Here is a 72,089-nt window from a genome sequence, read left to right on the forward strand (position 1 = left end):
AGAGAGTAATAATATGTCCTCTCTCTATATGTGTGTGTATGCATACAACTCACAAGCATTACTCTCATCCTATACACAGTACCTTTATTTTACAGTCATGTTGTCGCATTTTCTTTTCCTATCTTTCAAAATATTGTATCACACTTGCTTAACCAAGCCTTATCTCTGCATCCATAATTCAGTTTGCTTTTGATAAGCCCATTTAAAAATATTAGCGCAGAGCATACTTTAGCACTGGTGTTTGAAGGCTTTAATGCAACTGAAAAAACAGTAGCCTGATAAGGTTTAGAATATAATGTATTTATTTAATCACTTTATGTAAATCCTTCAGCAGTTTTGGCAAAAGGTTATAGCTGTCAATGACTGATCAGAGAGAAGATTCTCCTTCTAATTCAATAGGAACATGAAACATTTCTTCTGGTTGGCTGGTTACGGAGGGACAAAACAATTGCAGACTTCTTTATAGTCTAATTCTCTTTTACAAAAGACTCTCCTCATTCATCAAAATGTAATATACTTCCAATTAATATTAGAACACGCAGAGACGAATGATGATCTTGTGGTTAAGGCACTATGTTGCAATTCAGGTGACCTTGGGTCAACTCCTGCTTCTGCTGTGTGATCTTGCGGAAAGTCACTGTAGGTAACATTTTCAAAAGCATGTCAGTGTCTAAGTCCCATTGAAAGTCAATGGAACCTAGACTCCTCAGTCATTTAGGCAATTTTGAAAATTTTATCCTTAATTTCACCTTGCTGCTGTCTCTCATTTCCTGCACCAGTCCTCTGTCTTGGTTATTTAGAGTGTAAGGTCTTTGCCTCATACTATGTATATGTACAGTGGTCCTTGTTGGACAAGGCCCTTCATTTTGTTTTCTTATTTTGTTTAAAATTGTCCCAGGAATGTATCAATGTTTAATTGTAATATTTTAAAATGGTGAAAATCTGTGCAAAAAATTAACTTCACATTTTCTGAGTAAATATTGGAGGACTGGGGGACAGAAAAAAAGCAAGAGGTTACTGATCTGCCATCTCTCTTTCCAGAATAGGGAACTGGGTCTGGGGAGTTCCAGCACTTCTGTTTTTAGGTCTCAAACTCTCATTTACACATGTGCTCTGAGTGTGTGTGTATGCACATGCGTGCATGTGTATTATCTTCTACTATATTGCCTTACTTTAGCAGACAGTCATGCATAATTTACACTTAGGCCTGGTCTACACTAGACGTTTATGTCGAAGTTAGCGCCGTTACATCGAATTAACCCTGCACCCGTCCACACCGCGAAGGTATTTAGTTCGACATAGAGGTCTCTTTAATTCGACTTCTGTACTCCTCCCCGACGAGGGGAGTAGCGCTAAATTCGACATGGCCATGTCGAATTAGGCTAGGTGTGGATGGAAATCGACGCTAATAGCTCCAGGAGCTATCCCACAGTGCACCACTCTGTTGACGCTCTGGACAGCAGTAAGAGCTCGGATGTTCTGAACTGCCACACAGGAAAAGCCCCGGGAAAATTTGAATTGGAATTCCTTTTCCTGTCTGGCCAGTTTGAATCTCATTTCCTGTCTGGACATCGTGGCGAGCTCAGCAGCACTGGCAACGATGCAGAGCTCTCCAGCACTGATGGCAGTGCAATCTCAGAATAGAAAGAGGGCCCCAGCATGGACTGATCGGGAAGTCTTGGATCTCATCGCTGTGTGGGGCGATGAGTCCGTGCTTTCCGAGCTGCGATCCAAAAGACGGAATGCAAAGATCTATGAGAAGATCTCTAAAGACATGGCAGAGAGAGGATACAGCCGGGATGTAACGCAGTGCCGCGTGAAAATCAAGGAGCTGAGGCAAGGCTACCAGAAGACCAAAGAGGCAAACGGACGCTCCGGATCCCATCCCCAGACATCCCGTTTCTACGAGGCACTGCATTCCATCCTCGGTGCGGCCGCCACCACTACCCCACCACTGACTGTGGACTCTGAGGATGGGATAGTGTCCACGGCCGGATCCTCGGACATGTTAGCGGACGGGGAAGATGAGGAAGGAGATGAGGAGGACGAGGCAGTCGACAGCGCTCACAACGCTGATTTCCCCGACAGCCAGGATCTCTTCATCACCCTTACAGAGATCCCCTACCAACCCTCCCCAGCCGTTACCCCGGACACAGAATCTGGTGAAGGATCATCCAGTAAGTGTTGTAAACATCTAAACATTTATTTGTAACAGAACATGATTATTAACAATTTAAAAAATGGGTTTCTCATGATTAGTTTGATTAACTTAACGGTTCAGTCATGGGCAGTGCAACTATTTGAAAAAAATCTAGCAATGTCCGGTTTTGCATGATTGTCCTGCCCAAGCCGCTCTACTGTTTAGTCCCTGCTACTGCAGCTACAGTAAGATGCGGTCTATATGTCCGGGGATGGAGCAGAAATCCTCCTGGGACATCTCAAGGAAGCTCTCCTGCAGGTAATTTGAAATCCGCTGCATTAGGTTCTTGGGGAGAGCGGCCTTATTGGGTCCTCCGTTGTAGGACACGTTGCCGCGCCACGAGACTAGCAAGTACTCCGGAATCATTGCTTGGCACAGCATGGCGGCATACGGCCCTGGTCTTTGAAGGCTTTCCCGGAGCATTCTCTGTCTGTCGCTCTCAGAGATCCTCATGAGGGTGATGTCGCTCATGACGACCTGCTTTGAATGAGGTAGGGGAATGTTAGTGTTGGGACTGCTTTACCGTTCCTTTACAGAACTGTAACCGCTGGTTTGCAGCCACGCGGTGGAGGCGGGAGAGGGTCAGCCGAAAGGGATCGTTCCCGGGGACAGCCGCGAGGGTGTGGGACAGGAGCAGACTTCCTGCTTGCCGGATTGCTGGCAGCAGGGACCGACATTGATTTCAATGTGAAATGAGGCCATTGCTAATATTAAAGTTTTAAGCTGCCACGAATCTACGGCTTACCATGTCTGCGTGCAAGAGCAATTCCGTTGTCCTGACAGGGTTCTCGAAAGTGCTCTGCAAAACCCCAGACACTGAATGCGAAGGCCGAGAATTCGACCTTGTGCTGAGTGCGCATGTGATAGGTGCTGTGCATGGTCCTGTTCACAGAGAAAGACTATGTTCTTTGTTCACAAGTACATTTAGCTTTCTGAGGAATTCACTCCCTTTTTCCCATTCCCACAGCCCCATCTGCGACTGTCTCACAACCTAGCCTGTCATCACACTCCCAGAGGCTAGGGAGGATTAGGCATAAGAAGAAGAGGACACGGGAGGACATGTTCTCCGAGCTTATAGCCTGCTCCAGAGCACAGGCAGCACAGCAGACCCAGTGGCGGGAGAACTTGTCCCAAATGCACCAAGCCAACATGGATCGGGAGGAGAGGTGGCGTCAGGAAGACCAGCAGGCGACTCAAACCCTGCTTGGACTACTGAGGGAGCAAACGGACACGCTCCGGCGCCTTGTGGATGTTCTGCAGGAACGGAGGCAGGAGGACAGAGCCCCGCTGCAGTCCATCTCTAACCGCCCTCCCCCGCCACCAAGTCCCATACTCCCTTCACCCAAAGTGCACAGAAGGAGAGGCGGCAGAGTCCCTGCTAACTCTCACTCCACCCCTGCAGAGAGCTCGAGCAGCAGAAGGCTCTCATTCCCCAAAGTTTGACAAGTACTTTCCTTCCCGCCTGACACAAGCCCCCGTCCAAGTTTCACTTCCCAGTCCCATGTGTAGTTGATAATAAAAAATATGTTTCTGTTAACTACTGTTTCCATCATGTTCTTTTGGAGGAGGGGGGGAAAGGGGGTTGGTAATTGGACAGGACAGTCACCTTTGGCAGGGTACATAGTCGGGGGCAGGCACAGCAGCAAGGCACATACATAGTGCAGTGATGCAGTGACTACTTACCCTGGTTAGTCTGGGAGGTTCTTTTCATGTTATGTGGTGGGGGGTGGGTTGCTCTGTGACTTTGTGGCAGGGGAGGGCAGTTAGAGATCTTAAGCGGCGGTCCTTAGGCAGGATCACAGAGCCACACAGCAGGGGATCTGTAACCGTCCCCCCCCTGCCACAAAGTCACATAGACCCCCCATACACACAGTCCCTATCAGGAGGGGTGACAGGCTCCGTTGAAAGAACCATCCCACCGCAGCGGAGCCTGTCAGTCCTTGAGTTTAGAAGCTGCATTCGCGCGACTACACTACACCCGCTCCGCACCACAGTCTGCGTCCCAGTTTTTAAAAATTCCCGCGAAAACAGTATTAAAGAAAACGGTGTGCTTTAACAAAGTTGAACTATTTTTATTTTGAAACGTGTGTTGGAAGTGGGGTGAAGGCTTCTCTGTACACAAAATTAGAAAGTCACAGGTTACCCTGCTCACTCAGGAACTTTGCTTTCAAAGCCTCCCGGATGCACAGCGCTTCCCGCTGGTCTCTTCTAATCGCCCGGCTGTCTGGCTGTGAGTAATCAGCAGCCAGGCTAATTTCCTCAACCTCCCACCCCGCCATAAAGGTCTCCCCCTTGCTCTCACAGAGATTGTGGAGCACACAGCAAGCTGCTATAACAATGGGGATATTGGTTTCGCTGAGATCACAGCGAGTCAGCAAGCTTCTCCATCTCCCCTTGAGACGTCCAAAAGCACACTCCACCACCATTCTGCACTTGCTCAGCCGGTAGTTGAAGAGTTCTTTTTCAGTGTCCAGGGCACCTGTATAGGGCTTCATGAGCCAGGGCATTAGCGGGTAGGCTGGGTCCCCGAGGATGACTATAGGCATCTCCACATCCCCAACAGTTATTTTGTGGTCCGGGAAGTAAATACCTTGCTGCAGCCGTCTAAACAGACCAGAGTTCCTGAAAACACGAGCGTCATGAACCTTGCCCGGCCATCCCACGTAGATGTTGGTAAAACGTCCCCTGTGGTTCACCAGTGCTTGCAGCACCATGGAAAAGTAGCCCTTTCTGTTAATGTACTGGCTGGCCTGGTGGTCCGGTGCCAGGATAGGGATGTGAGTTCCATCTATGGCCCCACCGCAGTTTGGGAATCCCATCGCTGCGAAGCCATCTATGATCGCCTCCACGTTTCCCAGGGTCACTACCTTTGGCAGCAGTACATCAACGATTGCCTTGGCTACTTGCATCACAACAACCCCCACGGTAGATTTGCCCACCCCAAACTGGCTCGCGACTGACCGGTAGCAGTCAGGCGTTGCAAGCTTCCAGAGGGCTATGGCCACTCGCTTCTGGACAGTCAGGGCTGGTCGCATCCGGGTGTCATTGCGCTTCAGGGCAGGGGACAGCAACTCACAAAGTTCAAGGAAAGTTCCCTTCCGCATGCGGAAGTTTCGCAGCCACTGTGATTCATCCCAGACCTGCAGCACTATGCGGTCCCACCACTCAGTGCTTGTTTCCCGGGCCCAGAATCGCCGTTCCACGGCATCAACATGACCCATTGCCACCGTGATGTCCTCGGCGCTGGGTCCCCTGCTTTCTGAGAGGTCTGTGCTACTCTCAGACTTCAGGCCATCACCGCGTTGACGTAGCCTCCTCGCCTGACTTTTCTGCATCTGCCTCAGGGCAACCTGTATGATAAGCTGCGAGGCGTTGAGAGCGGCCACAACTGCAGCGATGGTTGCAGCGGGCTCCATGCTCACAGTGCTGTGGCGTCCGCGCTGTCAATGACTTGAAAAGTGCGCGAAATGATTTCCCGCCGGCGCTTTCAGGGAGGGAGGGAGGGCGGGAGTGAGTGATGGATGGATGACGACAGTTACCCAAAAGCACCCTCGACACATTTTTTTACCCAGAAGGCATTGCTGGCTCGACCCAGAATTCCAATGGGCAGCGGGGACTGCGGGAACTGTGGGATAGCTGCCCACAGTGCACCGCTTCCAATGTCGACGCTTTCCCCGTTAGTGTGGACTCACAAAGTCGAATTACTGTCCTTAGTGTGGACACACACGTTCGACTTTGCAATATCGATTCCAAATATTCGATTTAAGTAAAATTGAACTACTCTCGTAGTGTAGACAAGGCCTTAGAATAACTAATTTTTATCATAAATACATCTACCTAACTTAATGTAGAGCAGAGCAACAAAAGTGATTAAAAGTTTAGAAAACATGACCTATGAGGAAAATTTGAAAACATTGGGTATGTTTAGTCTATGGAAGAGAAAATGGGGCGGGGTGGGGGAGTGTGAAAGAACAGTTTTGAAGTAACTAAAAGGTTGTTACAAGAAGGAGGGTGAAAAATTGTTCTCCTTAACCTCTCAGGATAGGACAAGAAGCAAGTGTTAAATTGCAGCCACAAAGGATTAGGTTGGAAATTAGGAATGACTTCCTAATTGTTAGGGTAGCTAATCACAGGAACATATTGTCTAACAAGGTTGTTGAATCTCCATCACTGGAGTTTAAGAACAGGTTAGATAAACATCTGTCAGGAATCATCTAGTTATTATATAGTCCTGTCTTGAGTGTAGGGGACTGGACTAGAAGATTCCTTAAGGTCCCTTAAAGTCCTACACTTCTATGATTCTATGATTTTCTTAACATCATTAGTATTTTCGTGTACTAGAGTACAATATTTGGGTGAAATTTGGTAAAAATTGAATAATAGCTTTTGTAATACCTAGGGATGTTTTTGTAAAAAATGATGAAGGGCCTTACAAACGGAATAAGGTCCCATTGATTTGAGTGGTGCACAGGCATATCATAAAAGATATTAACTTCCCCAAAGACCCCTTACAACCAAACATAGGCCCTGATTCTGCGCCTTATTTTGTGCAGGCTGAACCTTGCATTAGCATGGAGTTTCACTGGGTACACCTACAAGGTGAGCAAAAACCTGTGGCAGTGAGTTTCAAGGCCTGGATCAACAGACTCAGGGTTGTGGAGCTCAGTCTACCATGCTAAAAAATAGCTGTGTATACATTGTGTCACAGGCTGGAGCTCGAACTCCAAAGCCTGGGGAGAAGGGGATGAGCCACAATGGCTGTACAACTATTTTTAGTGTGGTAGCCTGAGCCTCCCAAGACCAAGTGTGGTGACCCAGGCTTTGAGACTCACTGCATCAAACTGTGTAGACATGCCCATGCACTTCAGTAGAGCTTTGTGTGAGCAGAGGGATCTACCTGTGTGAAACATTTTGCAAGATTGGGGACTTAGTTCAAGAAAATATACAAAAGGTGGGTGAAACATACCAACGGGGAAGTATGGGGATAATAGTGATAAGAACATGCATTTTCACAGGTCAGATTTGTGAACAATTTGTAGATATGAAAATCCTATATCTCCAATTTGAAATCCTAGCTCCGTTAAAGTCAATGGCACAACTTCTATTGTCTTCAGTGGGGCCAGAATGTCTCCTATAGAGTTTTTGGTTTGCTTTCTAGTGTCAAGTTTACAGTTTTTCGATTATTTTTTCACCTACTCCATTTTCAGTGATGACATGGAAAAAGCTAAAGAACGAAAAAGAAAGTAGAGGGAGGAGGTAGCAGGAGGAAAGGATAGAAGTGAGAAAAAAAAGGTAAAAAGAGGAAAAATACAAAACCTAACAAATTAAAAAATTAAAATGTTCTATGAAAACTTTTTGGGAAAAAAATCAACTAACAGGAAAAAAAAATGTTCTTTTTAAAAACCCACAGGATTAAAATGACTTTGAAGATTTTATATTTTTCACGATTATTTTTCCCCTCACTTTTTGGAACATCTCTGCAATTCATCTCTTTGCTACTAAGAAGGGCTACACATGGATCAGCATCAATGAGAGGAATCTAATTATTTGGATGGCAGCACCAATAGTAATGAACTTTAAGGGCTAGTGATAAAGATAAGTTGCTGTACACTTTGGATAAAGGTCCTAGAAAAAAATCTCACATAAAAGGCTGGGGTCCTATTATGGTAATAGACTCAGAAGGGATGGAAGATGCTTACTAGTTTGCCTACCCAAGGGATTTGGTAGACCTTGCATCTCTTACTAAACCCATGTGACTGTTCTCAGAGGATGAATGTCAGCCACCAAATTCAGAATTAATCTCCCCTGGCACTAGATACTGTCCCATGCTAACCTGTTTCCCTGTGGGGGCACATTTTGTTAAGTTCAGCTGTAACACCTTAATCTTGCTCTTTCCAGAACAAAAAAAAAGGTGGTTTGAAATCTAGGTGCAGATTCACTGCTGTGTCAAGTTTCTGTGTGGTGCGGGGTGGGGGGGGGGGGAGGAATGTCAAGGATCCTGCTATGGCTCCCTGAATCTCAGGGCATTTATCCATGCCCTATCCTTGACATAGGTCTGAGCAGTCCCCAGGCTGCTGTAACCTTAAGTCATCTGGCAATGGTACCCTAGGGGATGACTGCAAATGTTGGGGGAATTTTTGGTTGGCCACTTCCTGCTGCTTTCTGGCCTTATTAGCACTGGAGCTGAAGATTCTGGCACTAGCGATTGTGTATGTAGTCAGTGGATTTGGGACAAGTTGGGTTGGTGGTTTATGACAACTGAAAGTGGAGATGTATTCACTGCTCTTCAAAACATGGCCCTTTTCTCCCAACATGCAAGTACCAACTTCCTCTGTAACTGCATATATCACTATTGAATAGTGTGCTCAGGCTGAGGGTGCTAAATATTTTTTTCATTATTTCTAATGAAACTGTGTGTAGCATTGCTAGCCATGGTATATTTTGTCTGTCTATATAGATGCTTAAATGGGTGCCCATTACCATGATAACTGAATAATTCACTAAGAAAGCTTTCCTCTCCTAGCACTTCTCTTAAAAGATGTTCATGTTTATATGTATACTGTATAGAAAAGTTTATGTATTTTAAATATATTTTAATATACATATTAAAGTTCCAAATAATTGTTACTAAAAACATTTAAATTATGTTATAACTAGGTCCACCAATGAAAAGATAACAACAAAACAAGTGTAATAGTCGGTAATCAAAAGTTTGTTTGGTTTTCATTTAATTGACCTCTCTGAAATAAATTATACATGGCTGACTTTTTTGGTTTAAATCAGAAGCTTGCATTCCTCTGTTTCTTAAGCTGTCCTTCAACAAAGATTTAATTTAGTATTTCTAATGAAGAAGTCCTTGGTGTGGTATTGTTGCTCTATAATCCTTTATTTTGCTTGAAGGAATTGGTGAGGCATGGTGGGGGGTGGATAAAGGATTATAAAGTTACAGTACGAAGCTATTGTAATAGAACTCACATGCAACATTTTCTGCTTAGCAGAGCTTCAAGATAACATTTGCAAAGCAGTAAAATTGCAAACACATCAGAATATAGAGTGAAAATGTAGAACTGAAGGAGACTCTAAATATCCAAGAGAGAAGCAGATGATCTTTAACATGGAAAATGAGTGTGTACTGTCAAAGGCAGTCAGGAATGGAAAATCAAGTATGTTTTCTTAGGTTGGCAAGTGCTCATCCGGTGATCAGTTGTATGAGTGAAGTCAATTTGCAAAAAGGGGCAGCTAACATCTGCCTTTGCTTTTAAGTAGGGTTTTTTTTCTTTTAATTCCCACAGAAAATGCAATATTCCAAACCCTCTATATGTGCTCTGCTCTGCAATTTCTCTTCTGGAGATCTTGTGTTCAGTAATCTCTTGTCATTGCCATGTGTGTGCAGAATAATTTCATATCACCCATATGTATCACCAATGGAGACCAGAGCTAGAGGCACTGTGAAAACTGAAGGTGAAGTGACTTTACTGATCTGGCACGGCATCTTAGGCCCTATATAATAAAAGGTAACACTGATGCCAGCTGAATATCTGTTCACTGGGACTTGGAATGTCTTACTTTTTATCTTAAACTCTTCTTATTTCTGTTCTTCAGTGTTACCAACTCTCACAGTGTTATCAAAAATCTGATATTAGGTGTTTTTTCTTAAAGCCATGAGTCCTGTGATTTGTAAGAATCTCAAATCTATTTTTTTTTTTAAAGGTAAGTTTCTATTTGTCTTGATTACAGAGAAAAGCTTGAAAACGTGACCTGAGTTAACCCGGAAGGTTCAAAAACCAGAAAACAAAGAAAAAGAACCAAAAACGTATTATTTTAAAATCTCATAATTTTTAAGATAGCTTAGACCCAGAAAAACCCATCTGATGATTTTTGAACACTAGATGTTGATACTTTCACCTTTGCTTGACCTCAGTGGGAGTCGAGGATACAGGCTTGGGACTATGCCTTTTGCTTGTTTATTGTTATTACTTTGTAATTTATTCAGACTGAAGTGATCAAATTTTTGCATACAGAATGTTACAGAAAAGTTCATCACTGTTCTGCTTGACATCCTTTGATTTGTCTTGAAAATCTCATTTGCACATTAATTGTAGGGTTATTTAAAAAATAAATGGTTTCTGTTGATTGTTTTGCATTGGTTTTTTTTAATTTTCCCAGAGTGCTGTTTTAGTTACAGATTTTGTAATAAATCCTTGATACTGATGTTCTCTTTCATCTATTTTCCTCACTCTGTTATTTATCGTGAAAATACTGTAATACAATATTAAAATAATACTATTACATACTAACAAATATTACCTCTAAAAGAAACAGTGGTTACTGCTTTGTATTTCTGGTTGTATCAGGTAAATCTACAACTTTTATTAAACAGATCTAAGCCTGGCTAGTTTTGCTTGGAACACTAAGGCATTAGGTTGGGCTAACTGTCTCCATGTTCACCCTCCAGAAGCAGCAGTAAATCTTTTAAGAAGTTAATGTAGCCTGAGGCCTGTATCTTTCCCTTTGCTATGAAGCGAGTAAACCCCTTTTAATATGGAAAGGAAGGTGTGATTCTAGGAACAGCAGTCAGTATGGATGTCATTGACAAAACCAATGGAACCACAGTGCCTGGGGAGGAGGAGCAGCAGAGAGCTCTGGACCTAGTGCAGAAGCATAGGGACTCCAGAGTGTTCCCTGAGGTTGGTGTGATCTGATAGCTGAACTTTCCACTCATTGTGTGGCAGAGTCTTGGGAGGGACTCTGTCCCCAGATATGAGGGAAAACTTTGCTAGGGTAACATCCTCCTTTCATGGATTTCTTTCAGGAGATAATGAGCTGGCCCTGCCTTTGGGACTTCATTCAGAAATTTCCGAGGAATGGTGCACACTTGATGAAAAGGAAAAACTGTTCCATATAACTTGTTAAATAATAAACAGGTGCTGTGGGCACATCAGAAGTTACTTAAATCCTAATTTGCATATGGCTAAAATAATAGTAATTATATTTGATACAGACTGGAAAATATACATTTTTTTTTATGTAGCTGTCATCTGCATAGTCATCTGAGAAAGGGTGGATTCTTGGAAGGTAAAGGAGAAGAGCTGGAAAGCATCACAAATTTTAGCTCAGGGCTGAAATGAGTCATTCTGTGTCAGATGTAGTAGATGATTTGATTTAAGATGCTTCTTAGCTGTGACAGACTTTAGTAGATGATTTAGGATGGAACATCCTGATGGAGACGAGCAGTAAGCACTGGCCATAACTACACAGTCTTTCCAAAAACTTGAGAGATTGATTGTATCAGTCTCATATATGAACTCAGTGACTCCATTTCCTCACTCTCTCAAAAATAACATAACTCTAAATCATTATTTGTGATATTCTTACTCTACACAAACTTTTTAGATATCAAAACTTATATTTTACTTAATTTGACCTTTATTTAATGTTATATATAAATATATAATAATGTATATTATAATTTATATATAAAATATAAAACCTTTATAGTGGCTCTGCCAGCATCTCAGAGCCCCAGTGTGAGCTACTAGGAGGCACATGATGGCCATGGTTTGGTAAGGTGCTTGCTTAAAATCAGAGCCATCAGTTATTGTGTATAGCATGCTGCCTCCATTATTATTAAAGTCTGCAGATGCTGGCAGAGTCACTATAAAGGTTTTCGGGCCCCTTACATGTAGCGTTCAGGACTTCAAGTGCTTCACTGCAAATTTGCTACTTCCATCCTTTTCCATTGGCCATCTGATCAAGCTGATGAACAGGAAGCGGAAGGGTCAGCTATGCCCCTACATGGCTAAGAGGCACTAAGAAGGCAGGAGTACCTGAACTGATCTTGAGGAACACAGTAGCACAGAAGAAAATCTCTCTTCTGCTTGCCAAAGGGAATGAATAGGGGACAGCCTGGAGAAAGATTGAGAAAGGAACCAAGCAAAGAAGATTGGGGATAGCTAAATGGAAGGGGATAGGAAGGACCCAAAAAAGGGAACAGGATGGTTTTCAGGGAAGAAACAGAGTGGAGGAGAGAATGGGCCAATGGAGAAAAGAGAGTCCAGGAGCCGAGATGCATAGGTTTGGAGAGATCTTTTGTGTTTAGTGGAGCAGACCATGAGAAGTAAGGTCTACTTCAGAGTTGGGTATGAAGGGGAGCACAGCTTAAATATGTGTTTGGATATCCATTTGCATACCACTATACCTTTGAACTAGAATGCTATGTTGGCTTAATATTTTAGTTCTGAGTGGTCCTTTCTAGTCAGAGTTGAGCTTGCTGTTGGGTCAGAGAACAGATCGTTTTTTACTTTCTGCATCCATAATTTGGCTCCAACTGTATGAACTGCATGCACATTCTGTGATATGCAAACACCAGTTAGAATACAGTTCTTTGACTGGGAGTGAAACGCTGACCCTTAGGTGTTAGCAGGGAAGGGGAGAGGAAGAAGTTCTATGAAATCTAAGTGGAATCTGTTTGCATAGAAGATCAATTCATGGAGTTCAAAAGAAGAAAACTAAATCACTTATTAGCTAAATAAGACCTGTCTTTTTCTTTAATATAACTGTTTGACAACAAATATTGCTACAGCAACAGTATATACCTTATTAAAAAAAATCAGACCAATGTTGGAAATGCTAAGCACTGTATTAACAAGCTGGGGAGACTGAAAACAGTGTTTTGCCCTCTGTATCCATTTTATTTTAAGACAGAGATAATCATTCCCTGCAAACAAAGGACTCAATCCTCTCCCATGGAAGATGAGAGCAAAATTCCCATTTACTTGAATGGGAGCAAGATTGCTCTGGGTACTCTCCTAACTGCCTGCAAACTGATACTTGAATCTCTTCACAGCTTCTCAACATTATCTACCTGGGTAGTACTTTATCACATATAAAAATCCCACTAATTGGCTGAATTTGTGTGATAGTGATTGCACAGAAAAAATATTTAACAGATATATTACAGTAGAGCAAGATATCCTTTGGACTGACAAAAGCAATAAGCAGGCAGTCTTTATAAAAAAAAAAAAAGAAAGAAAAGAAAGATTTCTAATGAACCTGGATGATCTATCTCATAACAGTCACATAAACTCTCTTTAACATTAAACCCACAAAAACTTATATATGAATACTAAAGAGGATTCCTTTACAGGCTGGACAAGATGTGTCATGTTAATTTCATTCCACTGTCACATTTTATGATAGCAGTTGAGGGGAAAAGTTCATATACCAGGTAGAATAAATGAATACTTCATGGCAGGAAAGCTAATGAAATTTTTGATTCCAAGCTTTGCACAGCATCTTGGTTTGTTTCTGATTTATGGTTCCTTTTCCTTCAGTGGTAAGAAGGAGATACATAATACAGGAAGCTATTACTGTAATTTTGTACTGAGGGCTCATCATGAATGGCAGATGTAATTGTGGCAGAGACCTATCATTGCTAAAATGTTTTGATTTCTGTATATTAGTAGCAAAGATATGAACATGTATTATTATTTCCACTCCAGTTACTACAGGTGTACCATAATTTTTAACACGTTTCTTACACCCTAGTTCTTTAGGGAAAACATGTATTATGGTTCATCAAACTGTGTAGGAACTAGTGCAAGCAAATTCTTGGTCTCTTGTTAACAAATATAGAATATGACATGTTACTTGAAATATTGAAATATTACCTCCTAACACATCCTAGTTCCCCAAAGAAGCACATTTCTAAAGAATCACCTTATAGAAGGTATCTTCACACCAGCAGCTCTATGACATCCATTTAGTTCCCTGGCCCTTGAGGAAAATATCCCTGAATGTTTTGAACTAATAGCTTCAAACCCCAATTTTTCAACTTCCAACTCCCTAACACTTGAAACTCATTTTGACCACATCACCTCCTATTTGTTTCAGTCCACTTATCTATCTGAATATTGTTACACAAAACACCCTGGGCCTGATTTTCCTCGTATGCAAATTGTACACAGTGTATTTCTATTGTCAGCGGAGTTCCTCCTGATTACATCAATGTACATGACAGCAGAAACACACCAATCATCTCCTAAATTTTTTGTTTGTTTAAAGTCTGCTATTAGAGAGCACAGTCCTTCATGTTCACTGTAACAGGCTGTCAGACTGAAGTTAACAAATGGAAGGAATAGGAGAAATCTTTAGCCTTGGAGGGTTGTGAACATGACAGGCGCTGGTTCTACTGTGGAGAGGATGTCAAAGCCACTCTCTTGAATGCCTGCTGAGAAACACATGGCCATGATGGCTTTTAATATGATAGCATAACTTGGTGGCATCTGAAAATACTGTAGATGACTGAAAATTACACTTAAAAGTGCACAGACGGCCAATATACAGCAGTAGGTAAATAAGGATCATGTTATGTCTGATTTAAAACAGGATAAGTATAGAATATTTGGCCTACCCCAAAGAGCCTCCATGGTTTAATAATGCTGCCTTGGGACTTCTGGTAAATGGTAATGGAAGAAAGTTTCCACAGTGCAATGTAATATTGTAGGGGTCAGTTCCCTCTCCTGATGCTGCTGGCTCTTCATCAGATAGAATCCAACTAGCATCTCTGACATCTTAGAAGCAGTAACATAAAATGCAGGAGAACAAGTGGGGATTTAACACTCACTTGTGCAATTTCCTGCTTTTAGGCTTTCCTTTGGATCTTTAGCATGACATAAATGTAGCCTTTTAAAAATGGATTTATTGAGCTACAAATACTTGCTATTCCCACTCTTTGCCCTTTTAGACTACTTTCAACTCATTATCATTCAACACTTATTTTTCATAAAATTTGGTTGACTTGAATTCAACACTCTCATTTTCTCCCTTTAATCATTGTCGATCTGTCTGTGTTATATCCTCCTGTTTGACTATCTCTTCTGGCTCTCTCCTCCAAATCATGTCAAATTTACACTTCCTGTTCTTTTTTTCAATGCTCTACAGAATGCTACCTCCGTCAGCTTATCCAGCTTTTTTTCTCACCCCAGTCATACCCCTATGCTCTGCCATGATGCCAGCCTCAAAGCCCCATTCATTTGTTTCATCCCATCGCCATACCTTCTGTTATGTTTCTTTCTACATATGGAAAGTCCTTCCTACTCAGGTCAAGTCACCACCTTCTCTTCAAGATGCTTGTCTGACTGTTCTCAAGGTACCCAGGACTGTGAGTCACCTTGTAATTCCCTGCTTCCAGTGTGAGGGAGTCTTGCTTGTGATAACTGGGTATTAGCTCCCTAACACTACTAGTCTTTCAGCCACTCAAGTGCTCTACTCCAGGCTATGCCAGCCCTGTTTTTGCATTGCAGGCCAACAAGAGGTACGTCCCAGTGCCTGAGTCCCCTTGAAGTGTTTGCCTGTGGTATCTAGCCCAAGACTGGCTACTATCCGAAACCCCAGAACCTTTGTTCCCAAAGGCTTTATGCTGTTTTTAATCTATTTTTTCCACCACTCTTGTTTCTAAATAAACCTTTTGTTTCATTGTAAGTGTTTTGTGTTACACAGGAGAGGAGGTTTAAAACAAAATTGTAAAACATGAACTAGGGCTTACACTTACTAATAGTTACTTTTCCTATGTAAAAAAGTAAGTTCCCCACCCCCGACCCCATGCCACATAGTTCTGTCTATTGAAGAGCTGGCTGGTTTTACAGGAACCCGGATCCAATCTTTCATGAAAACAACCCCAGTCTGTCAGATGTCTCCTCAATGAATGGATGCACAGTGCCACTTCCCACTCTATCTTATACTGAAACAGTCTTTTGTCTTTATTCACAGGCAAGGTGATCCTCTGTCTATTGTAATGTTCCTTTTTTCTTTTTTTTTACCTCCAAGTGGTTTTGATTTTTTGCAGTTGTCTTTGTTGTTTTCTATTGACTGTTCTGTGATGAGGCAGTGGTCAATAATAGAACTTTCCATTACATCACCAGCTAGCCAGGGAGGTGTGACAACTCCTTCCTGCATAAATAGGCCATCACTGAGTAATATTATTCCCTGGTGAATCCTTTTAACCTTAAGGCCACCCAGGCATAAACTTCAATATATCTACATTATTGCTTAAATATTACATGTACATGCATCATGCTATAATTACAAACATTGATAAGTTGCAATCTTTTAATAAAGACCTTACATGTACCCTTTATGGACAGATACCTTGAAAGCAATGTATTTGATGTAGTAAGTTCATCAAGTCTGAGATGAGTTGTTTGTAAACAACAGGGGAGCCTTTGCCAAGGTGCTTATATGTCACAGTTTGAACAGAGTTCCTTCCAGCCAGCACATGGAGAGAATAGAAACCAAATCCGATCACACCACTATATATAAAGAACTTGCTGAGACTCACAGACTTCAATTGATTTTTGTCTCCCTCAGGAAGAACAGCTGAAAATGCTAATTATTGCTCAAAATTTCAGGCTTACAACATTTTGAACAGAAGCAGTAGTAGACCATTTTCTAGGTTAGGGATGGGGTTACATGGTGAACTCCCTCCGCACTAGACAGCGAAGGGTTAACTCCTCACTGTGGGCATGCTCCAGGTGTAGCACCAGTATAAGAGGAAGCATCCCAGTTCAGTCTGGGCTGATTGCTGGAGAGGAAAGACACTGTTTGCTGGCTCCTGCCCAGGAATCACTGGCGCCCCAGATCATGGAAGCCAGAGGTGCCAAGACTCAAGCAAACACCCAGTTTACCTGCAGACACCCCAGGGAGGTTTGAGCTACAGGGAGTTGCACTGGCCGAGGAATCTGGAGACCCCGAAGGCGCACAGACCACCACCTGAAGTATCACGGTAGGAAGTAGCCTGGGGGGGACTAGCCCTTGTCCCAAAGATGACAGACATGTTGCAGATGGATCCCCACTAACCCAGTGGTGGACACACTTGCAACTGACAGGGCCCTTGGCTGGGACCGAGTGGAGCAGGGACAGACTGGATTCCCCAATGCTGTCTGCCACCCACCCACACAACCCATCTGGCTTGTAGGCCATACAACCCTGCCCTGGAGGACAACTCTATTGACTCTGGCCGCTAGGCCTTACTGCCTGGCGAACCTGGGGTAACTCTATTGACTCTGGCTGCCAGGTCTTATTTCCCGGTGAACCCGGGATATCTCTATGGGGTGTATCTATTGACTTTGGCCGCCAGGCTTGACTGCCCTGACAACCCAGGGTATCTCTATGGACTCTAGCCGCTAGGCCTCACTGCCTGTGGAGAAGGGCTACCCCATTCACATAGGTCACAAGACCCTACTGTCCTGTGGATCAGGACAACTGTACTGACTTTAGTCCTTAGGTCTCACTGCCTAGAGATAGAGGGCAGCTCAAAGGACAGGTTGAGTTCACCCTGCACTGGACTGTGATGGGGTCTCCACACCCCATTACAGATGATTTATTTTGAAAATAGAATTCCTGTATGTTCCTGATGTGTACAAACCAGTACAGAGACAAATTCCACATCCACCTTGCATCAGGTGACCATATATCCCATTTTGGCCAGAACAGTCCCATTTTTAAGCCCTGTCCTGGGCATCCCAACCTTTTTGACAAAACTGGACATTTGTCCTGTTTGCTCTTACTAGCTGATCAGGGGAGGGATAGCTCAGTGGGTTGAACATTGGCCTGCTAAACCCAGGGCTGTGAGTTCAATCCTTAAAGGGGGCACTTAGGGATCTGGGGCAAAAATCTGGCCACCCCATGTGTGAGGACGGGAGAGGAGCACCTCAGGCTGGCCTTGCACAGGCAGGTGGTTGGGTAGCTCAGGCTACCCCATGCATGGGGAGGAGTGGGGGACTTCATCTTGGCCCTGCACAGGCAGGTGGCGAGGAAGCTTGGGCCAGCCTCACTTGGTAGAGAGGGGGACCTTGGACTGGCCCGTAGGGTGTCCCATTTTCACTTTGGAAAAATATGGTTACTCTAATGTTGCACCATATTGACCTGGTTATTTGAGGCTTCCAAGAGAAGTTAAAACCCCCTGATATACAAACTCTAATGCTTCAGAGCATAAACTGATTATCTACTAAGGGGTTAGGAAGAAACTTCCACCATCAACTCAGCAGGTGATTGTTAATTGTCTATGATGGGACTTCTTGCACCTCTGTCCCTAATCACCAAGGAGTGAGAACATAGGAATTCAAACTCCATCTAGCACTCTATCTTGTCTATGGCAATGGTCAACAGTGTATATTCTAGAAGAGTTCCTCCCTCTTTATCAGTTCTCCTTTTCTTGGATCAATAATTCCTGAATTAGTAATTTAAAATAATACAATGCTTACAACAAAGGGCGATGTAAATTTTACACATAAATATTATTGAGATTTGGTAATATTTGCTACCCCATTAAAATGTTGATTTCCTTGTTAGAGCAACTTTCTACTACAATCAAATTTAATAGTACATCCATATATTTGGGACCTAAATAATCTGTATGTGCCATTTAACTTTTTTAGATTTGGCTTTGTTTCTCAGAAATACATGTCTTAAACAATTACATGCGGTCTACTGTACATGGACAAAAATGCTAGTCTATTAGAAAAGCATTGTGCAAAACCACACCATGTCCATGGTTGATTGTTATTGTTTGTTTAAAGAGCAAAGTGACATGCCTAGTACAAGTGAGCCTGTTCCCCCATGCTCACTGTAACAGGTCAGACTAAGACGTAAACATGTAAGAAAGGTGTTTAGCCCGGCAGAGTTGTGAAAATGGCAGGTGCTGGTAACACAGTGAAGGTGGGGGGAGGGCAGACCCATTTACCTCTCAAAAATGTTTTATTTGTAGGGAAAACTTGACATACACGTAAACTGCCTCTGAAGTCTAACTGTCAAAGCCACTCTCTCGGATGCCTGCTGAATAACCAGCAGCAGTGCTGCTTTTAATGAAACTGTACAGCAGCGGAGGCCAGTGGTGTTTGAAAATAAGTAGGTGAAGCTGACATGTATAAGTGCATTCCAAAGACAATATACAGCAGTGAGTAATGATGATGATAAATCTAATTCAGAATAGGGTAGGTGGAGCCAGTTGTTTTGGCAAAGAAAGCAGCACTAATTTCTGTTCCAAATATAAACAATCTTTCACTTATATGTATGACCAACCTCTAGCCTAAATGATACACCATTTAAAATTATTAATTCAGGAACTATTGATTTAAGAAAAGCAGAGACCTGGATGAGAGAGAGACGGTCCTATGAATTATCTCAGAGTTACTAGTATCCTATTGGTCGGTACATGATAGTGGAAAGCCTGTTGAGCATTTTGTTTTAGTGTTTGCTGGCTCACAATTAGTGGAGCGGTTCTTGAGAAAAATTGATAAATATAAAATAAGAAGGTTGGTATCGTTTGACTCTGGCTGTCCCACCAAATTATTCTCACTGGGAGAATTGACTAGCATGTCTTCTACTTGTGTGAATTCATGTAGTTATGCAGAATGGAAGCATTAGAAACAGAAGTACATTATTGTTCTACAACATCTTATTAAGTAGTTTAGGTAAGGATTAAGGCCAAATCCTTAAAAACCTTTAAAAATCAAGCTAAAACATTATGCTGTGGAAATAGGTGTTTAACTTCTTTAAATTTTTTGCCTATTTTGAACATGTTTGGATGAAATTGAAGTCAATGGACTTCACTAATTCACAGATGCTGAGGATCTAGCCCATACATTTTCATAAAAGAAGAGAATGGACGAAAAGGTTCTAATGAGTCATGTAAACATACTACTATATTCCACTATAATGATCCAAAACATTGGAACTTAAAGTGTTGTTTCTGTAGTGTTTTAGATCATTATGACTGAATATTGTGTGTTTTGTTGATAAGTTAGTATAAACTCTTACCCACCAGTTCAATAGCTTTTTCTAGGGAGTGTTTTCTAGTGCTTTATCCAATCTTGTTGTAATGACTAATGTTAATGAGGATGCCAAGGTGGAAAAGTAAAGCTGACAGGCAAGATTCATTATTTAGTTACCAGGAGAAAAAAAAAGTGAGTAAACAGAATGAGAATTTCGTGAACAATATTTCTCTTACTTTAAAATTGTCACGATCAAAAGCCTTGGGTATGCTCTCACGAGCAGAACCAGGCTGACTTATTCCCAACTCCCCTTCCCTGTGAGCAATTCTTGGAGGTGTAATGATTTTATTATTTTATTTTTATTTATTTCATTTATTATATTGGGAAAAATCAATATAAAGCTTGATTCTGATACACTAATGTTCCATTTATGTACGTAAGTAGTTTGATAAGCTTCTAACGGTCAAGTTGCAAGTTTCTGAGAACCAGACCAAGTGTGGCACCAAGAATAAAGCAAAACAGATGTCAGAGAAATATGAACGTATGTGAGGATGCTCAACTGATCTATCTAAATTTGATAAATCTTTTATTGTAAGAAAGTTTTTGCTCTCTCATAGCCCATAATATGAGAATAAAAGAAATAAAAATGGAATCTGCACAGAAGAGCATCCTTAGAGAATTCTCTGAGGAATTTGGAATTTCAGTTTAACCTAGTGAATGAACTCACATTTCCAGAAAGGTTTACCACTTCATGGTAACAGTCATGTTTCTTAGTCCTCGGGTTCAGAATTCAAGCCTATACTTAAACATCCAGATGGTGCCTTAAATATCAAAGCCAGTACGAGAGCAGAGAAGAGTTGGGTTACAGCTGGAACCGCAAGGAGAAGTTAACACTGGCTCAGCCAGAATTTATCCAGAGAGAGAAGCACAGGTTGCGGCAGCAATTACATCATCCTCTTATGTGAGATCCCTCCACAACCAGCTAACTTTACCAGACAGTGCTAGGATCCTCTCTTCTCATCCCCTTTCATATATGTAGTACTAGCCTGCCTACTAACCTGCTTCTAGTCTATTAACCTGCTAAGCACAGAGTAATGCCTTATCTCCCCAATGGGGACTCTGACCAACCTATATGGAAAAGCATAAACAGATGGACATAGAGGATGAGATGATTCCTTGCAATCGCTCCCTCCCATCCCTTGCCCTTTGTAAACTCAAAGGAGGCAGGCACAATCAAGGCATAACTAGTTATTATTGATTGATTGATTATAATAATATGGCAGTGATAAATGATCATTGATGGACAAACTTGAAAAGCTTTAGAGTCTGGCTTGATTGAGATGCCATCTGCTCTTTCTCTATAAATATCTAAACATTTGTAGTTTAGAAATAAAGTTAGACATTTCCCATAAATAGGTCTTCTTCCCTTTCTAGTATTCCAGGGTGAAAAGTATGGTTAGAATAGATTTTATTTATGCCCTGATCTCCAGTACTTTCATTTCCTGATATGACCAGAAAAGAAACAGGGAATGCAGCAGCATACAAATACTTTCTGTCTTCAATACCAAAATGTGTTTGCCTAAACCTCAAAAAGACTTTAGCACATACCTAGTTCAATTTTGGGGTTGAGCTCTGGAGAGGGAAACCTCATTTTATCCAAATCACCTCTCTAGTATATATTCTTCTTATGAAAAAAGAACAGGAGTACTTGTGGCATCTTAGAGACTAACAAATTTATTAGAGCATAAGCTTTCGTGGACTACAGCCCACTTCTTCGGATGCATATAGAGTGGAATAAATATTGAGGAGATATATATACACACATAGAGAGAGCATAAACAGGTGGGACTTGTCTTACCAACTCTGAGAGGCCAATTAAGTAAGAGAAAAAAGGTTCTGCTGGCCTGAATGCCTGAATACTAAATTATGGGAAATACCGAGACAAATGGTTTTCCCTGAACAGTTGGGTCTGTAACTGATAGAGAGGTCAATGCTATATTGAGAATGTTATCCGATGACAGGAGGTTGTCTAAGATTGGTTCAACTGCATGGCTAGAGCACATTTTTGTTCCATATTAGAGAGTACCTCAGGGTGGGGCCATCATATGTGTTGCCTATTTCTTTCTTTGATGGACTAAAACATTAGCAGCTGTTTTTATTGATAACACTCTTACTCATCACCCCCACTGATGGATGGATGAAAACAGAAATCAGCTAACTTTCTGTGCAAAGATAAATGTCAATTGGAGTTTTTAGAGGCTAATTAATATGAATGTAATTGTTTTGTATAGTTTTGTCTTTATGCTGTACTCTGTGAATGCTTTAAAATGTAATCTCATTGTCTGTAATCCTAAAATCAATAAAAAAAAAAAGGAAGCAAGGAAAACACGATGGAAAGGGAACATTTTTTTTATGTTGGAAATTGGCATGTCATTGTTATATCTGGTGTATTAGAAACAAATTACTTTTGTGTAAAACGTATTAACCATCTTTTATTCCATTAATATCTGTTAAATAATAAGTAAAAGTAATACTCCATATAGAAGAGCTAGAACTGGTGCATCAAACTTATCTCCATCTTGAGTGTAGTCATGTTTAAATAGCTAGATATGAACAGATACCAAATGTCTTCTTCCATATCCATCTGGGTCAGATCTAAACCCAGAAGGGGCCTGTTTTCAATATCCAGTTCAGTTGCAACTCACAATGGCAAAAATCTTAAGAAACTAGCTCATTTCTTGTATGCAGAGTTGGTGTAGCCATTTTGGCTCCAAGATATTAGCGAGACAAGGTGGGCGAGGTAATCTTTATTAGACCAACTTCTGTTGGTGAGAGAGGTAAGCTTTAGAGGTCCACAGAGTTCTTCTTCTGGACTGGAAAAGGTACGAAATATGTCACAGCTAAATAGAATACTCTAAAAACTCATCCCCCATGAACTCCCCTGTGACATTCTATACCTTGGGGGAGTGTATTGTAACACCTATATTCTTCATTTTCATATAATCAGGTTCTCACATATAAAGCATGCCTTGTAAGGTATCAGGGGAAAGGTTATGATCTGCTGAAAGTCATTTCTCTATCCATATATGTGTATCATTAATACATATGAAGTTATGAGAAATTGTGTTGTATGGTGGTCACTAAAGCATGAGGTAAGTTGGGGAATCAGCCAGATATTAGCTGCCTAGAGGCAACAGCAAGGAAAGTAACCAACACCCGGGTGGGGTTTCAGATAGCCCATCAACAGCCATTGTCCAGCAAGGGAACTACAATGCAATGACTCACCTGAATGAGGCCCCACCAGGGGAATTGCTCAACCTTGTTTGGAGAGATTCAGCAATGCCCGAAAGACATTCCTGGACTTGTGTTCTACAAACATATGGACTGAGAGTATAAAACAAGGAGAGTGGACACATACCGGGCCCTTCTCCTGCCCCCACCTCTACTGCAAGCAACCGGGACACTGAGAAGAAGACAAGACTCCAACACTGGAGATTGGCCCAGGTTTAAGGAACAAATCTGTATATTAAGGACTGCAATATCCAGTGGGGTGAGAAAAACTGCTTAATCTAGTTGCTGCCCAGTCTAATAGGGTTGAGAGTTTAAACTGAGTGTTTACATTTTATTTTCTTTTGGTAACCACTCTGACTTGTTATGCTTTGACTTATAATCACTTTAAATCTACTTTTATAGTTAATACATTTGTTTGTTTATTCTACCTAAAGCAGCATGTTTGGTTTGAAGTGTGTCAGAGGCTCCCCTTGGGATAACAAGCCTGGTACATATCAATTTCTTTGTTAAATTGACAAACTTATATAAGCTTGCAGTGTCCAGCAGGCATAACTGGACACTGCAAGACAGGGTTGTGTCTGGGACTGAAGATATTGGCTAGGGTCATTCACTTGCAAGTAGCTGGGAACAGCTTATATGCCAGAGGCTGTGCGTGAACAGCCCAGGAGTGGGGGTTCTCACAGCAAAGCAGGGTAAGGCTGGCTCCCAGAGTCAATGATTGGAGAGGCCTAGTGGACCACCGGTCCAAATAACACCAAAGGGGAACGTCACCCACCCACACTTGAAATTTTACATGCTTCCCAAGATACACAAGCAAGGGAACCTAAGTAGACCCGTCATATTTAGCCATGACAAGCTTACTAAAGGAATATCTGGATTCATAGAAACCACTCTCAACCACTCACCTTACAAAGGGCCAGCTTCCTTCAGGACACAAGGTACTTCCTCCACAAACAATGTTAACAACCTCTCTCAGAATACCACTGATGCTCCTTTTCGTCTTATGACTTCAGGGGTGTTAATGGGCCACTTTACAGTGAATGGCCCCTTAGAATATGTCCTAACTACTTATGCGAAACTATCTGTTTGATTTTGTGTTTACCTGTGACATTCTTAGTATATTTCCTAAACATAAGAGAAATAAGAGCTTGTCTCTTCCACTGACAGAAATTGGTCCAATAAAAGATATTACCTCAGCTACCTTGTGTCTCTCGCTCATCTCTTGACATTTCCGCAATTCAAGATGTGAATCTCATTGAATTACTAATCATTTGGGGCTTAAATCTAGCAAGAACAACTTGGGCAATTTTGGCATCACCAAAGTCACTACATTTCTAAACTTAGGTGTCCAAACCCAATGAAGATCCAGCTCTGGATACTGTCTTTTTAGTTCAGCTTTAATATTTATCACATAGGATCTTTCAGAACCATGTGTGAAATAACTGTACAGTGAAATTTAATTACAGACCAACTTTCATGGAAACATAGGTGTTCCCATGCAACTGGACTGGTGTTCCAGGTAGTCCAGTATCATGTGTCTCACTGAAGTCAGTGTCAGATACTTTAGAGGAGTTCCTCCCTCTTATTCCAGTCCTCCTTTTTCTAAATAAAGAGTTCTTCCTGATTCTATAATTTTAAGGTAGTTAAAGATAGGTAGTTAAAACATATAAATGGAAGTACATATTTGTTTATATTTGGGGGAAAAAACAGATCAATCTTCATGGATAAACCATGGACTTGCCATACAGACCAGACTAGTGGTAACTCTAGTCCAGTATCTTTTTGATCTGCCAGCATTTATTACCAGATTCATTGGGGCTGGGGGAGTGGAAGAAACCTCATGGTGGACAATTATGGAATGATCTCAGCATTTAATGTTTGTCTAATACCTGGATATAGAAAGAAAGGATTATATAAGATGAGAAGAACTATGATCCTATGGGTTGGATGCCTATCTGGGACTTGTGAGACTTGGATTCAATTCCCTGCTCCATCATAGGCTTCTTGTGTTCATATCACTTAGTCTCTCTCTATCTCAGTTCCCCATCTGTAAAATGGGGATAATAGCATTTCCCTTCCTCACAATGAAATTTTGAGTCACTCAGGCATCACAATAATGGGGTGGCCATATAAATACCTTCCATACACAGACTTTTTACAAATGTGTTTATTCAATCTCACATAATTATCTTTATATGCATTACCCATATAAATGTCCAATATTTTCCTAAATCCTATCAAATTCTTGCCCTCGGTGACATCTTGGATCAATGTGTTCCACTGGTAAATTATGTACTTTCTTTAAAAGCAAAACAAATTTCCTTTTATCAATTTTAAATGTCTTCCTTTTCAATTTCATTGAATGTCCCTTTGTTCTTGTATTATGAGAGTGGGTAAAAGGTCAGCTCAAAATAGGCCTGTAGCACTCATTATTGAGGCTCTGTTTTAGTCACTGGTATTTTTAATAAAAGTTACGGACAGGTCATGGGCTGTAAACAAAAAATTTAAGGCCCATGACCCGCCCATGACTTTTACCATATACCCCTGTGTGATGGGACAGACCCGCCCTGCACTAGCCCCAGCAACGTCAGACAAGTAGCTCTGACAGAGGAAGTCCCACCCCGTTCGTACTGGGCATGCTCCAGATGCTCACTGAGTATAAAAGGAGGGAACTCAGCCCAGTTGGGGCTGGCGGCTGCAGGGGAAGGACCTAATTGGGAAGCTCCTGTAGAGGACCAGCCGACACTCTTGACGCTGCCAGGAACAGAGGCTTTTACAGGCTGGCACGAACCCCTACTGTGGGAGGAACCAGAGGAGGCGACGGATCCGGAGACTCACGGAGAACCCTGGGATCCCTGGGAGACCCCAACTCCCCAGCTGGATGGGAGCGACCCAGGGGAGGTGACGGATTGGTACCTTGACCCCGGTAAGCCTCAGCGTGTTTCGGTAGGACCCCCTCGCTGAGCCAGTAGTAAGTTCCTATGGCCCTGCAACCCGGGGCGCTTATATGGACTTTGGCCCTTAGGCCGTGCTGCCCTGCAACCAGGGGCGCTTGTGTGGACTCTGGCCATTAGGCCGTGCTGCCCTGCAACCAGGGGCGCTTGTGTGGACTCTGGCCATTAGGCCGTGCTGCCCTGCAACCAGGGGCGCTTGTATGGACTCTGGCCACTGGGCCGTGCTACCCTGCGACAAGGGTTGATCCTATGGACTCTGGCCACTAGGCCGTGCTGCCCTGTCAGGAGGGGCGTGAACCCTCACACCCTGACTCAAACTTGTGGGAGGAATGGTTCTGGGGAACAGCCCTGGAGGTGCGGCGGGTACTGTGGCCATTTCTCTCTGTACAGTATCTTTTCTGAGAGAGTAGGACAAGAGTTTAAGATAATATGCCAGATAAGAAAGTATCATTTTTGTTCCCATTTAAATGTTAACCATTTTAAGAGACAGAAATCCCTATCCTGAGTTACTGCAATTTGTTTGTAATCACGCTTGGAGTCCAATCTGATCATCTGAACTTCTTTATATTTGTGAGATGAGACCATTTCTCTCTACATTTTTCCAGGTGCATATATTCCATTTAGAGTATAGGTTGATATGAGAGTTAAGATGGTAAAATGTGTTATTTAGCTATATGATTATATTACAATTCATGATATATGATCAACATAAACACACTCTTAACCTCCTATATTAAAGATACCAATTTCTAGTTCTTAGAAACAGTGCACCTGATTCTCATTTGCATACACTTAAAGCCCTTTTACACCACTCTGGAAGTGGAAAGGTAATTAATTTTGTGTCCATTTAAAGGTCAATTTACACTGCCAGTTCATTGTAAAGGAGCCGTAATGTAAATTCAATGGAGCCGGGATTTCAGCAGTAGGATTTCTAGTTTTAAGGCTAGAAATGATCATTTTGATCATCTAGTCTGAACTACCTAACAGAGGCCATATAATTTCACCAAGTGATTCCTGCATCAAGTTTATAACTTCTGGTCAGGCTAGAACATATATTTTAGAAAAGCATCCAGTTTTGATTTAGAGATTTTAAGTGTTGAAGAATCCACCACACCCCTAGATAGTTTGTTCCAATGGTTAATAACTCCCACAGATAAAAATGTGCATTTTACTCTAATTTGTATTGACTAGCTTCAGCTCTTGGGTATTTGATCTTGTTATGCCTTTGTCTGCTAAATTAAAGAGCTATTTACTATCATAAATGTGTTTCCCCAGTATGTACGTGTAGACCATGATCAAGTCACCTCTTACCATTCTCTTGGGTAATCTAAAGAGATTAGAGATTGATCTTAATCTTTCACTGCAAGGCAGGTTTTCCAGATTTTGAATAATTGTTGTAGCTCTTTTCTGAAACCTTTCCCATTTTACAACATCCTTCTTAAAGTGTGGACACAAGAAACAGACACAGGATTTCAATAAGGGTCTCATTAATGCCATGCACAGTGCTAATAACATCTCATTACTTCTTTTAAATATTCTCCTCCTTATATATCCAAAAAAAGATTGCACTGGGGGCTCATGTTCAGTTGGTTATCCAACCATGATCCAATAGTCCTTTTCAGAATCTCTGCTTTTCAAAATACAGTTCACCTGTCCTATAAGTCTGATCTATGTTCTTGGTTACCAGATGTATGACTTTGCATTTAACTTTATTAAGACACACATTGTTCAACTGAGGCAAATTTACCAAGTGATCCTAGCTCTGTAGGACTGATCTGTCCCTCTTATATACTACTTTATCATTTTTTGTGTCCTCCACAAACCTTGCCTAAAATGATTTTGTTTTCTTCCAGCTCGTTGATAAAGATATCAATTGGGCTAAAAACTGATCACTGTGGGACTCCACTAGAAATATCCCCATTGGATGGCAATTCCCCGTTCAAAATGAATGTAATTGTGAGTCTAAATGAAAATAGATCCTTTTGGATTCAATGTGGCTCCTAAATCTTTATATGGATTTAGAAACCTAACATCAGGCAACCACATTTGCAAATTTTGAGAACTCTTTTAACTATCAAAGCTATTCATATTCTAAGTTTCTTGTAGTTACTAAAAATTCAGTTCAGTGTGGAAAATCAATTTATATCAATTTATAATGAATTGATTGTGAGGGGGTTGAGTGAAAGAAGGGTTATGGTAGGTGATCTCAGAAAACCTGAAATAGTTTACTACATTCACGATGGAGAAATCTCAAAAGGGACAGCAAAACAGTTTATGGAAAATACTTCTGCTCTTTGCAAAGCAGGTACACTGTCTTTTTTTGAGAGCGAGTGTTCATGGTGAGAGTAAACTATAATGTTTTTAGTAATTGGACCGGAATTAAATTTATGTACTGAAGACTTCAGCCATCTTAATGAATGGGTAATAATAAAACCATGCATTTGAACTGAATCACAATTATAGATGTAACTCCCACATGCTCAGCAGGTTCTTTCTCCCACAGGCATTTGAGCCCCTCTGAAATTCTATTTAATGATATATAAAGATTAAGCCCTTTGTTAGATATTGTTTGTGACACTGTTAATGACCTCCAAAGTAAGATCAAGACAAACTAGTAAAAAATAACATGCTTTTTTCTGTTGTTGCTTCAACCTGGTCTATTTTATTATTCATATTTTATCTTAGTTGCATACCTTACCTCACTCACATCATCCCCTGTGCATTTTCACAAATGTGAGTGTGTTTTCCCCGAAAAAAAACTGTGCAGAAAGAATAATATGAGGAAGTCAGGTTTGTGGTTATGGGGAATCTGGAATCCCTATTGGAGCAAAGTTGAGGTTGTGGAGCATCATCTATTCTTTATGGTGGTTGTTCTAATGGTGAGATATGTGTGTCGCTGGATATAGGAGAAGAAAGTACATATTGAAAAATAACTTAACTTACTGTTAAGTTTCTTTGCTATTGTGTTTTTCATATTGAGGTATATTATGTGTGGACCAATCTTAATCAACACACAATGTACTGTATTTGTGTAATGCTATTCTAAACACAATAAGCATTTATTTATTGATTATACATGACACATATATGAAAACATTTTGTCCCAGTGGTAACAAGAACATTGTCATTATATGGAAATAAAATGTTTAATAGAGCTGGATGAATACCCAAAACAAAAATATTTCAGATAAGCAATATGGGTCCAGAACCATTGAAGACCTGGGTTGGATATCAGTCTCAAAGCCTGACTAACCACTAATTAGCCTTTGGTTCTCGGATCTGGCTCTACCACTGAACTGCTGTGTGACCTTTAGCAAATCACTTCATCTCTGTCTCTTTCCTCCCCCACCCTTTCTCTGACTAGTCCGTTTAGATTGTAAACTCTGTCTCCTACTAAGTATTTGTGCAATGCCTAGCATAATGACGCTCCATCTTCAGTGGGAACCTTAGATACTACAGTAATATAAATTATAAGTAATCATAATATAGTCAGCTCAAAGAGTTAGCACAAGCTAGTGTCAAAAATGAATAAGAACTCCAAATAGGTAGATCAGGAAAAAAAAAAAGGAAGCAATATGGAAGTGATTCTCCTCAGAAAGAAGAAAGGAAACATCACTCAAATGGGAGGTGTAAACCTAATTTAATTGGCTGAGGTAACATAATGGGACATTTCCAGTTAAAATGACATGGGCACTATATTGTCATGTTTATATGAAAGACACATGTAGGAATCCCATTTGAGACCAATGGTCCATCCAGCCCAGTATCCCGTCACTAACAGTGATGAATGTCAGATGCTCCAGAAGGTGCCAAAAATCTTATAATGGACAATTATACTATAACGTTCCAAGAGGAAAAGTTTCCTTATAACCCCAAACAGTTAGTGGTTAGTTTATAATTTAAAGTATGAGAGTTTATATTTCTTGTGTTATTTATTTTTGTCTCATCTTCTGTACAGAAACTGTGGCTGCCCTCATTATCCATGTAAATGTTCAATCCTGTTTGGAATCTGACTCAGCTTTTGGTGGCAATGATATCTCATAACAATTAATTCCAGAAGTTAATTTGGATTTGTGCAAAAACAGTGCTGACTTTTAGCAGCCATTTTTCATTTTAGTTTTCCTAAAATGTATCTTCCCATAGTTCTTCTGTTATGAGAAAATGTAAATAGGAGTGACCTGTCTTATTTTCCCTATACCATTTATTATTTTACAGATATTTATCATGTTTCCTCTCACTCTCTAAACTAAGTTTAATGGTAAGGGCCTATGTTCATTTCCATTGCCCATCTCTATTTCTGCTCTATCTTTTTTAGAGCATAGATGTATTGTATGCACCGGTTCTCTTTTGCCAACTATTTTACTGATACTGAGAAAGGATTTTTGTAGATTGGAGAGATATTGCAGCCATGGGAGGGATAGTGGGGAGATAGTGCTATTTGTGTTGGAGGTAAAGGAGATGCACAGCTGAGTATTGTTTACTTACTAGTAGTATTTGTGATCCTGGTGTCTCACAATTTGTCCCAATGGCTTCACATGTTTTTTTAAAAGGATGGGGGAGAGGGCTGAACCTTGTGAGACTTCACAAGAAAGGGCTCTGGAATTACTCAAGACTATCCTATTTGAACATACAGAAGGGACATATTAAAATCATTTCAGAGCTTTTCCATCAACCTCTGCTATATCACTGAGACTGGACACAATATCAAATACTATTAACAGATCAAGAAGGTAAGTACAGACATTTGTCCCTATCTCTGAACAGGTGGGTGTTATTCATAAACAGTAGCAAAGTTCTCTAAATTACCTGCCCTGGTCTGGATTCCAGGTGAGTGGGGTTTAGGATATTGGTAGTGGAAAGGTGGTTCTTCACTTGTATCTTGATGATCTTGCTCAAAAATAGGAGTTTTGACATCCGACGCTTGTTCTCCAGGTGTTTTGGATCCAAAGATGGTTTCTTAAGAATTGGCCAAGCTATAGCATTCATTAAGGTGGATAACAGGTTTCTCTCTTCAAATGAGGTGCTGGCAGTCTCTTATCAACTAGGTGTTTTGGGGCTTTTTTTTTAGCAGGCACAGTGGGCATGGGTAAAAATCATAGGTGGTAATTTTGTTCATTAATTCTAGAACATCCTACTCCACGAATGGGCCAAAGTGGTGTGGAGTGTATTACATATTGGACTTGGAGTACAGTTGTTGCTTTATACAGAGGGAATGCAGACAAAAATCAAAGAAGGGTATGTGATCACTGTGAACATGTATTAGATGGGTGAAAACATCAGAGAGAGAGAGGAATTGGTTTAGTGGGCATGGGATGTACAAAAGTCTAGGATTAGGAGCAATGGAACAAAATTGAACACAAGAACATTTAGGCTCAGTATCAGGACACGAATCCTGTTGCTAGGGTCTGTCTACTAGGTCAAAGAAATCCTATTTTTTGGGGTCATTTATGATTGAACAACCTTGCTCCTGAACTTATGGAAACCCGGTTTTAATCATTCTTCATTCACATTGTTGCCTGATCTGTTGCCACATAGGCTGCAGAATGCTATTAGAGCACAATTGTTACAATCACTCACTAGAGTACATGGTAACTATAAGGCAGAAGTAAATATAGCAAAAGTTTTCACATCTTAACAGAGTCACATCTTAAGAGAAGGATTGTCTCTTGGATCCCTCTCCTCACTTTTACAATCATGTAACATCCCTGCAGCAGCTACAGCAATTGCTTATGTGGGAAAATGATATTAGGAAAGTATTTAATATGTAATTTTACTTACCATCTGGAGGAGAACCAGCACAATATAACTAGTGCAGGGCCCTGATCCTGCAAATACTGATTTCAGTGGGACTATTTACATAATTAAATTTCAGCATATGCTTAAGTGTTGGCAGAATCAGGACCCAGATTTCTGTAGACCATCAATGACTGCTCTGTGGACCACCTTTAACAACCTTTGAGGAACATTATAATGTAGCTAGTTTCAATATAATTGTGCCAATGTAGGAATGAAGCGGGGGGGGGGCGGCGTATATTTTAAAATGAAAATCTACCTGATAGTCAGACACATTCAATGATGTGGACCCTTGCCAACAGATTTATTTTGTCATATTTGATTACATTTAAATTCCTTCCAGTTCTTTAGGTGAATTACAAAATCATGACATTGTTTTGGAAACAAATATGCCAACAAAGGTGTTTTGTATCTTTTGTGGCTAGAGTCTGATGTTACTGACTACAAGGTTGCATTAAACTTCTTTGGAAATGTCTTCCATTAGTCACATAATTACATCTGATAGATTTAATACAGCTGATATCGGAAAATATAATAAAACTCACTGACTGCTCTTTATATCTTCATAAAGCTATAAATTAACTGGGTTTCTTTTGGGGCAGGGGTAGATATGAAGGAATGTTACTTGTATCTTCAGTTTATAATCAATTCCAAAATACTTATTTCTAGAAATCAATGAATAATTCACAGCAAATAATTTATCCCATGATTTCTTTTCTGTTTGCAGATTGTGCACTAGCAGCTTATGAACTTTCCCCCCTCAATTTATTGATTATTTGAAATCATTCAGCAGGCAATTTCATAAAGAAGTTCAAATCATTAGATTGTGCCTGAGCAATTTGTTGTGATTATGGATCCATTGAATATATGTTTCTATATAGTACCTATCATCATGCTATCTAAGTATTGGTTAATAGGTGTTTTTCTCCTCCCTCCTGTCTCAGGGCAGAGGAATGTAACTTTCAGAGTGCCATTATTTATTTATTTAAGACCATAATTTCCGGAGACTTTGAAGATAAGATGTGTTTACTCTGCAAACTGAATCCCACCAAGTCTTGTCTCAGCCGGATTTTTTTTTTCTACAGCTGGGTTCCTCCATCAAGAATGTTCAGTGGCAGGTAGTTGGAACCTGGGTGTATCTAGTAACAGTACATTGCACCAACAGAGTATTGCTGTCTTTGGGAACTGTGATGGCTGAGGTGGTATTTGTGGTAGGTTGGTCTCCATCCATGAAGGGCAGATTAGGATCAGTTGTAACCTATTGTAATGAGTTGACCATTATTGCTGCTATGGATACTGCCATGTGCTGTACTGACTGTGTTTGTAGGTACGTGTCAGTTTCTTCTACCACTGGTAGATTGAATAGCAACTGACCAGCCTTGAGCCAATGGAAGTATTCCCTTAACAAGATCCTCATCTGAAAGGACTAGACTCACAGCTTCCTTACCAGGTGCCACAATGGCAATCTGTGAGTTGTTGTAGCTGACTTTAGGCTATATGCTACCTTGATGTTTTGCAATGCTGGGGCTGTTAGCATACTGGCAGGTTTCTCAAAGCACTTCCTCAGTATTATCATCATCTCTTCTGCTTTTTGTCCTTCTGTTTGTTTCTTCCGGGCGCTGAGACTTCTTGATAGGAGTAGAGACTGCATCTGTGGAGAGATGCTTGTTTTAGTGTCAGGCAGATATTGGTGGCACATTAATTACTAAATTGGTGACATAGTATGATATCCCCACAGATATCATCATTACAGATGTTAGAGAGAAGGTGAAAGAGTGCTTAGTGTTGCAGGACTTTGCATGACAGGAGTCTGGGTGATGAAGAGTGGGTGCCCATCATGACTTTCTGGGATCTGTATGGCAGGAATGAATGGAAACACTGTCTTGTTCCCCATTTACTCTCTCCTACATGCATGTTGTCGGTACCATGAGACCAAAGGTGTTGAAAGCTGAACGGAGATATGGAAGTTTGAGCATTGAGATTTGCTCAGTGTCAGGATATGCAAAATTTGGACTTAGTTGATTTGACAAATAGATCACATGGTATGGCTTACATTCATCCATTCAGTGAACAGAACTTATAATGAAGCTCTGGAGCAAGAATTCATGTTTACAAATTTAAAATATGCTTTCTGTGAATATTAATTTTATAAAACATTTGCTTTCAGACGCAGCATTTCTGCAGTAATCGCTACCAGTAAACACATCCACCAGAAAATTCTCAAGAAGCGAACATAAAGAGCCATGAATGCAATGTAAATTAAATTAAACATTCTTATTAATATTTGCAGAACATTTTTTTACAATATTTGTCCAACTCTATTTATTTATTTGTTGGGTTTGCAAAAAAAAATTCTTTACAAACTGGAATATGAAATTTGTCTTTATTGTAATAAGTAGAAATGTTTAGCTTTTAGTCTGAACATTATGATGCAAGATTTGGTGTTGCAATATATCACAGCAAAGCCTGCATTTTAAAATGAATAGTGAATACCGGTCTATTGAAAAAGACAGACATATTCAATACACTTTGAAGAAGGGAGATACAGCACAAGTAGCAGAAATGTTGGCCCCTTAGGGCAGCTCAGATTTTCAGCTAAACAAAATGATCCCAGGGTAATTGCCACAGCTATATTAAAGTATATTTTAGAATCTAACTAATGAATTCCCCCAAACAAGAGATATTATTCCAGTCCTGTCCGCTCTGTCCTTAATTCATACTGCTCTATCTTTTTCTTGCATCAAGTATGATGTATAAGATCGCACTACTCTCAGCCCTCTGGAACCTATGTGCTTCTATTCCCTTCCTTTTTACGACACGAATGAATAAACAAATCTGCCATTAAACCACTTGATTGCTGCTTCACTTACCTGATGCACTGGGCAAACCTGACTCCCAGCACTGTCTGGTGTGCGTGGGAACAGGTACTCTGCCTGTGTGTTGTGGTAGTGACCAGCAGGGGAATGGTTAAACTACATATGAATCCCTTTCAGGTTCAATTTCAGCTGTCTTATTCTGGCTCTTCCATGGGATACTGTGAAAGCAACTCATATAACCAAGGAAGATACTTAATCCACAGACCTGCAATTATCCATACAGTTACCAATATAATTAACCCAATAAATCTCTCACAGCCACAATATACATGCTTAAAAAATACACATACCACTATTAACATAATAGAAAGTAATTGCTATAATGCCCATTGTTTGGAATCCTTGACTTGAAATTATTGACATCCAGTAATAAACCGACAGACAAAGAAGTGTCATCTTCCTTTTTTGATTATTAATTGTTATTAAGAGCAATATTCCAGTAACACCAAAAGATCCCAATTGAGATCTGGACCACATTATACTGATGATAACAAAGTCTCACATTGATGTCGATCTATGAGGATTCAGCAAATGTAGTTGAGCATGGATATGTGTGGTCAGACTAATGTGAGAACCACAAATGTGGTTACATGTGGGACAAACTAAATTGTCAATGACCAATTCAGGCTGTTGTATCCTTGCTTTGCTCTGATCATCTTTTTCACAGAAGGCGTTAAAGTGCCTTATGTCAAAGTGATTAACAGCAACATGATAAATTTGCCACCTCCTTGCTCTTTTGTGGGCTGTTGCTTCCCAGTTCTGGGGTCAACCTGACATACTTTCAAGATTGACTTCAATGTGTCTTTATATTGTTTGTACTGGCCACCTTGCTTTAGCTGACCATAAAGTATGGCCTTGAGTATTCTCCAGTCAGCCATATGGATGGAATGCCCTGACCAATGCAGCTGAGTTGTTACGAACATGCTTGGAATACCAGACATCCAACAACAATTAAGTATTTCAACACTAGGAATCTTGTCCTACCATTTAGCCATTCAAACAAACGGAAGACAGCGCACAGGGTGTGGCAGTATGCCAAATGCAGAGCTGGTCTTGGCTACATGAGGGAAAATCTCACCATCAGTTGTGGCATTCTGTGACAGCACACTCTCTAGGAAGTAAAACTTCATGGATTTGAGGCATGTTTTTGATTTTAATAATTGGGTAGATATGTGCATCCCCCAGCACAGGTTGTGTTGCATTAATTTAGATGGACTAAATGGGCCAAAGGTGTTAACATAACCCAGTCACAGTCCAACATTAAACAGTGTTAAATAAAGTCCGGGGTTTGGTAGACAGAGACCTTAGCCTGCTGAGTACTATGACAAACACACCATTAAAAAACGTTTTAATCTTTTATTAAAGATACAGAAAAGAAGGAAAAACAGTTAAAGCCTTTGAAATGTAAAGTATTAAGTACAGTGCTTATTTTAACAAGACTTCTTGTCCTTTTTCCTTTAGCTGGAGAGAAGGAAAAAAATCCTTGTTCAACAGCCTCTTATATGATATAAAATATGTCAATAACGGTCCTTTTGGCGAAAAGAGAAGTTAGTTGAGATGGGTGAAAGCTGTTGTTGCTACTGCTGCTGTTAAAGTCCAGCCCCGTTTCATCTCAGGTGGTGTTTTGGATTCAGCCGGAGCTGAGATGGGTGCTGATGTCATCTGGATCCCTCTCTCTGGCCCAAGCTGGTCAGGACATCCCTCAGGATTAAGGCAAAGAAGATCTGTGGTCCCAGAAAGTGGCAAGAGTTGCAGACACGATGGAGAAGCTCACTCCTGTAGTCTCAGTTTGTTTTTCTCTATTTTTCCTAAAAAGGCTTTTTTTTAAGGGCCCAAAAGTGGATGATGGATGGACTAGCCCAGGCCCTCATTACTTTTCCCCTGGTTAGACCTAATATTAGACATGCCATTTTGGTTCATTCATTTCCAGTTCTACATCTTCTGTTCTATACCAAGCATGATTTTAACACAGTCTCCAAATTATATTAATGTGGCCAATTATGCTTTGACTAATTTTTCTGTCTGGTTCTTGTGCACCTGATTATAACATTTTTTGTTGAAAATAACTTGACCTACTTTCCATGGTAAATTCCTAAGCAGGCAAAAGTTATAAACCAATTGTCACAATAGTTGATACACTACCTCAGTTTCTTTTAGGCTGATTGAGAGGTTGCAGTGTCAGTGTTTCATTGTTGAATCACTTCCACCATGATTGGATTAGAGTGGGAAAAGGTGTGTGTGTAGTTTCAGTCCCACTCTCTTGTCCACACAAGCAGTGGGCAATATGGGCACAAGTTTAAGTTTGAAGTTCCTTCAAGTGAATGTCATTGACCTATCATCATTCCTCTTCCTTTCCAGAGTTACTTCTGGCAGGGCAATCACAAGTCCCTGTTTGTTGTAATAGAGTGGGGCATCTATGATATTTTATAGGGTTAGCAGCACCACCTGCTGCTCCACCACTCACTCTTGGTACTGCCATCAGATTGTCTATAACTGCTTATTTGACAGGTTTATTTGCTTATATCACAGTTACCCTTCATATCTGGAGGGCAGCCCACTATCAGCAACCCATGGACAGATGACGCTGCTTCTGGGAGGGTGTCCCAGAACCTGGACATTATACTAGGCTCTCTACAATCACACAGTAAGAGACAGACCCTTACAGATAGATAAGACAAACAGTAGGCAACAGAAAAGGTGACATGGTCACACTGCAAATCATTGAGAAAGCTAGGAATAGAACCAAGGTATCCTGACTTCTGCCCCATGCCCTATCCTACCCTCCTTTCTTTTATTTTATTCACTTAATTTATTTAATTACAATCACATCAAGAGGCCCCAACCAGCATTTGGGCCTTCATTGTGTATAAAAATAAAAGCGAGTCCTTTCCCCAAAAATCTTACAACCTAACATTTAAAATGTGGTGAATGGCTTCAAGGAACCATTGTGTCTATATTGCACCCCTTTTCACATCCCTCTCCTTCCCCCCTCACATGCACACACATACTCTTTACAGTTCTCAGTGAAATACATGAACTTTAAGAAGATACCAAATTGATTCAACTAATGTTTGTAAAAATAATAGTATTAATACTAATGCCACAAGGTTTCACCAAAACTACATAGTGCTTATGATGAATACTTACAAAGTACCAAAAGTGTGCTAGGTGAATAAATTTGGTATGGTGTCATATACTGTTCTAGTGTATGTGGTCACCTCTCTCTCTGCTGGTTGGCCCAGAGTCTACATAGTTTGCTCACAGCTAAAGGAATTCTTTAGCTCAAGTGGCAAAGACATGTGCTTTTGGTAGTGAAGATCTCAGCTTCAGGCTCTGCCGATAACTGTGGTGACTGTATGCTTATATTAACTACCAGAATGTTACAATAACATGTTAGAGCTTATAATACTTGAAGAACAGGAGATATATAGATATATATATATATATATAACTCTAATGAAAGCTTAATTACAGTATAGCGACTGCAGCACTACATCTTCATTACAATTTAACTGTACGTAGCACTCAAGACTAACAAATCCTAAGGATTTCAGGGTATTTATAATAAGGCTTAATGTTGGTGATAGATAAAGTACAGTATGTTCTCACGGGGAAATCTCTTGTAGCAGAGAGTTAACTCTGAGTTTCCATTTGGGGATACTTCTTCAAATCATTCATTTGGGAGATCCTTCAACTTACACATGTCCAACAATCTGAGCAAATCTCTGGACAACTAGCCAAAGCCAGTGTCATTCACACAGAAGACCTGTACCTCAAGATAGGTTTATGGACTCTGTGTCAGCACAGCTTCTAAATAAACCCTATTGGCATGGAATGGCCGTTCACCATTGCCCCGATGGGAATAATTCTTTCAGCAGGAAGAGACACCCATGTGTTCTACAGAGCTAAACCCTATTGGTTTCTAGGGAGAAGTTGCCACAAAATGGAAGTAGCTGCCCCCTCAGTCCTGCCCCTTCCAGCTATCTATGAAGCTCCGACCATGTGGTCTTTGCAGAGGAATTCTGTACCAGGAATGAGTATACCATGGAGACACTAGTCAACCCTCTTCTGTAGGTTTTGGAATCACCTGGCTTCCCTCTATTCTGTATAGAAGAGGTGATCAGGCGATTCTTAATTACCGTCCCAGTAGCTCAGAGAATACATTGTAGGAGAGAACATCTTTTTAATAAATCTGGAGCATTTTCATCTTGAGAGAGATCTAAATGCTCTTCACCTTACTTAAAAAAGTAGTCCTGTTGATTTCAGTGGGGCTCCTCATGAGATTAAGCCAAATGGGATGGGTCCAAAGTAATTATTTTGACTTCTTTTAATCTTTCTGGACCAGTACCTAGATTCTCATTAATGCCATTGGTAGCTTTGAAGGAGACACTCAGATAATTCTTGGCACATCTGTTACAAAGAAGGTCATTTTTCACTATATGGTAAGTAAGTAAAATCCTCATTAAAAATATTCTAATAATTCACAAAACTTGAATTAACTTTCAAAATTAGATCTTCATTTCTAGGCTGACTTTATTTTAAACTGATTTCCTTGATAGAAACAAACAAGCAGGCAATCTGATAAACAAATATCATGAGAGACAATCATAAGGGAGATTCTTCTTCCACATAAACTTAATGTAATGATCAAAAAAGGGAGGAAGAGAGAGTTGTTAGTGATATACAGAAGGCTGATTTAGATGTTAGATTATTCATCAAAAGCAAATTATATTATAGTTACTAATTAAGATTTTATTACATGCATTTGTTGCTTCCTAATTAGATAATTGGAACTCTTTGTTGACAGTTATATCCACTTGCTTGGAGGGCAAACTGCAATTAGTACAAATCTTTGCTGATCATCCTTCAAATCCCACTGCCCTGAAACCATCATCATCATCATCATCACCACTTGTCTTCCCCCCCCCCCCCACACACACACACTACCATAATTTGAAAGGAGATGATGAATAGGCTCCAGTTCTCTTAAAATGTGTTCATTTGTTAACATCTAAACCTCTGCACATATAGGGCATATGGGCTTACCCCATCACTGTTACATCTGAGAACCACACCTTCATTAGTAAATGTATCCACATCATGCCTTCTTGATTTCGATGGGACCAGGATTTCACCCCTGTTTTTCAGCCCAGTGCATTAACCAAAAGACCTCTTGTTGGTTCAATAAGGATTAGGAACTTTGCACAAAGCCAGCAGACTATAAGTTATATAAACCAAATAGCTACAGACAAAGAAACTTACAATACAGGCATGCTTGTAAAGTACTTGTACTATAGATAGGTTAAACATGGGGAGCAAGGTACTTAAAATCTGTACTGTGGAGCTGGTAAGATGTCCATATAACTTACAGTACCTCTAGCTTTTCTGTCTTTTATGAATAAACATAAAATTTGGTGCAAAAATGTAGTGTTATTACAGCATGGAACATGATGCAAGGTCAAACATACCCCAGAGCTAATCAGTTCCAACAGATTGCACTGCCCTAATTCATCCATATTATGGATTTCTAATACTTTCAATTCCTCTCTCCCTTCTTAGATGGAAACTATTGTACATTACAGTGTTACTAATTCAAATTAGAAAATATGGATAATGTGCCTGGCCAAATTAAGATGGTCAACACAACCTTAACTCTGAAAATATCATGACCTGAGTGCTTAAATTTTGTTTGTAACCTTGACATTGTCTTAGTGCTTAGGTTTCCTTGTTTTCTATTTCTGTTTTGTTTTTTTTTTGTTTTTTTGCATTCTGTAGTCATTAAAATGACATATAAAGCAACACTATAGAAGAAAATATGTTTCAATCGATTGCTACTACAATTTATTGGCTTCTGACCTAACCAGTTGCTCTCTGTAAAGCTATTAGAGCTCAATCCATCTCCCAATGAAGTCAGTGGTAATTATTGTTAATGGACTGAATAGCAGCAGGATTGGATTCTTAAATATAACAATGGCAAAAAACTGTGTTAACATAGAATTAAGGGTGGTTGGTCGAATGTTGTCCCCTTGCAAAGGGTTGTGTTGAACAAAACTCAAACTTCTGAAAACAAAGAAATGTACAGTTAAGGTTGCCCATGCAAACATAAATCTGCCCTTTTTCAGCAATGCCACAATACACCCTATTAACAGACATACCTTTACTCTGAGGAGAAGGGCTGGATTGGGGTGCAGGGACTGAGATGCAGAGTCCTTGATTCTGTCCAGTGGAAAGGAGCCCACCTGCCCTGTGCAGGGGATCAGCACCCACAGCCCAGATGGTTTTGTGAGGGACAAAGGGCTCCACGCTACTGATAATGGGGCCATATGGGCTGGGAGCTACCACCTGCTGGTGCTTAGGTGTCACTGTGGTTGAGTTGAACTTTTCCAGGGAAAGGAGCTGCCACTGTCCAGGAGTGCTGAGCTTGGGCTCACTCCCCTCTTGTTCCCCTGGCAGCAACCACCTGGAAAAGGTCATTGGGAAGGACAATCCTGGCTGGGGGTATCAACCATTCAGGGAACAGGTCTGAATTGCTTGCAGGGCCTAGAGCAGAGGCCAGGGGCAGGGATGAAGGTGAAACAGGACTTTCATTCAGTTGCTGAAATATACAAACTGTTCATCTCCTTTTATAACACATTCACTCTCACCCACAGGATTCCAGTTAACACTATTCAAGGACAAAAAAAAAAAAAGTTGTCCATGCCGTCTGCACTCCTGGAACTGGCAGTTGCCAATGAGAATTATTTGGATGCACTCCACGTGCAGTCAGTGTGTTAGGTGCCAGGTGTACCTACACTAAATGGTGGAGACAGTAGTTGGGCTGCTTGGTAAAGGTGTCTTTGTGATATGAGGATATGTGTGGATTGCTTTGAGGTGTGTGACAGAACTGTGATTATGATATGAGTAGATTTATGTTTTGCACCCTCTTGTGTATGAGGAAAGGAAAGAAGATGCACCTTCAGGATACAGTATGAATCATTTCAAGGCAGAATAGTGTAGGTTATGTCAGTAGCAGGGCAGAGAGCTTTTATTACAAAGGATAACGTCAGCAGTGAGATGCAATATGAGAGGACTTTAATACTTTAATGATGGTTAAGTGAAAGTGTAAGTTGAGAATGAGAGTGAGCAGAAGGGAGTCATAGAAGGCTGTGAAGTGGTACAAATCTGGTATTCTCTCTCTCAAGGGTTGGCCAAGTGTGTGAGAGTATGCCAGAATCTGGAACCTTCCGACTCTTACAGTGCCAACAGCAAGCATGAATGTGTGCTAAGTGCATATTCAGGTATTACTCAAAGAGGGTAGAGGGGAAATGGTGTGCACAACCTTTCCCCCCTCTCCCCACCCCCCAATTGATAGTGTTAGATGGAATCTGTGGACAGATGATGCTCGAGACAATCCGCCACCCTAGGGAAGACTACAGTCTACTGCCCCACTACTACCCCATTAGCAGTTTAGGGCAGCCCACCACCCACAAACTTCTTGCATCTGGGTCAGAGGCAGATGCTGCAGACCCTTGCCTGGGGCTGAAGAGGCTGCTGGGCCCCAGTGACAGACTTTGTGGGAAGGGAACAAACTGTATGGGATGAGTTGGCCAGGGCCTGGCCAGAATGAAAGTCCTGTTCCACCTTCATCCCTGCCCCTGGCCTCTGCTCTAGGCCCTGCAAGCAATTCAGACCTGTTCCCTGAATGGTTGATACCCCCAGCCAGGATTGTCCTTCCCAATGACCCTTTCCAGGTGGTTGCTGCCAGGGGAACAAGAGGGGAGTGAGCCCAAGCTCAGCACTCCTGGACAGTGGCAGCTCCTTTCCCTGGAAAAGTTCAACTCAACCACAATGACACCTAAGCACCAGCAGGTGGTAGCTCCCAGCCCATATGGCCTCATTATCAGTAGCGTGGAGCCCTTTGTCCCTCACAAAACCATCTGGGCTGTGGGTGCTGATCCCCTGCACAGGGCAGGTGGGCTCCTTCCCACTGGACAGAATCAAGGACTCTGCATTTCAGTCCCTGCACCCAAATCCAGCCCTTCTCCTCAGCCCATGCACTCTCTGCCCACCCCCACACATTCCTCACCCAAGCCTCACTCCCTCCACATCCATTGGCTGGTCCCTAGCAATCCTCTGTCTGTCACACTGCACCTTTCTGGATGAGCTCCTTATTGTCAGGCTCATTGACCACATTGGCAGTGTTTCCAGAGCCTGGACATGGGCGAGTTGAAGCAGTGGCTGGGGCAGGGTCCAGGGACCCTGCGTGGAGCACCAGGTGCAGTCTGAGCACCAACATGGAGCCAGGTGAGTTGCTGTGTTTGTGACAGAAGCCCTGGCAGCTGTTTCAGTGCTATCAGGAGCAGCCCCCGGCCTCTCAGCACCTTAGGTATGGTAGCAGCCATGATCTTGCCCACACCAGAAGCAAGAGGCAGCTGGGGATGGGGCAGAAACACTTCTCCAGCAGTTCAATTGGGGGCTGTTTCCTGCTCCTTTGAGCTCTCCTCAAGTCAGTCCTTCCAGCCTCATCCCTTGCTGCTTCTGGTGTCAATCTTCTGTCCTAGGAAACTGCCTATTCTGATTGTAGCTAGAGAAGCCTCTGCCTGTGAATGACAGTGAATGGGTTGTAAAAGGAAGTGAAGAGTTTGTATGTTTCAGCCACAGTGGGCTTGGCAGATTAAAGGTGTATGTGTTAATGGGGCCTATGGTGGCCTTGCTGAAGTAGGGAAGAGTTAAGTTTGCATGAACAACCTTATCTCTGCATTTCCTGGTTTTCAGAAATGTTGAGTTTTGCAAGAGGACAACATACCACCAAGCAACCTCAACTCTGTATGAACGTAGTTTTAGTTCTGAAGTTTAATTTCATAGTTTTTTTTTTTTTAACAGGAAAGGGTATTGTGTTGGTAGGAGTTAGCAGTGAGGTAGACAGCTATACGATGTCCCACAATTTGCATTCCAAGCCAAATCAGTCTATAGTTACCAACCCCATGTCATTCATAGATTTCAAGTCTAGAAGGGACAATTGTGAGTCCAGGGATCGGCAACCTTTGGCCCGCGGCCCGCCAGGGTGCTTACCCTGGTAGGCCGGGCCGGTTTGTTTACCTGCCGTGTCCACAGGTTCGTCCGATCCTGGCTCCCACTGGCCGCAGTTCGCCACTCCAGGCCAATGGGTGCTGCGGGAAGCGGCGCGGGCTGGGGGATGTGCAGATCGCCGCTTCCTGCTGTCCCCACTGGCCTGGAGCGGTGAACCGTGGCCAGTGGGAGCCACAATCGGCCGAATCTGCGGATGTGGCAGGTAAACAAACCGGCCCGACCCGCCAGGGTAAGAACCCTGGTGGGCCGCGGGCCAAAGATTGCCAATTCTAGATGTAGTCTGACTTCCTGTATAAAACAGGCCATAGAATTTCCACAAAACAAACTTTTAGAAGAAAATCCCATTCCTGATTTTAAAATTGTCAGTGATGGAGAATTCACTACATACCTTGGTAAGCTTTTTCAATGGTTAATTAACCTCAGTGTTAAAAATAATGCCTTATTTCCAGTCTCAACTTGTCTAGTTTCAACTTCCAGCCATTGGATCGAGTTTACCTTTCTTTGCTAGATAGAAGAGCCCATTGGACAGATAAGACAATTTCCGCTAATATCTTTGGGAGCCATTATTCAGTTGAGTTTAAATATCTTTGGAGTCTGTTGTATTGTATACAAAGGTTATTGTGGGCCTGGATGATCAAAGGATTATATTGAATGATGTGGCACACAAGAGTGAACTTTTAGGACAATACATGTTTAGTGGAATTCCTGGGAAATATCTAGAGGGAGGTGAATGCAAATTTCACATCCACTCCTCACCTCCTGTTATGCAAAAATGTAGCCTTTTGAAGCTATGTCCAGAGGTCCAGGGTCCCAAGATCAAAACCCAAACTCTATAAAGGAAAGTGACTTAGATTAATGGATGTGCTTATTCTGAGCTAACAGTTGTTATGAACTTGTAATCACAGAAAAAAACCCTTGGTCAGGATTGAAGGACTGATAACCTGTCAGAGCCCTGGTTAGAGTCAGGGGTTAAGTCAGGTAATTGTTTTAAATATGTTTTTTTTTTTTGTAATGCTTTCACCTTAAGAATAAGTGTGCTTGCTTAGAAAGGGCTGTGTGGTAACTTTGTCACGGTGGGCAATTTTGCTGTCCATAGCCTGAGAAGAAAAGTAAAGCAGGTCTGCTTAGGCAGTTAGACTTGCTGGAGAACTCACAGTGTAGGTGGGGATTTATGCAGCCTAGAAAAAAAACAGAGCAATGCCGGTCTCCACTCAAGAGAGGTGACAGCTGAGAAGCCTTGAGCCTAGAGTGGGAGCCATTGCTAGACCACAGAGGGAGAATACAGGTGCAGTTGTACTGAATTGTGAATTCCATGATTAAATATTTGTTCCCCATGCAGATACTGGTAGACTATAATCAAGTCACCCCTTAACCTTTTCTTTGTAAAGCTAAATAGATTGAGCTCCTTGAGTCTGTCCTTGTTTTATAAGGTGTGTTTTATAATCCTTCCATTCTTGTGTCTCTCCTCTGAACCCTTTCTATTTTATCAACATCCTTCTTGAATTGTGGGCACTAGAACTGGACACAATATTCCAGCAGCATTCTCGCCAGTGCCAAATATAGAGGTAAAATATTCTTTCTACTCCTACTCACAATTCCCCTGTTTATGCATCCGAGGGTGGTGTTAGGGTTTTTGGTCACAGCTTGGAATGGGAACTCATGTTCAGCTGATTTGGCTCCTTCAAAAATGTAGTAGATGCCTTGTATTACCTTGGGGAAAAAATGAGTCCAGTTTGACCCACATAACATCAATAGTTTGATCTCTAGCTCTAAGCAAAAAAGGCCTACCTAGAAACATTTTGAAAAATGGCTATTTTAGGGGAGGGGTTATATTTCTGCAACCCCTACCTTAAATGACTCCATATTTGAGTCACTAATCCTACCCTGTATCTGCCTGAGGTACGCCAAATTTCAAAGGAATTCAATTAAGCATGTTAGAAAGATCAACCTTTAAACAGATGTCATGACAGAACATTAACTATAGTGGCACTGCCATGCCACCTATAATAAGCCATGTAATATGCATGTCTCCTACAGATTCTTTACCACCCTGCAGTCCTTGAATGCTCAAATCTCAAGTAGCTTCAATGTTAGTTTTATCCTAACAAGGAATGCATAATCATTTTAAATGGCTATGGTTCCAGTTCAGCAAATCACTTTAAAGCAAAGGAACATGCTTAAATATGTTTCCAAATAGATGTGAACTTAAGCATGAGATTAAAGTTAAGCATATGCTCAAGTGCTTTGCTGGATCAGGGCCAAATTAAATAGCTGTTTTTCAGAGATCTTTCTATGGTGTTTGATTAAATACAATTTATTTTGTTTGCTAACAGTTGGCATTGTAGCATGTGGCATGAAGTATGCGATGTACCAGAAAATGTAGAGATCTCTGCATGGATCTCAATCTGCCCTGAACTAAACTTTGCTGTAGCAAATAACTGAAATGTTTAAGAGCAGTTAAAGACCATGACTTGTGGTGAGAACGCAAAATTGTATTTGTGTTATGCTCAGAAATAGGTTCTATAGCACAAGTGACAAAAGGAAGATGATCAGATTAAAGAAAGAAAGCTATTAAATCAGAGTTATCACTTTAGTTATAAACCTTGCAGCTGTTTCCTTATCAACTTTCCAAGTAATAAAAGAAGTAAAAGCAGCACAAGTTTTTTTTTTAAATCATGAACATAGAAACTGTGACATAGACAGATATACCAGGGAAATATCATAGGGCTCTCCTTTGCTGCCTTTCTCAAGGATCCCACCTATTCAAGAGTGCTTGTTTTCCACCTGCTTTCTATTCTGACACCCCTCCAAAAGGTATCAGATCTTTAAATTTTCAGATTACGTGCAAACAACCTCTATTATTTTTCTGCTGGTGACTGGCACACTACAAATGTGTTGTGCATTTTAGACGTTTTCAGCTTTCTATTTTCATTTTCCTTCACAACACACTCTGGCAGTTCTGTAACTTTTCTTTCCTATTTTTTTTCCTTTGTTGCATACATCTTTTTTATTTATTTCTGAGCCTCTTTGCCTGCATAGATTTGATTAGTTCCCCTTGGTGCACACATATGTGGGAACATGCTCAAAAGTATGCATGCACTCACTGGAAGCCTTACCTTTCTAAAACTAATGCATTGACAGAGGTTGCTTTGATCTGGGCACTCTAATGATGTTGCTAGCTCTGCTTTCCCTAGCATTTTTTTTCCTCTTGGTTGAAGTAGTAGGCAACTGCTCCTCTCTAACTTTTGGAACTGACATTTCTTCTTGACAGATTTTTCTCTTTATGTATTATGCTATTGAAAGTAACGTGCCAGGGAATCTATTGTGTGTAAAATTTGTCCAACAGTGTAGCAGCTGCTTACTGATAACAAAGATAGGCCACCTTCATTAGACTGAGAGAATCCAGAAGTTGTGAGAGCTAAAATAAAAGATATTAAATCAACTTTAAAATCTCTGTCAGAAGTACTGTGTCCTGGTCCAAGTTACCATCATATCAGTTCACCGAGGGCTTATCCTAACAGCTGATGCTGTACAGCTATTATGATTTCTTGAGTATGAAATCAACAGAGCCTGCTTCGGCAAAGAACATAACCACAGCTTCAGAATTTGAAATCTCCTCATGCGATGGTGTCTATTCACAAGCAGCCTTAAATCTGCTTGTCATTTCCATGTAGTTTTAGTAATGGAAACAGACAGACAAGTCAAGTTTCATCTATGAGAAGTATATAGCATCTTGAATTTAGCAAAAGATTTTATATTTGTATTAGCAAGAGCAACAGTGAGGCTCTTCCAATTATTTATTTGTTTACCCTACTGCTCACTGCAGCTTCTTATGTATTAGGAGTTACAGAAATTTACAGTATGTATAAAATTTCATAGTGTAGCACCAGGTTTTTTACTGACTGGTATGCATGTGGATAAGGTTGCCTAACAGCAGAACTGTTGATTACATCAATGTTGTCCTCAGATTGTTTGCATTAAAACTCCAGCTAGCAAAGAGGCTTGTCAATGCTTTTTAACCAGCTATAACAGCCTGAATCCTGAGACTGTTCTGAGGCAAGGATCAAAGGAACCTGACTAGGGCTAGGAGAATAACAGATTTTTTGGTTCAGTGTAAGTTCCAAAAAACTGAAAACAAATTTGTTTCTTGTCAAACTGAAACTGAAAAATTCCAATATTGTTGGCAAATCAACAAAGTGCTTTTTGGGTTGCATGAAACCTTTTTTTTTAAACCGAAACATTATTTTGGGGCACTTTTAAAGGGCTAGACTCACAAAATTGGCAGTCGTAGAGTGTCTATAACTTTGAACCCAGTGGTAAAGACAGTCATCCAGGATGGGGGAAACCCAGGTTCAGTTTTTCCCTTTGCCTCATGTGAAGCAGGGATTTGAACTTGGGTTTTCTCCCACCTGCCAAGAGAGTTCCTGCTAACCACTGGACTAAGGGGTATTCTGGGATAACACTATCTTGGTCTCTGCTGTTGAAACTGTTGCACTTTATATAAAATAATCACTTGAGTAGGGACTTGAACTGTCATCTCCCACCTTCCACATATGTGCCCTAACCATGAAGATATAGGCTATTCTGAGGTGATGCACTCTCACTCTCACGCTCTCCTGTTGAAACCTCTACTCTGTGTATAAATAATTAAATAGCCAACGGAGCAGGGCCTTATACCTGTGTATCCCACCTCCCAAGTGTGTTGTCCTAGCCACTAGGTTACAGAATAATTCTCACACTTACTCTCTCGGACCCAATGACTGTTTTTCAGTTAATAAACTATTTGTATAAAAAATTTCACCCAGCTCTACCCCAACGCCTTCTCATTGTAACTGCATTCCAGATACTGACCCCCCATCTTGTGAATGTGACCTTCATTCTTTGTTTCTAGGTGTATGATATTGCAAACTCGTGTTGTTCAAGTGAGCCCAACTTAACCATCAATCCATATCACCTTGTATAACTGATCAGTCCCCATCATTATGTACTAGTACTTCAATTTGTGTGTTATCTGTAAATCTTATCAGCAATAATTTTATGTTTTCTTTCAGATATTGAATAGCTCTGGGCTAAGAATAAGATCTCTGTGGAAACACAATAGAAACACTTCACAAAATGATGATTCCTCATTTATAATTACTTTTTGACATCTAACAGTTAACCAGTTTTTAATTCCATTTAATATGGGCTACACTGATATTGTCTAATGATTTTTTTTATCAAAATGTCATGTGCGACTAAGCCTTACAGAAGTTTAAGTATATTATGTCAACACAATTACCTTTATCAACCAAGCATGTAATCTCATCTAAAAACAATATCAAGTTTATTTTGTAAAACAGATTTTCTGCAAAACTATGTTGATTGGCATTTATTGTAATATCATCCTTTAATTCTTGACTGATTGCATCCTATATTGGCCTTTCCATAATTTTGCCAAGGGGAAGGATAGCTCAGTGGTTTGAGCATTGGCCTGCTAAACTCAGGGTTATGAGTTCAATCCTTAGGGGGCCACTTAGGGATCTGGGGCAAATTCAGTACTTGGTCCTGCTAATGAAGGCAGGGGACTGGACTGGACTTGACTTGACTTGATGACCTTTTAGGGTCCTTTCCACTTCTATGAGATAGGTATATCTCCATATATTAAAAACTAACTGACTTATAGTTACCTGGCTCATCTTGTTATCCTTTTTTAATACTGGAAAAACATTAGTTTTTTTTCCAGCTCTCTGGACCATTCCTGGTGCTCCAGGATTTGTCAAAAATCAACATTAATAGTTCAAAGAATTCCTTAATATTCTTGGGTACAAGTTATTCATTCCTACCAATTTAAAAATGGGTAACTTCAATAGCTGCTGTTTAACATCATTCCCAGTTACTTTGGAATAAAAATATATTTCCTTATCACTGTAAGATAAATGCATCTTCTTGCTTCTTTCCAAATACAAAACAGAAATATTTATTGACTATTTCTGCCTTTTCTGCATCACAAGTGACAATTTTACAATTCTTAGCTAGTGTCAGACATATACCATTGCTAGGATTTTATTTGTTTCTGGTATATTTGAATTCCTTCTTATTTTCCTTAACCCTAGTGGTCATATATTTTACAGTGATACCTTTAGCTTTCCTTATCAATTATTTTCATTTCCTAATTTGTGATGTATACTGATAGCTATCAACCTCCCCATTCTTTACATGTATTTATTTTAAATAATTGATATTTTCACTTCCCCTCTTAACCAAAATTTTGTTTTAAACCAAACCAAGCCTTTTTACATAATGGTAGAAGAATGTGTGTGTGTGGTGGGGTACAGGAGAGAGACTTGACATCTAATAACCCATTCTTAATAATTTCCAATTATTATTCACATACTTATGTTTAATTTTTTCTTCCGATTCAATTTTCCTTATGATTTGTTTTCAGCTCTGGTAAATAGGCTTTTTAAATGTAAGGTATTAATATTAATGTTAATAATAGATGCTAATATAAACACAAATTTATATTCTGAAAATCTGTTTCCACAACTTAATCATTATATGCTATTTCACGTTGACCAAAAGTAAGGTAAGTGCACAGTACAAATAAGAAGGAACCATGAGGTTTGATCCAGCATGCGTACAAGCCAATGAAAAGTCCAGTGCCCACTGTAGTCAGTGGGCACTGTATTGGTCCTGGCCCAAAAGAGCTTACAATTTAAGGTAACAATCCTGTAATGTCATAAGCACAGGTAGATCCTTGCACCTGTGTGCATCACATTGCAGGATCCTGGGCATAGATTTAGGTGTAAGTAGCAAAGGGCAACACACAGCAGGAAAGAGATGATGGGCAAGATTTATGGGGAAAAAATACATCTTTACCCAGCTATGGTTAATGCAGAGCATGGTGGACTCTATTTTGTATAAATAATAGACAAAAAAATCATTCATCTAAATCAGTGGTCCCCAGCCTTTTTTGTCTGGCGGGTGCCAGACGAGCCCTGGAGGACCATGGAGGTGGACGAGCATCCACCGAAATACCGCCGACAAGTGGCAACATCAATAGGCGTCGCCGCCGAAGTGCCGCCGAGAAGAGGCGTCGCTGCCGAAATGCCACCGAATCGGAGGCATTTCAGTGACGACACCTCTGGATGACGCTGCTTCTCGGTGGCATTTCGACGGATGCTTGTCCATCGGCCAGTACGAGGGCACACTTAGACGCCTCGGCGGGCGCCATGGCACCCGCAAGCACCGCATTAGGGACACCTGATCTAAATAATAATAATAATAATAAAAATCTACCTCATTGACTCAGTTTTTGTAGGTGCCATAGCTGAAGTGAGTCTTAAAGAGGAATTTGAAAGTACATGATCCAAAACCCTTTGTATAAAGGTATTTTCATTGGTGTATACAATTGGGAAATCCCACAACACTGTACTAATGGGATAACAACAGAGTAGGGTAATATTGGCAAAAATGCTTTAAGAATGAACTGTGTGAAATGCTTAACATTTTATCTGGCATGATTCTGCAGTTCCTTAAACTGAGGAACTGAAAATTATTTGCAATTAATTATTAGTTAATGCCCAAGAGGTTACTCGGTAGAGAACAATATTCATATTGGCAGAGGGATGGGCAAAATGATCAAATGGTCTTTTTTATCATTTCCATTTTTAATTATTCTAGAATTAATGATTCAATTGTATTTATTTAACAGTAGACATTGCCCATTTAGAGATGTTGAAAGGGGGTGTTGTGAGCATAGGCCTAGGAACCCTACTTAATTCTGCGTTCTAAATTCAGCTCTGACACTGACGCACTTGATGGCCTAAGGCAAGTCATCCAACCTTTGTTTTTCCATGTTAAAAATGAGGGAAAACAAACAGGGGGATATTAATGCTTAAGTACTTCACATGGGTGTAGTTCAGTTTAATTAGATAAAGACTGTAAATGCTTTTAAGACAAATCACCACATAAGGGCTAAGTATTATTATTAATGCACCTCCTTAGCTGTTATACACTCTTATGTCCAACTGCTGCAAGGAAAAAAATAATTTAATGCAGAATACCTGCCCCAGTCATTGTATTGCATTATTTTTGAGCATTCTCTACATAAAGAAATCCTCATGTATTTGTATTCCACAAGCAAATCGTAAAAAATCCATTTTCTCTTGCACATGCTGATTTGTTCCCCATGGAAATCAGAAACTTTTCTTCTGAAACTGCAAGCATGTCAGTTAAAAAAAAAAGTAGAAATATTATGATCCCATATATAACATTTTTAATTAATAAATCCTTAAACTGAATGTAAAGTAGTCTCTTATTATGGCTCCTAAATGGGTCTTTTGTTTAACAGCTTTGTACCTCATTATTGAGGGATGTGGTGCAGTGTTTATGGTGGCTGACAAATTGTGCTGAACTGTTCAGAACTGTACTCTACAGCTGTTAAAATGCTTTCAAAACGGTTTTTATGCATTTGTTTTGCTTCAAAATAAATGTGTATTTGTGATGTTGGGTAGTATCATGTAGCTTAAACCAAAACAATTTTAGATTAAGTCAGTAGCAGAGAGATATGATTGCATACTTTTTTCCAATTTAAGGGTCAAAATGTAAAATGGAAGCAATATATTTGCTTCCAGTGCTAATTCATGGGTTAAAAATGTTTTTTTTTTCTGTTTATGAATTCTAGATTAAAGAGAAACACCTTGTTTTAAAATATTATGCTGTAAAAAGTACAAGTAAATCATATTATTTACTTTTTAAAGGGTATGTCACTTTTAGTGCTTTTTTCTAAATTCCTCCAGTTTGTCACCGGAGGGACCACTAGGTTCCCTCCAGTTTGTCATTGGCTTGACCAGTAGGGGCCATGAGTGAAGAACGTTAAAGTGGAAAGAGTCCTAATGCCCATACATGAAAGATCACAAATTGGCTAATTCATTTCTGTTTCGTGGCTTATTTGCCTGATTCAAGAAGGCATTTCTGTTCAGGAAAGCAATGGTCCTCGGGGCCTCCTCAGTTTCTGGCCGCCTGTTCAGGCTTCCCTATGGGCTGCAGCACTGCCTGGAGTTGCTATAGCATTGCGTGCTGTGTCCCTGACATATCCTTTCAGCCCAACCCGCCTCCTGAGCATGCATTGTCCTGGAGTCCTTGGAATCAGCCTTTATTACAGATTTTAATAACACACTCCTCTTTGTGTCAGACAACACATGAGCAATATCATGAATTTTTTCTTACTTGTTAAGTATTATTTTGTTGCCATAATTAGTATCATTAATTCCAGTTTAAAGATATGGAAAGGTGTTAATTTAATCAATATGTAAGGCAACTAATTCCACCCAGAGCTCTGGATGGCAAGGTACTAGTAATGGAAATTACTTTAAATAGTACAGATTAGAAGACTTTGCATTAGCAAAATGTACTGTATTTTAAGTTTAATACAAAGTAAACTGAGCACATGATGAACACAAAGAGAATCTTAATGTTACAGCCAGCCTCATTTGCAGGAAAGAATTGCCTTTGGCTTAGTGTTTGCATGCTCAAGGTTTCATTCTTATTTAGTTGTGATTCACTTGTGTAAGCCATCTTAGATGATGGAAACCCTCCCATTTTCCCTACAGTACAGACATTGCCCTTTCTACTTTTGCCTTTAGCTTAATTAAAACCATTTCATTTCAGTGCAGAGCTGCTTTTTCTTTTCTGACATAATATAGTCTAAAGAGGTGGAAAGGGAGAGGGAATCTTGTCCTTTAATTTGTAAAAAATCTTGCCCTTTAATTTGTAAAATATATATATGAAGTTATTTTTTGTTGTTTATAGCTCAATACTATCTACTTACAAATGGTAAGAAGGAAAAATATTATTTCATGTACGGGGGTTAACATTCACCTTCAGCATTGCTGTCTTTTTTCTTCTTGTGCTGTTAGGAGCAGTGATTAGTCCCAGATACAAAATTCAAATGCAGAGCAGCAGTTTCCCAACATTGGGGGGGGGGGGGGGGGAATGTCAGCTCAAGAATTTGGCTCAGCACGTTCAGGAGACAGCCAGTAACCTTGAAGATTAGGGTGAAATTCTGATCCCTTTGAAATCAGTGGAAAAATTCCCATTGATAGGGCCAGGATTTCTAGATCCAGGTTGGGAATCCAATTTCCCACCCTTACCTCACCCCAATGGTGGAGGATCTTTGGAGGTAGAGTTTTCATCCAGGCTCATTTCTACTGAAAAGCCAGGTATAGCCTTGGGCCCTTACATAGCATTTTTTGTCACATGTGAATGCTGACTCAATTACTTGTGAGTGCTGAGGGCCAGGCCTATTCCAGGAAATCCAGTCTCCGTGGCTTCTGTTCCACAGAAACTCTGTGGAAACTTCCTAGCTAGGCAGTGACAATGGCTATTCCCTATGTTGTTTCCCTATGCCTTTCAATGTCAATTGAGAGCCTGATCCTGTGAGTTGTTTCACATAGGTGTACCACCCCCAATTTGTGTGAGTGTAGGGTCTGCCCACGTGGAGAAGTTTGTAGGGTCAGGGCCTTACGTATTATACAACTGCCTAATAGTCTCAGGGTATGTCTACACTACGAAATTAGGTTGATTTTATAGAAGTTGATTTTTAGAAATAGATTTTATACAGTCAATTGCATATGTCCACACTGAGGCCTTGTCTACACTACGAGAGTAGTTCGATTTTACTTAAATCGAATATTTGGAATCGATATTGCAAAGTCGAACGTGTGTGTCCACACTAAGGACAGTAATTCGACTTTGTGAGTCCACACTAACGGGGAAAGCGTCGACATTGGAAGCGGTGCACTGTGGGCAGCTATCCCACAGTTCCCGCAGTCCCCGCTGCCCATTGGAATTCTGGGTCGAGCCACCAATGCCTTCTGGGTAAAAAAATGTGTCGAGGGTGCTTTTGGGTAACTGTCGTCATCCATCCATCACTCACTCCCGCCCTCCCTCCCTCCCTGAAAGCGCCGGCGGGAAATCATTTCGCGCACTTTTCAAGTCATTGACAGCGCGGACGCCACAGCACTGTGAGCATGGAGCCCGCTGCAACCATCGCTGCAGTTGTGGCCGCTCTCAACGCCTCGCAGCTTATCATACAGGTTGCCCTGAGGCAGATGCAGAAAAGTCAGGCGAGGAGGCTACGTCAACGCGGTGATGGCCTGAAGTGTGAGAGTAGCACAGACCTCTCAGAAAGCAGGGGACCCAGCGCCGAGGACATCACGGTGGCAATGGGTCATGTTGATGCCGTGGAACGGCGATTCTGGGCACGGGAAACAAGCACTGAGTGGTGGGACCGCATAGTGCTGCAGGTCTGGGATGAATCACAGTGGCTGCGAAACTTCCGCATGCGGAAGGGAACTTTCCTTGAACTTTGTGAGTTGCTGTCCCCTGCCCTGAAGCGCAATGACACCCGGATGCGACCAGCCCTGACTGTCCATAAGCGAGTGGCCATAGCCCTCTGGAAGCTTGCAACGCCTGACAGCTACCGGTCAGTCGCGAGCCAGTTTGGGGTGGGCAAATCTACCGTGGGGGTTGTTGTGATGCAAGTAGCCAAGGCAATCGTTGATGTACTGCTGCCAAAGGTAGTGACCCTGGGAAACGTGGAGGCGATCATAGATGGCTTCGCAGCGATGGGATTCCCAAACTGCGGTGGGGCCATAGATGGAACTCACATCCCTATCCTGGCACCGGACCACCAGGCCAGCCAGTACATTAACAGAAAGGGCTACTTTTCCATGGTGCTGCAAGCACTGGTGGACCACAGGGGACGTTTTACCAACATCTACGTGGGATGGCCGGGCAAGGTTCATGACGCTCGTGTTTTCAGGAACTCTGGTCTGTTTAGACGGCTGCAGCAAGGTATTTACTTCCCGGACCACAAAATAACTGTTGGGGATGTGCAGATGCCTATAGTCATCCTCGGGGACCCAGCCTACCCGCTAATGCCCTGGCTCATGAAGCCCTATACAGGTGCCCTGGACACTGAAAAAGAACTCTTCAACTACCGGCTGAGCAAGTGCAGAATGGTGGTGGAGTGTGCTTTTGGACGTCTCAAGGGGAGATGGAGAAGCTTGATGACTCGCTGTGATCTCAGCGAAACCAATATCCCCATTGTTATAGCAGCTTGCTGTGTGCTCCACAATCTCTGTGAGAGCAAGGGGGAGACCTTTATGGCGGGGTGGGAGGTTGAGGAAATTAGCCTGGCTGCTGATTACTCACAGCCAGACAGCCGGGCGATTAGAAGAGACCAGCGGGAAGCGCTGTGCATCCGGGAGGCTTTGAAAGCAAAGTTCCTGAGTGAGCAGGGTAACCTGTGACTTTCTAATTTTGTGTACAGAGAAGCCTTCACCCCACTTCCAACACACGTTTCAAAATAAAAATAGTTCTACTTTGTTAAAGCACACCGTTTTCTGTAATACTGTTTTCGCGGGAATTTTTTAAAACTGGGACGCAGACTGTGGTGCGGAGCGGGTGTAGTGTAGTCGCGCGAATGCAGCTTCTAAACTGAAGGACTGACAGGCTCCGGTGCGGTGGGATGGTTCTTTCAACGGAGCCTGTCACCCCTCCTGATAGGGACTGTGTGTATGGGGGTACTATGTGACTTTGTGGCGGGGGGGGACGCTTACAGATCCCCTGCTGTGTGGCTCTGTGATCCTGCCTAAGGACCGCCGCTTCAGATCTCTAACTGCCCTCCCGTGCCACAAAGTCACAGAGCAACCCACCTCCCACCACATAACATGAAAAGAACCTCCCAGACTAACCAGGGTAAGTAGTCACTGCATCACTGCACTATGTATGTGCCCTGCTGCTGTGCCTGCCCCCGACTATGTACCCTGCCAAAGGTGACTGTCCTGTCCAATTACCAACCCCCTTTCCCCCCCTCCTCCAAAAGAACATGATGGAAACAGTAGTTAACAGAAACATATTTTTTATTAACAACTACACAGGGGACTGGGAAGTGAAACTTGGACGGGGGCTTGTGTCAGGCGGGAAGGAAAGAACTTGTCAAACTTTGGGGACTGAGAGCCTTCTGCTGCTCGAGCTCTCTGCAGGGGTGCAGTGAGAGTTAGCAGGGACTCTGCCGCCTCTCCTTCTGTGCACTTTGGGTGAAGGGAGTATGGGACTTGGTGGCGGGGGAGGGCGGTTAGAGATGGACTGCAGCGGGGCTCTGTCCTCCTGCCTCCGTTCCTGCAGAACATCCACAAGGCGCCGGAGCGTGTCCGTTTGCTCCCTCAGTAGTCCAAGCAGGGTTTGAGTCGCCTGCTGGTCTTCCTGACGCCACCTCTCCTCCCGATCCATGTTGGCTTGGTGCATTTGGGACAAGTTCTCCCGCCACTGGGTCTGCTGTGCTGCCTGTGCTCTGGAGCAGGCTATAAGCTCGGAGAACATGTCCTCCCGTGTCCTCTTCTTCTTATGCCTAATCCTCCCTAGCCTCTGGGAGTGTGATGACAGGCTAGGTTGTGAGACAGTCGCAGATGGGGCTGTGGGAATGGGAAAAAGGGAGTGAATTCCTCAGAAACATAAATGTAGTTGTGAACAAAGAACATAGTCTTTCTCTGTGAACAGGACCATGCACAGCACCTATCACATGCGCACTCAGCACAAGGTCGAATTCTCGGCCTTCGCATTCACTGTCTGTGGTTTTGCAGAGCACTTTTGAGAACCCTGTCAGGACAACGGAATTTCTGTTGCAGGCAGACATGGTAAGCCGTAGATTCGTGGCAGCTTAAAACTTTAATATTAGCAATGGCCTCATTTCACATTGAAATCAATGTCGGTCCCTGCTGCCAGCAATCCGGCAAGCAGGAAGTTTGCTCCTGTCCCACACCCTCGCGGCTGTCCCCGGGAACGATCCCTTTCGGCTGACCCTTTCCCGCCTCCACCGCGTGGCTGCAAACCAGCCAACACTAATAACATTCCCCTACCTCATTCAAAGCAGGTCTTCATGAGCGACATCACCCTCATGAGGATCTCTGAGAGCGACAGACAGAGAATGCTCCGGGAAAGCCTCCAAAGACCAGGGCCGTATGCCGCCATGCTGTGCCAAGCAATGATTCCGGAGTACTTGCTAGTCTCGTGGCGCGGCAACGTGTCCTACTACGGAGGACCCAATAAGGCCGCTCTCCCCAAGAACCTAATGCAGCGGATTTCAAATTACCTGCAGGAGAGCTTCCTTGAGATGTCCCAGGAGGATTTCTGCTCCATCCCCGGACATATAGACCGCATCTTACTGTAGCTGCAGTAGCAGGGACTACACAGTAGAGCGGCTTGGGCAGGACAATCATGCAAAACCGGACATTGCTAGATTTTTTTGAAATACTTGCACTGCCCATGACTGAACCGTTAAGTTATTCAAAGTAATCATGAGAAACCCATTTTTTACATTGTTAATAATCATGTTCTGTTACAAATAAATGTTTAGATGTTTACAACACTTACTGGATGATCCTTCACCAGATTCTGTGTCCGGGGTAACGGCTGGGGAGGGTTGGTAGGGGATCTCTGTAAGGGTGATGAAGAGATCCTGGCTGTCGGGGAAATCAGCGTTGTGAGCGCTGTCGACTGCCTCGTCCTCCTCATCTCCTTCCTCATCTTCCCCGTCCGCTAACATGTCCGAGGATCCGGCCGTGGACACTATCCCATCCTCAGAGTCCACAGTCAGTGGTGGGGTAGTGGTGGCGGCCGCACCGAGGATGGAATGCAGTGCCTCGTAGAAACGGGATGTCTGGGGATGGGATCCGGAGCGTCCGTTTGCCTCTTTGGTCTTCTGGTAGCCTTGCCTCAGCTCCTTGATTTTCACGCGGCACTGCGTTACATCCCGGCTGTATCCTCTCTCTGCCATGTCTTTAGAGATCTTCTCATAGATCTTTGCATTCCGTCTTTTGGATCGCAGCTCGGAAAGCACGGACTCATCGCCCCACACAGCGATGAGATCCAAGACTTCCCGATCAGTCCATGCTGGGGCCCTCTTTCTATTCTGAGCTTGCACTGCCATCAGTGCTGGAGAGCTCTGCATCGTTGCCAGTGCTGCTGAGCTCGCCACGATGTCCAGACAGGAAATGAGATTCAAACTGGCCAGACAGGAAAAGGAATTCAAATTCAAATTTTCCCGGGGCTTTTCCTGTGTGGCTGGTCAGAGCATCCGAGCTCGTACTGCTGTCCAGAGCGTCAACAGAGTGGTGCACTGTGGGATAGCTCCCGGAGCTATTAACGTCGATTTCCATCCACACCTAGCCTAATTCGACATGGCCATGTCGAATTTAGCGCTACTCCCCTCGTCGGGGAGGAGTACAGAAGTCGAATTAAAGAGACCTCTATGTCGAACTAAATACCTTCGCGGTGTGGACGGGTGCAGGGTTAATTCGATGTAACGGCGCTAACTTCGACATAAACGCCTAGTGTAGACCAGGCCTAAGCGCATTAAGTCGACTCACTACCTTGGTTAGCATTGACTTTTTTTTTTGCCTTCTAATCTGCGATAACCTCAGGGATGGAGATGATAGGGGGAGCATAGAAACATTCTACGATTCTGGGGGGACTGCATGGTCACTTGTGCTGCTGAGTTCGCCATGCTGACCAAACAGGAAATGAAATTCAAAAGTTCCAAGGGCTTTTCCTGTGTACCTGGCTAGTGCATCGGAGTTCAAAGTGCTGTCCAGAGCGGTCACAATGGAGCATTCTGGGTTAGCTCCCGGAGGCCAATACCGTCGATTTGCATCTGCACTAGCCCAAATTTGACCCAGCAAAGTCAATTTTAGTTGGGGAGAAGTACAGAAGTCGATTTTAAGAGCCCTTTAGGTCGACGGAATAGGGTTGGTTGTGTGGACGCGGTCATTTTTAAATCGATCTAACGCGGCTAAACTCAACCTAACCCCATAGTGCAGACCAGGTCTTAGGATAGTGATGGTGTCAAATGGTTAGCTTTGTCCCTGGCTGACTGGCATTCAGCTGTTAACAGAGCTATTTAGGAAAGTTTGCACATTGCTGACTAATCTAGGTGGTGCTCTTAGTTCCTCAAATTCAAGTACATAAAAGAAATTACTAAATTCACTCAACAATTAATTAAAAACAAGGGAGGGAAAGGTCCAACACACACTTCAACCCAAGGACCCAAGGATCATCACCTAGTGAGTAATGACTGCCGTTAATGAGCATTATCTAAGTACTTCATATATGAATAAACATAAGCTTTCTGACTATGATTATAGATTTGGTTTCTTTTGTGACTTTTTACTTTTGCATATAGTGGAGGTAAGGGAATGTGTATACATTGGGTTTCCTCAAAATAGAACAACTGGAATTTAAGGATTTACAGATATCAGATTTTTCTGTCATTCTATCAGTTAGTTAATGGGCTACTTTCACCTCCGTGTCTATGGTCATCTGGACCAATGTAGATCCTGGAAGGAAGTCCCTGCACATGATAATCTGCCAGAGTGGGGAGGTTTGGGTGAATAAGGAGTTTTTGTTAAGTTCCCTCTGAAGTCTGAATTTCTTGTATACTTATGTGATCTGCACTAAACACGAGGCTGATGCTAAGGGTATGAACTGGGTGGTAGAATCTGGTGATTTTTTTGTGTGTGTGCATGACAGCCTCTCTGCAGCTGCTGCTGGGGAAAGTATCAATACATATTTTTAAAAATATTTAATTATGAAGAAAAAGGAACATGTGCAAGAACCTGTTGGGAAGGAAAATGGGTGAAGGGTGAGAGGCCTCCTTTCCCCAAATCAACACAATTACACAAAAATCTATTATTGCATGACTTCGAAAAATAGTTTGGCACTCTCCAAGCTCATCACCTTAGCCAAATGAAGGGACAAATTTTCATTCAGGCTTTCTTAACTTGTCTGCAACATTGGTCGGCACATATGTTTGTATGTGCAACACCTGATATTTGCATATACAAGTTGGGTAAATTGCCTAAATACCCTATTTCCATTTGCAAATACCAATTACATAATTGCTCACATAACTGGATATACGCACAAACTCTGAGGTCCATTACTGGCCCCTAGCTATAATTTTGGCCCACGCCATGTAAAAGTTATGTGAGATATTGCCTATGAGCTATAATATATTTAGTTTATAGGAGTAGGAAAGCAGGGGAGGACTGAGGCAGAATGATTGGCCCCTTGTACATTCATGAATTTAATTCCAGTATAGCATTAATCCATATCTTAAGGAAAGCAGCACTTCGAAAGCATTCTGTTAAAACTTCAGATTCTAATAAAATGTGCCAATAGAACAGAATGCTGACTGCTGTGTTGTTGTTGGCAGTTAAAATGAGATGTCTGCCTGTTCGAGTACAGCAACAATCTTCTTTGTGCTAGACTTTGTCCTGTACTTCAACTAGGAGACATATTAGCATATTGGTTTGCCCCACTTACCCATAAAGCACCATGCTTCTTTTTAGTGAGAAGCAGCACTTTCTCATCTGCCATTATTTTCATAACATCGAGGAGTTACGAAGTGACTTTGCACAAGTGCAGAAGGAAAGTAGGCAGGGAAGGAAGCTGTAAATTACATTTTATTTTTACTCTTGACAATAATCTACTATGTTAGATACTTGGAAAGGCTTAACAGTGGGAAGCAAAATGGAAAAATTATTAAAATAATGAGGTCCCTCTCCCCTCCTTATCACAGGAGATGAATTAATAGTTGTGTGACCCTCAGTCGTAGCAACTAGAAACTGTGATTGACAGTGCAGAAGAGCAGAATGCATTCTGTTGTACAGATATGCTGAACTATCCAAATCAGTGTAGAGCAGCTGTTGAAGTATTAGCTAGTTCGCAGATAGAACGAGTGCTTTGATGATACTAATTTTGGCTTGGGGTTGTGTATAGAACTAATGTTTTTTGGGGGGGAAATATTTTTCCTTTAAACTTTCCTTTAAAATTCTATCATTCTGTCAATCAATTGTTTGGGATGATGATATGTAAGGAAGAAATATATATAATATGATGTTCTGAAAGTACTTCCCTCTCCTGCTCCCACACTTCTGGCTGTAGGGGCAACAATTGTCCTTGGCTTTCATGAATGTGTGTAAGAGGGGAGAAGGCATGGTGACTCTCCTACACCATGAACTTTAACATTTACCTGTCCATTCTTGCCTGCAATTCTTCTAGTCTTTCAGAAGTAGAAGAAAGTTAGTCAACTTTTTTTCCTATACAGTGAAATATATCTCTGGCTATTGACTATATTGGCTATACTGATCTGATCTGGTCTCTTTTATTTTGTTTAATAAAAATATATTATGTTTACCACTGCCACCATTAGCATCCAGAGGCTTATCACTACACAGTATTCCAGATAACTTTGAATAAGGAATACCGCAGTAAATTTACCTACCCAAAAAAGTGAATACCAAGATTTTAATGGTGTCCATTGTAAACAAAACTTTGATATCTTCAAAATGTGGCAGACTGCCATCACATGAAGTATCTTTGGGGAAACATATTGTATTAAGGTTGGATATGGTTTATCCCTGTGAGCAAGGGACTGTATCCAGCTCTTGAGGTGAGGGTTGCTTTTAGCTCCTTCAGCAACTACAAACATTGGGGGATGATCAAGGTGGATCACTGAGGTTGTAAACACCTCCAGAGAGATACCAGCCCTAGAGTGGTTTGCATATACTGGTTCAAACTGCACTTTCCAGAGATCAACAGGCAAAGAAAGGACTTTTGGCATAGAAAGGCTGAGTTTAAACTGAGTTGGAAGCATCTTTTTGATCTAGCAAATGGATGGCATTCTGTGCAAGGGATGTCCCAACCATTGTAGAAGGGTTGGAAGGTCTTTGACCTACTAGGGTCCCACAAAACTGATGGGTGACCTCTGGTAAACGTCTTATGAGGCATATTGGAACTTTTATTGTTTTTATCTCTTTCCTCTATAATGCTTCTATATTAAGAATGAATGTCCTTGCTTAGAAGGAGCTGTGTGGTAACTTGTAGCTGCTGCCAAGACACTGGACATAGCCCTCAGAGAGAAAGCAAAACACAGTTGAAGGTCTTTACGCAGTTTGGCTTGCTGGGGATATCAGTGTAAGGCAAGGAGCTGTGCATCCTTAAAACCCCCAGTCAGAAGAGAGTGGGACAAAAGTCCTTATATAGAGTCAGGTGTCAGCTGGAGACCTGAGATCTGACTGGGCACTCCTAGAGCAGACCACAGAAGGCCATGTGGGGATACAAGTTCAGTTATCCTGAAATGGTGAAATGATGTACAAAAATTAATGAAATAATTTTTCTTCAGAAGTCAAAGCTACTTGGTCATGGAGTTGTGGAATTTAATGAAATTCATTGAGTTTTTAGTTCTCTGGTTTGTGGAGAGGACTGCAACATCTTATAGGAGAAATTTAGCAGAGTTTCAATCACAGTTTTAAGTGGGGGATTACTGAGTAGCAGGTCATTATTGAGTTCTCCTGTAAAGCACGTGTTGTTTGTGTTTTCTATCTCTCCGCTCCAACATTAGGAGTCGCATCAGTGCTCCCTTTGCCTCCACAAAGTACAAAGATGGGTCATCAAATGAGACATCTCTCATTTTAATGTGTTTTCATTCAGTTTCTTCATATAAAACTAACTATATTTTATGTTCTGAGATTGCAATGTATTAGGCACAACAGGTTTGCATGTTGAGGTTTGCACTTTGGATAAGCATCTCAATTTTGGGTTGTGGATTAGGGGATTTATCTGAGCCAAACCAAACCTTTAAGGTTTTTGCCTATCCCTTCCCAACCACCACTCCCACCCCAATTTCTAGAACCTCTCATGAGATATTTTAAATCTCATTAGAGTGCTTTACAATAATATTTTCATAAATGCTATCTGCTGCTATAAGGCAATCTGATTGGATGACATATGTAGCTAAGAAGCACAGTTTGTAACTTCAGAGAAAGGGAAAAATATTCAGGGTTAGAACTCGAGATCTGCAATAATGCCAAGACTTAAGAGAGTAGCATCCAAGCCTCTGATCTTCAGTGAGACTTTTGTATGGGAGATTAACAAAGTAGATGCAAGTTCCCAGAATAGGAACATCTTCTATCACCTTTTGTAGGAGCTAGTTTAAGCCATACTAATGCATTGACTTTTACAAAAATAGGAAGTTATTATTGCATTTCATTCACATAATGAATGAGAAATTAGTTCTAAAGTAGATGTGTAGCACCCTGGAGAGCCTTTGAATTGTCACAATTTAACCTGCATCTTTAACATTACAGTATTAACTCCCTTGAGCTTCTACAAATCAAAGGTCTCTTATATTACAAGAAATTATCTTAGGGGCCATTACAGTTGTGGAATCAATTGGTCTATAAAACAAGTGTGCTTTTTTAACTGCTTTCCTTTACAGTTAGTAAGTTTTCATCACAAGATCTAAATAACAACCCACAGAATATGAGTTTCATGTACATTTTTCTTTAGGTTGCAATGGTTTGGTTTTGTATTGTTTTTAATTCCTCTTCAGTTTTTGTTACTATCAGGTCAAATTTCCAAGGAATCTTGTTATTTAACTAAGCTTTTCTAGAATAAAATACCAGGAGGTTTTACTACTCTATCTTGTTAATAAGAGTTGAGGAATTTCTGATAGTCCCTGCTGAAAGACATTCTGTCCTCTACTGTTTTATAGGCTATAGATAAATGCTGGCACCGTTGGTGCAACTAAGGAAAGGCAGGTAGAGACTTAGGCCACTGATTTTATAGGATTCAGAAGGCAATTAAAACCCATAATTAAAATGCATGATGAGGGTCAGTCATACTGTGCTCTTTCTTGGGCAATTATTTATTGGTCATGTGTGGCCAATTTTACCAGCACATCTTCATCCTCATTTATGATAGATACACATCTCCCAATCAAACCAATTTTATTATCTTAAATAGACAGGTCCTTACATATAGATATTTTAAAAACATCTAGTAAGGGGAATTTCATATATTACAGTTATATTCTGAAAATTGACTGTGACTCCATATCAAATCTGTCCACTTTATAGTAAATGAAGACTTTTTTTCTTAAGTACCACTGCTGCAAACTCAGCTTGAGGTTTGATAGTCAAGTTGGGTTTCATTCTTCTCACACAATTATCTATCATCATCTTTATCTGAGTACCTTATAATCATTAACTGATTTTATCTTGACAGCATCAATATAAAGTATTAACTCCATTTTACACATTGGAAATTGAGTCAAATGGTAGATTAACAAATTTGCCCAAAGTCACAGAGGAATTTAGGGCTGAGCAGGGAATCCAGATCCCGAGTCTGTCTGGTGCTCTATCACTAGACTATTCTTCTCCAGTTTTCTTCTCACAAAGGCCTAGATCTACAAAGATATTTAACCTCCTAACTTCCATTGAAATCAGTGGAAGTTAAGAGCCTAAATATCTTTGTGGATTTCGGCCCAAGAGTTATAATAAATTATGTCTTCAATGATAATTTTGCTTTCCCCACTATTGTCAAATTATATCCCAGGAATATGTAACTGAATGGTATGGATCATCAGAATGCCTCGCTTCCCATGTGATGTTGCCATAGTTGCAGTTAGGGGAACTGATCTATCTTGAGACCTCTTGGTACCAAAATAGAAGGAGCTGCCATCAGGGCTTCTTCTTCAGGAGTTACTTTATTCTGGAACCTATTCTTCCCCCTTGGTCCAAATCGTCTTAATCTGTTGACCTTTAGGGCATACTTCAAAACCCAGGATTTACCTAGACTTTTGCTGATGAAGTGCTGGGGTTTATGAAGAGGCATATTGGTTGGCACCTTTTCCTGTATTCTTATTTCAGATAAATGACTAAAATTGCGAATTGCTGAAATGTTTTCAAATTAAGTCAATGAACTAATTGCAACTTCCTCTACCCATTGTTTTTGTTTCCTAGTATTTGTGATTCTAAATAAGCGTCGCCTTCATTGTTAACGTACCATATTATTTAAGGGAAACACAGACTCCTAAGAAGGGTTAGAGCTCTCTTCTGTTCTATTGTGAGAGAGACCTCACAAAAATGAAGAGTCATGAACAACAGAAGCAGCAGTCACCAAATTAATTGAAGAGGTGTTTTATGTGTAGAAAAGATGACATTCCTCCAGGAGAGTATTATCAAGGGGCCCAGAGTCAAAAATGTGGGGCCATCCCCTAGGTATGCAGTAATAGCTTTCTCAGCATCGGCCATAACCCAAAGAAATTGCTTTGCCTACAGATCACAGACAGATGCTGTCCATAAATTTAAGTATAATTCACCAATCTAAATTGCCATCTCAAGCAAGTGAGGAAGGCACTTGCCAGAGCAGGGAGGGAGGCAGGGAGCAGGTGGTCCACAAAAAGGATTAAGTAGCTGCTACCATATTTGGGGAGGATGAGTTTGATGTGTCAGATCTTATGGAAATAGGTAGGAATGCTGCGATGGAGCCCAGGTGTTGTTATGATGGACCAGAACATAATGGACCAGAACCTAGTGTTAGTGGACAGGAAGATGATATGTGTGGCTGATACCACTATCTTGTACTATGGCAAGTGCCTCTGTTCAGGGGACAAACCAACAAAATCAGGCATTGAAGCTATTGCTGTTACTGCTGTGAGTCCTTTTCTTTCTAATGTGCCATCATCAGTAATGTCATGATCACACCAGGCCACAAAAGCTTGCAGATGGGAAACATATTTATCTTCAGCACAGTGACTATCTCAAAGCAGTTTCTATGTCAAATTCACTATTGCTGACATTAACAGTGGGATCCTTTTGGGGAGTAAGGTTGAGAGCTAACATTGCTGATGATAGGGGTGTGGCTGCAGTGGTGAATTATCTACTTTACTTTTCTTGTCTGAAGCTTTTTTGCTCCGCCTGCTGCTGCTATTTGCTATTTACTATGGAATAGTGCTTGCACCCAATCTAAATTTTATTCCACCCACTACATGACCCTCTTGTTTAATGCCAAACTGACAAAACTGCAGCACTTGATTTACAGAACTGTCCTTGCAATTTGCTGGCTGTTTGAGGTTTGAAGGAAAGACAATACATCTGAAAATAGATGTGTTGGTCACTTGTCAGACCACTAATATTTTGTGTATTGGCCAATATTCCTTATATTTGTTTTCTGTGAGTGGAATGAATGACTTCTCAAGCTGCTGAGGAGGAGCAGACTGGGCAGACTGGAGATTTCTTGGAGGTTTGGTTCTGTGGATTCCTGCATGGTTCATTAACCTGTATATAAGCATATTTCTCTGGTGCTGGGCTTGTCTGTACTAACTGATGCCTGAATTCTGAAAATGTACAAGGACTCACATTTTTAAAGACTTTTAATTCCAAAGATGCTGAGGCTTTTTAGTTTCCATGTTGGCTCTGAAACAAATGAGTGTTATTTCCAAATATGTGAAAAGAAACCCTCTGAAAAAAGGATTTGGTACATCTAGTTTAGTATTCTGCCTCCAGAGAAAGGGGCACCTAGCCAGTTGTGCAATACTGTCAACAGCAGTGGAAGGGTAATGTCTTCCCATTCTCTGCAAAAATCCATATACACCAAAATGTAAGAATTGATTAATGTTATCATATATTGAAACCCCTATTATCCTGAAAGCATTTAACTGCCCATCCCTGGCTTTCCCAATTGTCAGCACTAAGTGAATATGCATCCTAGACATGGTCACAAACTGAAGACAGTTCGTGCCAATGTGATATTTTTCCCCACAACGCAGACTGGTGTAATTTGGTTCTTCCACTCCCTTGATGTTGGGTTATATTTATTTTAGCAGAGGAATCATTTAAATCATTTAGGCTATAAGTATAGGAAGGATATGTCACAGTTCAGGGCAACAACATGTATTTCCCCTCAGTGGTCCAGCAAGGGCACCCACCAGGAGGCTTCCAGCTCCTCAGCTGTTGTTTTTTCTTGAGTGGAGAGGTGTGTCTTACTTCCTTTTGACTGGGATATTTCCGGGCTTCACAGTTCCCTGCCTTCTCTGTGCTATTCCCAGCAGATACAGGCTGCCTGAGTTCAGTTGCTTGCTTTCTCTTCAGAGATGGTTAACAATGTGACTGTCCGCAGTTATTGATATCACACCACTCTTTTCATGCTAGTCAATTTTATTCTTAAGGTGAAAGCACTACAGAGAAAACATATTAAAGCAATAAAAGAACCTACAAGCAGGCTAATAAACTTACTAGACATCACCCCCAACCCTAACATGGACTCTGACAGGAGCAGGCCTTCAACACTCCCCACTCCTCCACCACCACCAAGGGGTTTCCTTTGTGGGCACAGGTTCATCACAGCTTCAGCTTAGAATAAGTATTCAGTTTCATGGGACCTCAGTAGGCCAAGTCCTTCCATCCATTCCCTCAGGATTGCGGCCCTTCATGGACCAGAGGACCTGCCTGTGTGCTGGATCAGGAAGAAGGCCTTGAGCCAGTTAAAAACCAGATTATTTATCCAAATATTCTTTCCTTCTTTGTTGGTCCCTGGAGAATCCAGTTTGAACTAGTATATGTGTGCCTCTCCGGGAGCATGGCTTCAAAGGGCTGATAAAGGAGGAAATACATTAGCAACCCCCTTTTACATGAGAAGGTACATGCAATTCCACAATACCACATATACAAATACATTTTTAATACAATGGATCCCAAAGGTATTAATCCTAATTCAATAAGGTTTAAATTAGTTGAGTAAAGTTTCTTAATTCCATGAGGTTTGTCCAGGATATTACAGGATGTTGTCAGTCTTTCACAGGATGTATATTGGCATATCAGTCATAGTTCTGCAATATAAGTAAATATATAAGAAAGTGACACTTGGGAGGAAAACATATATTATGTTCCACTCAGTAATATCAAGCAAGAGGTGATCATAGACAAGGAGCCTCTTTTGGGAAGGTGGAAGGGCTTATATTATACTCAGTGTAGCTTCTCTGCATTCTTTATAATCTTACACTCAAGAAATACAATATTTAACATCAGTGGTGCAAAACACTATACGTTATGATAGTGTTATCCCATGTCTGGGTCATTCATATAAAGAAGACTATTTTTTTTCTTTAAAGATGCACTTCGGCACTGATATGTCATTCCCTATCTTTGGCACCCATCCCTCACATCAATAATGACCAATATTAATCTCTCTCTTTTCACCAAGATGACATTCAACTGATCTAGTCTTCTTTTCAGCTTTATTTCTTGTTGCTTTCTTTTATGACTATGAAATTCCTCACTGACTATAATTAGATTTTAGATGAGTTTGCTTAAAAATAAATACGTAAAATAAAAGAAAATTGCTTCATGACTTTAATAGTTGTTGCTTTTTTTTTTTTTTTTTAATTCCTTACTTCCAGAATACTCTTTCATTTTTTTTTGGTACTTTTGAGGATTCAGTGTCAGTTAGTGGCAAATTTTTACTTGGGTTAAATAACTATAAAACAATACCTACCTCACAGGATTATCATGAGGGTTAATTGATTAATGTGTATTAGCACTTTGACATCTTTGAATACAAGTATAATAGCAAAAATGGTTGTACTAATCCTCCGGATCAAACAAATGTTGAAAAAAAATTTCTATTGTCCAAAAAGGACATTTTGAAATTGAAAAACATCAACAATCTCTCTAGTTATTTGGGGAAGAAAAGCAAAATGTGTCCATATTTTCCTGTTGGTTTTTTTTGTTGTTGTTTGTTTTTTTCAGATTTGGAAATTGTGAATTTGATCATAATTTCAAAAACATGTGATCAGCTCTACTGATGGCATAAGCCCTTGTTCAGCAAGGTAGTTTCATACTTTAACTTTAAGCACTTGAGTAGTCTAGTCACATGTCAGATGCTTAAAGTTAGGCATGGTTCGGTACTTTTTCTGGTTCAGGGCAATAATTAGTAACTCCCAGAAGAGATGGACCCCTCTCCATGGCAAGAGGGTTGTGGAGGGAGAAGAAGAAGAAGAGGACCAAAGTGGGCTAAAATTAACATTCATTCTTCAAACAGACCACGACTGATCTGTAACTCACCATAACTTATTTCTTTAAGGCCATGTAGCTGGACTGTGCCACAGCTGAGACCAGAACCCAGCAGTGGCATTCACTCCTCTGTAAGCAGGGTCTGAATGAGCTCTCCCCTGATATCGACTGATGAGCTGGGGAAGAGGACTTCAGGAGCTGACCTTGTTTGCATGTGCAAGCCCAGGCTGCTTAGGTGCTCAGCATGATGGGACTGCTTTGCCCAAATGATTACTTTTGGCTGGTGTTGGATCACCAGTCTCTTTGTTATTGGGGCAGGGGTAATAAAGGGTTGTTATCCTTGTTGTGGGAATCAAGGGAAGCAGAACTGTACTTGGCATACCCTGATTGAGGAACTCAGCCTCAACTAAGTGGCACTCGCTAGGCAGGAGACATGGGTGCCAAAGCCCAGTGAGTTGAGAGAGGGTGGGGACAGGTGGTGTGGGCCCTGCCTAAGGATCCTAGACACCATTTGACCCTTCCTCTCTTCACTGTGTAATAAGAGCTGATTAAGACTCAATTGAGAGTCTTGATATACACCACAGAGCTGGATTAAGCTTTAGACCTGCTTTGTGACAGTATCTCTGATGCAAAAGACTGCCCAGTGTGTATTAGCAGTGAGGCTCCCCCACTAACAGCTGAAATCACTGAGAGCTGTGTTAAGTGGTGGGACCTGACGGCATTCTGGCAGAGCAGCCAGTGGAGTGGAGTGGCAAGTGGCCGTCAGGACAGCTGGTGGAGTGGCAAGCAGCCAACAGGGCAGTCGGTGGAGAGCAGCGAGCGGGTGGAAGGTCAGTCAGTGGAGTAGAGCAGCCAGTGGAGAGGAGCAGCATGTGAGTGCCTGGATAATGGTGCAAGCAACATGCCTTCTTGCCCTCTCCATCCAGGGTGGGAGATGAATTCTGCAGATACACCTCTGAACTCTGGGTGAGCTCTGACCAAGTGGGGCTCAGAGAAGGGAAGGACACATTAAAGGAACTTTAGGTTGCTGGACTTAAGAACCTGAGGCACAAGGACACTGCCCAAAGTACTCTAGGGTTGGTCTTTTGCTCATGGTTGTATGTTTATGAATCCTGCTTGTGGTGTTTTCCCAAATTCATGCTGTGTTACTTCCCTCCTTTTATTAAGTTTGTTTTCTAACACTCAGACTATGTGCTGCAAGAGGGGAAGCATTGCCTCTTAAAGGTGCTCCAGGGATGGTCTGCAAATGTCCCAGGTTACTGGGGGTGGGGCTTGAGCCGGTTTTGTGTTGTACTGTTGACAAGGAACCCCTAGATATTGAACCCGTCCCTTGTTGCTGCAAACTCCAAGTGGCAGAAGGGTTACACCTGTTTGCTAGCTACTGGACATTCCTAGAATTCATTATATACAAAGAAGAACAAAAATATGTCTGGATTCCTCAGCCTCCAACCATTCTGAACTGCATGTTGGAGCTGGGCATGACACAATGTATTTTTCTATTCTATTCTGCTTTGTCTCTTTCCCACCAGGACACTGAGGTTAATAAACATGTTCCCTTTAAAATGGTCTCTGTTGCAGATGCCAAAATTTTGAGGAACACTGTCTTTAGCATGTCACCTTTTAACACTAACATCATTTCCCACTGAGTTGTCTTTTCCATTCCTCTTATCACCTTAGCAAATGCAAATGAAGTAATTATCTAGTTAAATTCTGAACAGGCATTATTCATTTGAGAAATCGTTACTTTGTAATGCAAAGGAAGCATTTTCGTTCCACCTTTGGCACTTTACAATAAACTCATTCTGATCTAAATTGATTGCTGTGGGATTATCTTGGAGTCATTAAAATATTGCTGTATTGACATTCACTAATGTCTTTAATTAGCAATTTCAAATTCCAACATTTGGCATTAAAATTGCACAGATATGATTTCTTTTAGCTCTATAGTTATTCATTATTTTATATGCATTTTTAGTAAATATGTTAACCTTTTTTTGCATTATATTATTTGATCGTTTGATTTTGTTTTCTAATTATATATTCTCAGATCAGTAAATCTGTCTCCTCTAATGAAGATATCTCTTATATTTCAGCTCACAAAACACAAATTTCTGGCATGGAAGCAAGATACAGATTTTTATTTTTAATGATTTGATAAACTCTGAGTCTCCAGTTTTAACGTTAGCATGTTCAGTAAGTCAGACCTGTGTGTGTGCATACAAACATAGTTCTGG

The sequence above is a fragment of the Trachemys scripta genome, chromosome 2 (genome assembly GCF_013100865.1).
Source record: "Trachemys scripta elegans isolate TJP31775 chromosome 2, CAS_Tse_1.0, whole genome shotgun sequence".
NCBI classification, from domain to species: Eukaryota; Metazoa; Chordata; order Testudines; family Emydidae; genus Trachemys; species Trachemys scripta.